This window comes from Melanostigma gelatinosum (genome assembly GCF_949748355.1).
Source record: "Melanostigma gelatinosum genome assembly, chromosome: 19".
NCBI classification, from domain to species: Eukaryota; Metazoa; Chordata; class Actinopteri; order Perciformes; family Zoarcidae; genus Melanostigma; species Melanostigma gelatinosum.
In genome coordinates, this window is record NC_136652.1 from 3,379,352 (window position 1) to 3,451,440 (window position 72,089).

The 72,089-nt window shown below is 43.8% G+C and overlaps 1 protein-coding gene across 1 annotated transcript; it reads left to right on the forward strand.

Moving 5' to 3' along the window:
* Positions 1-43,928: 43,928 nt before the first annotated feature.
* Positions 43,929-50,756, forward strand: LOC306793465 (uncharacterized protein; the record flags this gene model as incomplete). The annotated part of the gene is made up of 2 exons (XM_079291111.1): positions 43,929-50,221; positions 50,662-50,756. The coding sequence occupies one exon, from the start codon at positions 43,929-43,931 to the stop codon at positions 49,956-49,958; it is 6,030 nt and encodes a 2,009-aa protein (XP_079147237.1). The 3' UTR covers positions 49,959-50,221; positions 50,662-50,756.
* Positions 50,757-72,089: the final 21,333 nt, after the last annotated feature.

Consider the following 72,089-nt stretch of genomic DNA (forward strand, 5'->3'; position numbering starts at 1 on the left):
GTGTTTCTGTAGTCTTTCTTCTTCCAGAGGAGTGAACTATGAAGGGAGATTGACGTCGTAGTGAGCTATGTTGAGCCTAAAGCTGGAGTTTTTGATGTCACGATGGTGACTTTATTTTAACCACTAGATCACCATGGTAACTTACGACTAATCTGCTCCGGTGTAAAAATGTTCAGTGTATCAGTTATACTTACTTATTCAGCATTTCTTTCCTCTGTGTCTCTGATCAAATGTTTCTGGGGTTTACTGTTTGTTGTTGGATGTCGTACATGCACATGTCTCTGGTCTCCTAGTTTGTCCTCTCTTGTCACTCAGGCCTAATTGTGCTGACATATATTCAAGCCTTGTGTTTGGCAGGAGTTTGAGGAAGAAGGAAGGATGAAGGGGAGAACCCAACTATAACAAACACGCCTACAAATGGTCCCTTTTAGTGTTGTTCAGTTCTGTGTAAGGTTAGTTATTGTGAACGTACTGAAACCCTGGACCATTTATCACAGAATTCCACTTTTCTTCCTGTACTGGCTTCAAAACTGAAAACACAAGAAATAAACTTTTGGTTTGTTGTATAGAAACAAAGCATTAGCTTTAATATTGTGTTCTCGACCACGTCGGGTAGACACAAGACATCCGTTTTAAATTATCTTAAGTTTCAAGATGTTATGTTCCACTATAAATAACACCATTGATTACATGTCACTTGTTTGTATGGAATTAAAGACCATCTGGTGTGCACACAGAGGATTACTCAAATAGTCCCTTACATGTGGATAGTTAGAAATGTTTAGTTTTCTATATGTTTTTGGGTTAAATGCAACATGATTGTAAGTAATAGGAAAGTGAATTAGTAAAGTAATTTAACAACATTGTTGGACTGTGCCTTTTCATATCTGTCTGATATCAGTTGCTTACTCTTTGATTTAATCAGCAAGTTTAACATTAAAACCCATAAACCATTGTCACTTTGTGATATTGTTGAGGGACTGTAGTATAATCAATCATCATTTTAATATAATGAATATAATCATTTTTACATTGCCATTGTTATGCCGATGACACCCAGCTGGTCTTGTCATAGCACCCCGGTTGTCACGCCCGAGGGGCAGATCGGAGACTCAAGTGCAGACACAGACACTGGAGACGAGGTGGAGTTTAAAGTGAAAGTTCTTTACTTAAAAAGTCAAACACAAACTCAAAGTTACTCTAAAAGGGAGCAGGCAAAAATAGAAAAAGAATATAAAAAATTGGCTGATTCCAACCCGCCACAGGGCTCTGGGGGACAGGCAGGAGGGCGGTCGGACGGGAAGGAGGAATCCGGACACAGGATCTCGGGTGGGCGACCTGACTGCCAGAGTTGCTCTGGACCCAGGTGCTCAGGCGGATTTTTTATCTGTGAGGAGTCATATTCTAAAGTATATAATATCTTATCAAACTATTGATATCTTGATTACCTTTCAGTAAATATCATCAAACTCAACCTCTGAATTCTTTCCAAAACAATCACCAGAGCTACCTTGTTCCAATGCTCATGTGTTTATTGTGTGTTTATTGATATGTGTTCATATGAACCAGTCCAACCTTCCATGCACAATGGGACACATGGGTGACCCCGTGTCTGTTGGACACGTCCTCTGCGGGGCTGCTGGTAAACAAACAGTGAGTTATTTGAAGACGTCTGAAGACAAAAGTGTTTATTTATTCACCAACGCTCTCTTCTGACGTCATGTTTCAAACTTCTTATCTGTGACCTCGGCTGTGTAAAGCTCTCTACAGTGTTGGGCCCTCTCTGTGCTGCTGTTACCCTTCTGACGGGTCAGTCTCAATGAATCGAATGAGTCTGGCTCTTAAAGTCAATGTCTGTCATGCTGATGAGATCATAGGTTCTCCTTCTTGTCCTGTGCTGGTCCATCAGCACGCTTTGGGTTCTTCTCATGTGTTTGGTCCAGTTCTGTGTAAGTCACACCTGCTTTGAATAAGTTAACAACTGTTTCCTTGTTGGGCCAGAATCAGCTTTATTCTTGTTGTTTGCATTCAGCTAACGTGTTAATCATCATGACTAATGATAGTTTGTTCAAACATGCAGCTTGAAAGAAGTCTGAGCTCTCTTAAAAAGCATTTTTACATCATGAGGAACTTCTTAATTTAAAAGACTGGGTAAAGGATTTTCACTTGTATTTGTTACACTTTTTACAAAGTTGTCTTCATTGAAATGTGCAGAATAAAGTGATACAGAGACGTAACATTCAATCATTCATAAACATTTTCCGATCACATCCCCTTCCTCAGGAATGACCATTCTGCTCACATCAAACAGTTGAGGCCTTTAAATCCTGAATTAAAACTCATCTTTTGGTCTTAACCTTCAGTTATTTGCTTTTTCTTTGATGACTTCAGGCCTCTTATCTGTTGCCAGTAATGCAATTGTTCCCTGTCTGAGGATTCCAAAGAATATTTCATTGTACCTGTTGCCATTAACCTTCCAGCAGATCAGTCATTGTGCAATCATTACCTGTAGGAGTCATGTTCCAAAGAATTGTTATTTTCTAAAGACTGTGTCACAACAGATAAAACACACCTTAGTTACCTTTAATTCCATTCTCACACTCAGCCTGTGACTTCCTGCCATAAGTCCTGAAGCTATCTTGGTCCACGGCCAGTGATGTTTGGATCTCACTGCTTGTTTGTTTCCTTTCTCCTCTGAGTGAATGGTGGGCTTGAGTTTTGCCTCTTGTGTGTTTCTGTAGTCTTTCTTCTTCCAGAGGAGTGAACTATGAAGGGAGATTGACGTCGTAGTGAGCTATGTTGAGCCTAAAGCTGGAGTTTTTGATGTCACGATGGTGAGTTTATTTTAACCACTAGATCACCATGGTAACTTACGACTAATCTGCTCCGGTGTAAAAATGTTCAGTGTATCAGTTATACTTACTTCTTCAGCATTTCTTTCCTCTGTGTCTCTGATCAAATGTTTCTGGGGTTTACTGTTTGTTGTTGGATGTCGTACATGCACATGTCTCTGGTCTCCTAGTTTGTCCTCTCTTGTCACTCAGGCCTAATTGTGCTGACATATATTCAAGCCTTGTGTTTGGCAGGAGTTTGAGGAAGAAGGAAGGATGAAGGGGAGAACCCAACTATAACAAACACGCCTACAAATGGTCCCTTTTAGTGTTGTTCAGTTCTGTGTAAGGTTAGTTATTGTGAACGTACTGAAACCCTGGACCATTTATCACAGAATTCCACTTTTCTTCCTGTACTGGCTTCAAAACTGAAAACACAAGAAATAAACTTTTGGTTTGTTGTATAGAAACAAAGCATGAGCTTTAATATTGTGTTCTCGACCGCGTCGGGTAGACACAAGACATCCGTTTTAAATTATCTTAAGTTTCAAGATGTTATGTTCCACTATAAATAACACCATTGATTACATGTCACTTGTTTGTATGGAATTAAAGACCATCTGGTGTGCACACAGAGGATTACTCAAATAGTCCCTTACATGTGGATAGTTAGAAATGTTTAGTTTTCTATATGTTTTTGGGTTAAATGCAACATGATTGTAAGTAATAGGAAAGTGAATTAGTAAAGTAATTTAACAACATTGTTGGACTGTGCCTTTTCATATCTGTCTGATATCAGTTGCTTACTCTTTGATTTAATCAGCAAGTTTAACATTAAAACCCATAAACCATTGTCACTTTGTGATATTGTTGAGGGACTGTAGTATAATCAATCATCATTTTAATATAATGAATATAATCATTTTTACATTGCCATTGTTATGCCGATGACACCCAGCTGGTCTTGTCATAGCACCCCGGTTGTCACGCCCGAGGGGCAGATCGGAGACTCAAGTGCAGACACAGACACTGGAGACGAGGTGGAGTTTAAAGTGAAAGTTCTTTACTTAAAAAGTCAAACACAAACTCAAAGTTACTCTAAAAGGGAGCAGGCAAAAATAGAAAAAGAATATAAAAAATTGGCTGATTCCAACCCGCCACAGGGCTCTGGGGGACAGGCAGGAGGGCGGTCGGACGGGAAGGAGGAATCCGGACACAGGGTCTCGGGTGGGCGACCTGACTGCCAGAGTTGCTCTGGACCCAGGTGCTCAGGCGGATTTTTTATCTGTGAGGAGTCATATTCTAAAGTATATAATATCTTATCAAACTATTGATATCTTGATTACCTTTCAGTAAATATCATCAAACTCAACCTCTGAATTCTTTCCAAAACAATCACCAGAGCTACCTTGTTCCAATGCTCATGTGTTTATTGTGTGTTTATTGATATGTGTTCATATGAACCAGTCCAACCTTCCATGCACAATGGGACACATGGGTGACCCCGTGTCTGTTGGACACGTCCTCAGCGGGGCTGCTGGTAAACAAACAGTGAGTTATTTGAAGACGTCTGAAGACAAAAGTGTTTATTTATTCACCAACGCTCTCTTCTGACGTCATGTTTCAAACTTCTTATCTGTGACCTCGGCTGTGTAAAGCTCTCTACAGTGTTGGGCCCTCTCTGTGCTGCTGTTACCCTTCTGACGGGTCAGTCTCAATGAATCGAATGAGTCTGGCTCTTAAAGTCAATGTCTGTCATGCTGATGAGATCATAGGTTCTCCTTCTTGTCCTGTGCTGGTCCATCAGCACGCTTTGGGTTCTTCTCATGTGTTTGGTCCAGTTCTGTGTAAGTCACACCTGCTTTGAATAAGTTAACAACTGTTTCCTTGTTGGGCCAGAATCAGCTTTATTCTTGTTGTTTGCATTCAGCTAACGTGTTAATCATCATGACTAATGATAGTTTGTTCAAACATGCAGCTTGAAAGAAGTCTGAGCTCTCTTAAAAAGCATTTTTACATCATGAGGAACTTCTTAAGTTAAAAGACTGGGTAAAGGATTTTCACTTGTATTTGTTACACTTTTTACAAAGTTGTCTTCATTGAAATGTGCAGAATAAAGTGATACAGAGACGTAACATTCAATCATTCATAAACATTTTCCGATCACATCCCCTTCCTCAGGAATGACCTTTCTGCTCACATCAAACAGTTGAGGCCTTTAAATCCTGAATTAAAACTCATCTTTTGGTCTTAACCTTCAGTTATTTGCTTTTTCTTTGATGACTTCAGGCCTCTTATCTGTTGCCAGTAATGCAATTGTTCCCTGTCTGAGGATTCCAAAGAATATTTCATTGTACCTGTTGCCATTAACCTTCCAGCAGCTCAGTCATTGTGCATTCATTACCTGTAGGAGTCATGTTCCAAAGAATTGTTATTTTCTAAAGACTGTGTCACAACAGATAAAACACACCTTAGTTACCTTTAATTCCATTCTCACACTCAGCCTGTGACTTCCTGCCATAAGTCCTGAAGCTATCTTGGTCCACAGCCAGTGATGTTTGGATCTCACTGCTTGTTTGTTTCCTTTCTCCTCTGAGTGAATGGTGGGCTTGAGTTTTGCCTCTTGTGTGTTTCTGTAGTCTTTCATCTTCCAGAGGAGTGAACTATGAAGGGAGATTGACGTCGTAGTGAGCTATGTTGAGCCTAAAGCTGGAGTTTTTGATGTCACGATGGTGACTTTATTTTAACCACTAGATCACCATGGTAACTTACGACTAATCTGCTCCGGTGTAAAAATGTTCAGTGTATCAGTTATACTTACTTATTCAGCATTTCTTTCCTCTGTGTCTCTGATCAAATGTTTCTGGGGTTTACTGTTTGTTGTTGGATGTCGTACATGCACATGTCTCTGGTCTCCTAGTTTGTCCTCTCTTGTCACTCAGGCCTAATTGTGCTGACATATATTCAAGCCTTGTGTTTGGCAGGAGTTTGAGGAAGAAGGAAGGATGAAGGGGAGAACCCAACTATAACAAACACGCCTACAAATGGTCCCTTTTAGTGTTGTTCAGTTCTGTGTAAGGTTAGTTATTGTGAACGTACTGAAACCCTGGACCATTTATCACAGAATTCCACTTTTCTTCCTGTACTGGCTTCAAAACTCAAAACACAGGAAATAAACTTTTGGTTTGTTGTATAGAAACAAAGCATGAGCTTTAATATTGTGTTCTCGACTGCGTCGGGTAGACACAAGACATCTCAAGTTTAAAAATGTTGTTTTAATTCAATTTCTTTTTGTATAGCCCAAAATCACAAATTACAAATTTCCCAAATACAAATATCATAGGTTTAGATATCCTCTGTCCCAGGACCCTCACATCAGAACAGGAAGAACTCCCCCAAAAAACCCTTTAACAGGGAGAAAAGAGGGAGAGACCTTAGGGAGAGAGGAGGGAGGAGGGATCCTTCTCCCAGGATGGACTGAAGTGCAATAGAATACAGTACAATAGAGTACAATAGTGTACAGAATGAACAACATAACAGAGTTACAACACATTCGATGTATATGACAGAACCACGGCAGGAGGCACGACCAGGTCCAGGTGTAACCAGGATCCACAGAACCTGTGAGGTGAGAAAGCACAGAGACTCTGGTGAAGAATAAGCATGTTACATGTTGCTTGTTCGGATGGATTAGAACACCATCTGGTGTGCACACAGAGGATTACTCAAATAGTCCCTTACATGTGGAGATGTGGTTAGAAAGGTTTATTCTGTATGATGACTTTCAGCTGAAATGCACCTTTATTGTATTCATTTCTAATCCACAAACTCTACTCTCTAAAGTGTAATATAGCAAAGACAATGGTAAGTAACTAAGTAATGCAGTTTTTTTGTAAAAACTGCATTATTTCTCTATTTTCCTCCGTGACTTTTCTTTTTTTGGATTTATCCATTGATAGTTTACCGAGGGCGAGGGTCTGAAAATCATGATTAGCCACCTGCAGGGAAAGGCTTGACATGTCAAACATACTTTTAAGGCCACCGTCACTTCCAATCTCCAGCAGCTGATCTTCCTGTCGCCACATGCAGAGCGGGGTTGGCGCATCAGAATTACTCCTGATGTTGTCTGTTAAATGAAGATTTCTTTTTTCTTGGAAGTTGTAGCTCTTCTTCTGTCTCCTTAGTGGCCTTTCCCTCTTTGCAAAGAAGCTCTCCAAAAGTTATTTACTCATTTTCGCTAGTTTGTGGGCTTCATTTTTGAGGTTACGTATCACGTGACCGAGACAAACGTCTTGACATGTCAAGAGGCACAGGTGGATGAAATTGCGAGAGAATCCGGTCAGTTTTCAAAATAAAACTTCTTTCAGACTCTGATAATCAATAAAACGGAAATATTATAATATTTATTATTTCTGTGCGGCCCGGTACCAAATGATCCACGGCCCGGTACCGGTCCGCGGCCCGGTTGGGGACCACTGACTTAGAAAATGATGCTGAAACTTGTGGACGGAGATCGTTTAAAAAAAAACGTATTCGTGTGGATGTAGACTCAGGGAGCCGCAACAGAGGGGCTGAAGAGCCGCATGCAGCTCGCGAGCCGCAGGTTGCCGACCCCTGGACTAGGGGAAGGATTGGAAGGAGAGGGGGTGAGAGAGGGAGCCTTATTTTTTGTTGACCGCTATTTCACGCTGTTTCATGTTATTTTTACACGTTATTCACATTAATACTGACAAATTATTTGAGTTATGATTGTATGCTATCTAGAAACAACATTTATTTGTTGCCCACAAATAAACACTCGAAACTCATCCACTGGATTCCGGAAGTCATTTACGTTACAGCCACCGCGTCCGCAAGTTTAAATCTCCCCTGCTCAGCCTCTCGGTGACTAATGGAAAGTTGCCGATCGTCACCTACACAGAGTATAGTTATTGTTATTCAATGGTGTCATTATTTACCAATAACAAACCACACGGGGAGATACAGATACAGTCTTCTTATAAAAGTAAGGTGTCTCAGAAATATGCGACATTGCAAATGTTTTTTTTCTGTTTTTTTCAGAGCATCCAAAACCTGTTACAGTACACAACCAGTCCTCATCTTTCAGCATCAACATCTTCATCACTGAACTGCATAATCATTCAGAAAACAGGTCATTGTGTTTTTTGCAATACAACCCCAAGTCCTCATGGTTTTTTTCGTCTTCCTCTCACTTTTTTGATCCCTTTTTGCATTATTTTACAACGAGATGGTCACAGTCGGCAAATATATCGAGACAAAAAGAGTGGCACTATTGCAAACTTGCAGGAGTATGGAACGATCAACTGTGTCCTAATACTGAGCATGCGTTTTGTCAATCTGCTCCTGCCATGTTATCATTTTTTATATATATTTTTCAGACAGGTTTTATTTATAAGACTAAAATCTACCATTTGTCATGCAGAGAACGCACAATTCACGTCACTTGGAATGCAATGTCTAATACAGCTACAGAGAGTCTAGTTGCACATTGTCTAAACAGTAACTCAGGGTGATTGCGATGAAGGAAAATGTACCAACGACTGCCTTTTGATTGTAAGTGCTCTATGCGATCCCATTCGTCTTTACCATCGCTGAGTCAACCATTACTCCCGTTTGTCCCCTCAGTCTCAACACCAAAATAAGGAGCATGCCAGTAGCCTACATGGAATGACATAGTTCGACTAAGACGATACTGATACTGAAAAGAAAAAAAGAATCAAAACAAACAGCTTGTAAGGCAAGGCAAGTTTATTTGTATAGCACATTTCAACAACAAGGTAATTCAAAGTGCTTCACATAAAACCATTAAAAGCATCAAAACATAAGGCAAAAGAAAAGGAGATTTAAAAACAATTAAAGAAACCGTGTAAGAAATAAAATGCAGGAAATTGATGAATATATTAATTGAATGTGGTTCAATTAAAGGCAGCAGCAAACAGAAAAGTCTTCAATCTTGATTTAAATGAGCTGAGGGTCTCAGCAGACCTGCAGCTTTCTGGGACTTTGTTCCAGATATGTGGAGCAGAAAAACTGAACGCTGCTTCTCCATGTTTAGTTCTGACTCTGGGAACAGATAGTAGACCGGTCCCAGACGACCTGAGGGGTCGGGATGGTTCATAAGGTAGCAGCAGATCAGAGATGTATTTTGGCCCTAAACCATTCAGTGCTTTGTAAACCAACAGCAGGATTTTAAAGTCAATTCTTTGTTGGACAGGAAGCCAGTGCAAAGACCTCAGAACTGGAGTGATGTGATCCACCCTCCTGGTCTCAGTGAGGACTCGAGCTGCAGCGTTCTGACAGACTTTTTACAGAGACCTGTAAACACACCGTTACAGTAGTCCAGTCTGCTGAAGATAAATGCGTGGACAAGTTTTTTGTATTGCATTAAAGAAATACAAATCATGAGGAAACATGACAAGTTAGCAGCATGACTGTGCCTTTTCAGGTGTGCTGCAATATAATCACAACAAATTAAAATTCACAAATTAAAATGATGTATAAAATAAAATTATAAAAAATAAATTAATAAATAAAAACATGAAATGAAGGAGGTGCCAGCCTAAGAGCAGCATAAAAAGCAGCAGAAAAACTGAGAGTGGGGGGCCTTCTCCCCACCCCAAATAGAGAATGGGAACGTCAGAGAGCTGACAGAAGAAGACCTCATTACAAAATCAGCAAAGGCTGACAGAGATGAATGCTAGAATGAGTTCTTGTAGCCACTGATACTGTTTCATTGAATTGAAATTGTTGTTTGTGAATCTTGTGTGAAAAACCAGAAATAAAAACACAGCCTTACCATTAGTAAGTGACTGAAACCAAAACAGTGTTCTGGTCCTTTAAAACAATGTACCCCTCTTCCCCTGTCCGTTAATAGTGCGATAAGATGTGACGACTGAAACATGCAGAGGAGCTTAAGGTGAGTTCCCTGGGTGAAGACTTGGCAGTGTTAGGGGCAGGAGCCGCTCACGCTACAGAACTCACTCAAAACCAAACTAAATGAGAAATGCAAGCTGCAAGCAGCATTGATCGGGCCCTCCCAACTTCACGCACGTTGAGGGTACTGGCAGGACTCTGGTTGACGCGGCCATGCATTTCTGTGACCATCATACATTGCGTGCACGAGTTAAACGGTATTTCCTGGTACTGGCAGGACTCTGGTTGACGCGGCCATGCATTTCTGTGACCATCATACATTGCGTGCACGAGTTAAACGGTATTTCCTGGTACTGGCAGGGCTCTGGTTGACGCAGCCATGCATTTCTGTGACCATCATACATTGCGTGCACGAGTTAAACGGTATTTCCTGGTACTGGCAGGGCTCTGGTTGACGCGGCCATGCATTTCTGTGACCATCATACATTGCGTGCACGAGTTAAACGGTATTTCCTGGTACTGGCAGGGCTCTGGTTGACGCGGCCATGCATTTCTGTGACCATCATACATTGCGTGCACGAGTTAAACGGTATTTCCTGCGTAGACCAGCAGCGTAGCAAGATCTTGTTGCCAGGTCTTAAGCCTCAAATGTTTTGAGTGTACCTCCGATACAATCATAAATGTCAGCCTGTTAAGATCATTAAGAAAATGAATGAGTGTGAATGCGCTTCAGTGTTTGTAACATAACAGACTGTCAGTTTACTGGGATTGTCACGGGAGTTCACAGGTAGGACCCAAATGCAAGACCACAGGAGACAGAAGTTAAATATTAACAGGTTTTATTCAGAATGTGTGTGAAGGTGTGGAGCCCGTGGTCCGACACCAGAGAGTAGGCAGATCGACGGTGTGAGTCCCGTGGCTCGACACCGGAGGGCTGGCAGCTTGATGGCGTGTGTAGTCCGTTTAACACAAGGAGGGCAGAGCGGCGGTGTGTAGTCCGTAACCACCAAGGAGGGCAGAGGATGCCACGGGGTTGAAGCCGGTGAAATACGGTACGACCTGACAACCCCAGACTGCGGACCAGAGTTTATATAGTGACAGGGGAATCATTAGTGGGACCTGAGTCTGGTGTGTCAGGCTGCAGGAGGTGGTACGATGATAATAATAAACATCAGAATAACAATAGCTCCTACGCTCCGACTACGTCGGTGCTCGGGCCCTAATGAGAAGCTGCCAGGATACAAAGATAAACTACCAACGACACACCAGAAAAATTTGAGTTAAATATTTATCCTGAATATGAGAATGCTTGATTCACCCCACGTCAACAATCTCATTTATTTACAATAAATAATAGAGATGAAATAATAGAAAATAGTGGAGCAGGAAGGAAGTTCTGCTGCTGGTGGATGACATCAGATAAATCATACAACATTTAAATATGTAACAGACTAACACTAGCATTAGCTAACGTGTTATTCATCATGGCCAACAATAGTTTGTACAAACGTGTGTCAGAAGGTGTTGCTGCACTGCAGTCATCTGGATCTACTCTGAACCAGCATGAGAGTCCACAGTGGTGAAATGTAACTCAATACATTGAGTCAAGTACTTCTGTACAATGTTGAGGTTGCTGTACTTTATACATCCTGTACTACTCTGCTACATTTCAGAGGATAATCTTCATGTATTTACTTCAATACACTTATTAGATACCTTTAGTTTGTTTACAGATTCAGAGTAATAACAGTAAATATAATCAAATAAATGATGTTGACTTTATTTTTGCTACCCGGTAGTATATAAAGTAAAACACTGCAACATTAAAGCAATGTACATGTTGATGCATTGATAATTATAATTCAATAATATAATTCTTATTCTGAAATGGGCCCTTCTGTATAATGTTTGCTTTTACTGTTGGTACTTAAGTATATTTTGATCTTAGTACTTTTTTACTTCAATTGAAGTAAACTTTTGAATGCAGGACGTTTACTTGTATTTCTACACTGTGGTACTGCTACTTTTACTTGAGTCAGAGATCTGAGTACTTCTTCCACCACTGTGAGTCCAAAACATCACTTCATTGATCCCTTGCTACCTGGCAGTAAATATAGTAAAAGAACTGCATTATTAAAGCAATGTACATTGTCATGCATTATTAATTATAACCAGAAAGTAATGTAGGACTTTAACGTGTATTTATATACTGTGGTACTGCACCTTTGACTTGACTGGAGTCAGAGATCTGAGTAGGTGATGAAAGGTGATGAAAACACATGAAAACACTCAAAGTGAAGTTTCTATAGAGTCTGAAGCAAACACACTTCATATGCAAAGTTGTCTTTATTGAAAAGCAGGAAATGTGCAGAATAATGTGATACAGAGACTTAATATTCAATCATTCATTAACAGTGTTAAAAACAATGTGAAATAGTTTGATTAATTTCATTGACATCAGGTTTAACAGGAGAAATCATATACTAATGATACTTTCTGATATTACCAGTAGTATTATTGCACGATAATAATCACATTGTTATATAGTGAAAAAGAGAAAAAAGTGAAAGAATCCATCACCAAAAAGATTGAACTGCATTGTTGTATTGAGCCTTTTCATATCAGTCTGATCTCCTTCACCTTCTATTCCATCCTGTCCTCGAATAAAACAGGACTCTTTGATCTAATCAGCAAGTTTAACATTAAACCCATAAACCTTTGATACTTTGTGATACTATTGAGTGACTAATATAATGAATCATCATTTTTACATTGAAAAAGAGAAAAAAAGTGAAAGAGTCCATCACCAAAAAGATTGAACTGCATTGCTGGACTTTTCTTCCCACTTCAGTGAGTGTTGGGAATTCTCAGCTCTGCTACCATGAAGATGGCTTTTTGCTTTCACTGATACACACACAGGTACTGAGCGTGGCAACAATTGCCTGCGTTGAGATCTTTCTCGATTACAGTGAGACCAGCCTTCGTGTAGTCATCAGCCAAAGCTGTGTTGAGAAGCAGGGCGATGGTCTTAATGGGATTGCTGGATTCCTCCTTCTTGTACCACAGGTACACTGGGTTAGCACCGGATCCATCGTTGAGGTTGACATTCACAATACTGTAATCTTGCTCCTGATATTCACGATACTCCTTGTCATTGATGGACACTTTCAGATCAGCGAGGGCACCGTTGGGGTCGGTGGTCTGACGGTACCAGATGAAGACCTTGGATCCTCCTGTTCCCCTGTTGGTATTTTCATCCACACGGATGTAATGGTTTCCAAACAGGTCGCCATCTGATCCGTAGGAATCAGTGGCAGTGATGTCGCAGATGTAGGTTTGTTTCTCTCTCTTCACCCAGATGTGGCTCAAGGCCCCTTCGGCATTGCGGTTCAGATCACAGGCCATTCTCTCCCAGCCGAAGCCAAACTTCGAAGCTTCATTGTTTGCATCTGTAGTGACATCAATCTCCACTATGGGAGTATCAAACTCTCCAGACCCTTGGTAGGACCAAAGGTAGATGCAATCACCTCCTGCTCCAGCATTGAGATTTTTATGGATCTTTTTGTACCCTGCACGTGACAATCCAGGAGTCATGTCATCGTTGAATGTAAGTTGAAGGCTAGTGATTGCTTTCCGCCCCTCTTTGTACCAAAGATAGATGCAATTTCCACCTGCTTCTTTGTTCAGATTACCTCGGAGCCGCTTGAAGCCCTTGCCGCTGAGATTTTGCTGCTCTACATCACTCAGGGACACATCAAGTTCTGAGATGTAGGTGGTCATGATGGGTAACTGCATTAAAGAAAGACACATCATGAGTAAACAGTTAGCAGCATGACTGTGCGTCTTCAGGTGAGCTCCAATATCATCACTACAAATTTAAATATCAGTGCTGAAATATGGATCACCATAATGACATCTAACGTAAATAGCTTTTTAAATGTGCATGCATAATGCCACCATTTACACTATTCACAGTGAATATAGTCAATTAAGATCTGAAATAGAAAACTTTATGTTCCACAACCATAAAACATGACATTCTTGAAGACTTACGTGTGTGCTGACAGTCAGTGATAGAGCGGCAGGAAGAAGTCAGCTGGTCCTCTGGATTCTGTTGTACTCACTGCAGGTCAGCTGCCTTTATATAGAGAGATGCTCTTTCCCATTGTGCAAGTCTTTCCTGTCATGAGTCATATTCCAAAGAAAGTAGTATGTTGTCAAACCAGAGTGGTACCTTGATAACCTTTAAGTAATATCAACAAACTCCACCTCTAAACTCTTGCCAAATCAAGCACAACAAATCCCTTGTTCCACGGCTCATGTGTGTTGCCTTAACCTTCCAGCAGGTCAGTCATTGTGCAATCGTTACCTGTAGGAGTCATATTCCAAAGAATTTCTTATTTTTCTAAATACCGTGTCATAACAGATACAACAGACGTTAGTTACCTTGAATTACATTCTCACGCTCAGCCTCTGACTTTCTGCCATCCACGGCCAGTGATGTTTGGATCTCACTGCTTGTGTTTGCTTGAACCTGAATCATTATCCTTCTCACGGGCCAGTCTCAGTCTCAAAGACCCAAATAAGTCCAGCACTTGAAGTCAATGTCTGTCCTGCTGACCAGAACATAGTAAACGTCCTGAAAAGCATTGCATCTCTCTGAGCCTGTGTTTGTTTGTTGTCCCACAAACACATGAGCATCCAAGCTGTGTGCCTCTCTCTCTCTCTCTCTCTCTCTCTCTCTCTCTCTCTCTCTCTCTCTCTCTCTCGCGTGTCCTGTGCTGGTCCATCAGCACGCTTTGTGTTCTTATCAAGTGTTTGGTCCAGTTCTGTGTAAGTCACACCTGCTTTGAGAAAGTAACTGTTTCCTTGTTGGGACAGAATCAGCTTTATTCTTGTTGCTTGTACTCCTGAAGAATGCCAACAATATTATAAATAATTGTGAAATATATTATCCAAAGTTCAAATCAATGAAAATAATCCAATAAAACTACCCTTTTTATGAACTCTACATATTGAATCAGCTAACTTATTATTTTTTTGTTTAAATAATTTCGACGTCATAAGGAATTCTCAAGGTAATGTTGTTTTTACAAGGAATAAAAGTAAAGTATTTTTCATTAATTTTTCACATAAGTCCAAAATGTCCCTTCATCAGTTTATTAAATGATGTCCTACCAGCACATGTCTCTGGTCTCCCTACGTCTATCATGAAAAGAAGCAGAACATGAACACACACACACACACACACACTGTGTAAAGCTCTCTCCAGTGTTGGGCCCTCTCTGTGCTGCTGTTACCCTTCTGACGGGTCAGTCTCAGTGAATCTAATAATAATAATAACAATCTAATAATACACATACATGACGTCACAGCTTCGACTCTCTATAGGATAGAGAGTCGAAGCTGTGACGTCATGTCCGGGTCAGCCTCTGTTCCACCAGCTTCTGTAGTTCAATGCTGTCTCTTATTCAGCATTTCTTTCCTCTGTGTCTCTGGTCAAATGTAGACTGTTTCTGGGGTTTAATGTTTGTTGTTGGATGTCCCACAAGCACATGTCTCTGGTCTCCGAGTTTGTCCTCCTTGTCCTCTCTCTTCACTCAGGCTTAATTGTGCTGGGCTATCTTCAAGCCTTGTGTTTGGCAGGACTTTGAGGAAGACGTAAGGATGAAGGAAAAAAAAGGCAACTATAACAAGCACGCGAGGAAGAGAGAATGAGAATGACTTTTCTTCCTGTACTTGCTTCAAAAGTGACGATAAATGAAATACAGTTTTATTTTTAAATATTAAAGTTAATGTAAAGACATCGGATTAAAATCAACTCAAGTTTAAAATGTTATGTTCTACAATGAATAACACGATGAGGTGTCTCTTGTTTGTGTGGATTAGAACACCATCTGGTGTGCACACAGGATTACTCAAATAGTCCCTTACATGTGGAGATGTGGTTAGAAAGGTTGATTCTGTGAAATGCACCTTTATTGTAGTGATTTACAATCTATGATCTCTCTGAAGCGTAATCGAAAATAGTGGAGCAGGAAGGAAGTTCTGCTGCTGGTGGATGACATCAGATAAATCATACAACATTGAAATATGTAACAGACTAACACTAGCATTAGCTAACGTGTTATTCATCATGGCCAACAATAGTTTGTACAAACGTGTGTCAGAAGGTGTTGCTGCACTGCAGTCATCTGGATCTACTCTGAACCAGCATGAGAGTCCACAGTGGTGAAATGTAACTCAATACATTGAGTCAAGTACTTCTGTACAATGTTGAGGTTGCTGTACTTTATACATCTTGTACTACTCTGCTACATTTCAGAGGCTAATATTGTAATTTGTATTTTCCTACACTTATTGGATATCTTTAGTTACTTTACAGATTCAGAGTAATACAACTACATGATCAACAGATTAATGATGATGTAGACTTTATTGATCCTTTGCTACCTGGCACTATATAAAGTAAAGTACTGCAACATTAAAGCAATGTACACATTGATGCTTTAATAATTATAATTCAATAATATAATTATTATTCTGAAATGGCCCTTCTGTATCATGTCTTCTTTTACTTTTAGTACGATATATAGTTTGATGTTGGTACTTTTACTCTTTCACACTACATGTCGTCATTCACCCATTCACTCCCATTCATACACTGATGCCCACCAGGACTAACTAACATTCACACACATTCACACACCGTAGTCAGAGCTACGAGTGTCTTGCCCAAGGACACATCGACATGCGGCAAGTGGAGCCGGAGATCGAACCGCCGATTCTCTGATTGAACGACGACCCTGCTCTCCACTGAGCCACAATCACCCTTGCCACAATCATGTTGGCGGCGCGAGCAGTCGCAGCGGCCACTCGCGGTCCCGGAAAAACAGTGTTTTCGTCTTTTTCGTCTTTTTCGTCTAGTTTGTCTAGTCTGCCGCTGTGTTCGTCATGCCCGACGGACTTATATCGCAAAACACAACAATACAGCCGTGAGTTTCTTCTTGGAAAAAGTACAACTCTCTTCAACTTGGAAGCCAAACTCTCCGTGGATCTTAGCAGCCTGGGACTTCTCTGCTCCCCCCATTGTGTCAACCCCCACCCGGTAAGGAGACCGCGCAAGCGGTGCGAAAGGAAGCAAAAGCGGGGAAAGCGTGGAGGTATCCGGGCTAGGCTAGCGGCTAGCCCACACAAGCCGTCAATTCCAACATTACTCATGGCAAATGTCCGTTCACTGGACAACAAGATGGACAATATACGGCTACTCAGAACCAAGCGTGAGGTGAGGGACTGCTGTGTTTACGTGTTCACGGAAACATGGCTCCACCACAACATCCCGGACTCCGCTATTCAACTGGACAAGCTAACATGCTACCGAGCAGACAGAGACATAGTTAGCGTGGGAAAGTCCCGCGGCGGCGGTGTGTGTGTTTACATCAGTGATGCTTGGTGTCGAGACGCTATTGTTGTTAACCAACACTGTTCCCCGCTGGTGGAGTTTATGGTTTTAAAGTGCCGCCCTTTTTACCTGCCGAGGGAGTTTTCAGCCATTCTACTGGTGGCTGTTTATATACCTCCGAGCCCCAACAACAAGGACAGAGAGGAGGCACTCAGTGAACTTTACAGAGCCATCAGTGAGCAACAGACAGCACACCCAGACGGCATTCTCATCGTTGCTGGAGACTTCAACCATGCTAACCTAAAAACTGTTCTGCCTAAAATATACCAGCATGTTGATTTTCCAACCAGGGAAAACAACAAATTAGACCTAGTCTACACATCGATCAAGGGAGCGTACAAGGCGTCCCCCCTCCCCCACATTGGCCTCTCCGACCACCTCACGGTCTTGCTGAAACCGGCCTACAGAGCAAGGGTAAAGGTTACCAAACCGGTTTCAAAACAGGTACGGGTGTGGCCAGAGGACAGTACAGCTGCACTTCAGGACTGCTTTGGTACCACAGACTGGGACATGTTCAAGCAGGCAGCCACCTACAACCATCACATTAACATTCAAGAATACACAGAGACAGTCACAGGTTACATCACCAAGTGCATTGATGATGTAACTACCACCAGAGCCATCACCATCCGAGCCAACCAGAAGCCATGGCTGACAGGGGAGGTCCGCACACTGCTCAAGGCTCGCGACACCGCCTTCAGAGCTGGAGACCCAGCTGGGCTGGGAGCAGCCAGGGCTGACCTGTGCCGTGGCATCAGGAAAGCTAAACGACTGTACACCAGGAAAATCACAGGACATTTCAAAGACAGCAGGGACTCACGGAGCCTGTGGCAGGGCATTAGGACCATAACGGACTACAAACTACCGCCACAGACCTGTGACAGTCACACCTCCCTGCTTAACAACCTCAATGGCTTCTTTGCACGCTTCGAAGCACAGAACAACACACCTGCGCAGAAAACCACCCCCCCCACCGACGACCAGGCTCTGTGCCTGTCCCCAGCCAGTGTGAGGAGCACACTGCTGAGGATTAATACCCGCAAGGCTGCGGGACCTGACAACATTCCTGGTCGTGTGCTGAGGGACTGCGCAGAGGAGCTCACGGATGTCCTCACCGACATCTTTAACACCTCCCTGAGCCAGGCTGTTGTTCCCACGTGCTTCAAGGAAACCACCATCATTCCTGTGCCGAAGAAGTCATCTCCAGCCTGCTTCAACGACTACCGCCCCGTCGCACTGACTTCTACCATCATGAAGTGCTTCGAAAGGCTGGTCATGAAGCAGATCAAATCCACCCTTCCTCCCTCCCTGGACCCGTTTCAGTTTGCTTACCGAACTAAACGGTCCACAGAGGATGCAATCTCCTCCGCTCTACACCCAGCCCTCACACACCTGGACACTAAGAACTCCTACGTCAGAATGCTGTTCATAGATTTCAGCTCAGCATTCAATACAATCATCCCCCAGCAGCTTGTGTGTAAACTTACAGACCTGGGCCTCAGCCCCTCTCTCTGCAACTGGTTGTTGGACTTCCTCACAGAGAGACCACAAGCTGTTCGGGTCAACAACAACACTTCGAACACACTAACACTGAGTACGGGGGCCCCCCAAGGTTGTGTGCTCAGCCCCCTTCTCTTCACCCTGCTGACCCATGACTGTAAACCCAACTACAGCTCCAACCACATCGTGAAGTTCGCTGACGACACTACCGTGGTAGGTCTCATCAGCCACAACGATGAGACTAACTACAGGAAGGAAGTGAACCAGCTGGTCCGTTGGTGCCAAAATAACAATCTCTTCCTCAATGTGGGGAAAACAAAGGAGATTGTTGTTGACTTCAGGAGAACCCACTCCCAACCCCCCCTCCCTCTGACCATCAATGGTGCTGCTGTGGAACAGGTGAGCAGCACCAAATTCCTGGGTGTGACAATCACAGATGACCTCACCTGGAACAGCAACACCACTGCACTGGCAAAGAAGGCCCAGCAACGCCTGTACTTCATCAGGAAGCTCAAGCGAGCAGGAGCCCCCCCCCCCCATCATGCTCTCATTCTACCGAGGCGCCACTGAGAGCATCCTCAGCAGCTGCATCACGCTGTGGTTCGGAAGCTGCACCGCCTCCAACCGCAAGAGCCTGCAGCGCATTGTGAACTCTGCCCAGAGGATCATCGGAGTCTCACTCCCTACACTACAGGACATTTACAACACCCGCCTCACCCGCAAAGCACTCGGCATTGCGGGTGACCCCACCCACCCCTCCAACAGCCTCTTCAGCCTCCTGCCTTCAGGGAGAAGGTTCCGCAGTCTCCGTTCGAGCTCTACCCGGCTGAGGAACAGCTTCTTCCACCAGGCGGTCAGGATGCTGAACTCTCTCCCTCCCTCTCTCCTCTCGCTCCCCCTCTCTCCCCCCCTGCCATCTCTCCCCTGACCTCTCTACCCTCCCCCTCACCCACCTTTCCCCACTGCCTCAAATGGAACATACCAGGACATCTACTCCCCCTCACACCCCTTCCCTCATCCAGCACCAGTCACTTTTTATCAGCACCAGTCACTTTTTATCAGCACCAGTCACTTTTTATTCTCTGCTGCTACTTGTTTAATCCTTTATCTAGGCCCTTATGTTCTTAACTTTTTTCTATTTTATTCTATTATATGTTATATGTTCATGTCTATATTACACTGTGGGACTGCGAGAAACGGCATTTCGAATTTTCTGTATGCATAACACATGTGGAAAGTTTGACAATAAAGTGAACTTTGAACTTGAACTTGTAAGTACACTTTTGAATGCAGTACTTGTACTGGTATTTCTACAACATGTAGCTGATTGTTTCATTTGTTATCTGTGAGGAGTCATATTCTAAAGTATATAATATCTTATCAAACTATTGATATCTTGATTACCTTTCAGTAAATATCATCAAACTCAACCTCTGAATTCTTTCCAAAACAATCACCAGAGCTACCTTGTTCCAATGCTCATGTGTTTATTGTGTGTTTATTGATATGTGTTCATATGAACCAGTCCAACCTTCCATGCACAATGGGACACATGGGTGACCCCGTGTCTGTTGGACACGTCCTCAGCGGGGCTGCTGGTAAACAAACAGTGAGTTATTTGAAGACGTCTGAAGACAAAAGTGTTTATTTATTCACCAACGCTCTCTTCTGACGTCATGTTTCAAACTTCTTATCTGTGACCTCGGCTGTGTAAAGCTCTCTACAGTGTTGGGCCCTCTCTGTGCTGCTGTTACCCTTCTGACGGGTCAGTCTCAATGAATCGAATGAGTCTGGCTCTTAAAGTCAATGTCTGTCATGCTGATGAGATCATAGGTTCTCCTTCTTGTCCTGTGCTGGTCCATCAGCACGCTTTGGGTTCTTCTCATGTGTTTGGTCCAGTTCTGTGTAAGTCACACCTGCTTTGAATAAGTTAACAACTGTTTCCTTGTTGGGCCAGAATCAGCTTTATTCTTGTTGTTTGCATTCAGCTAACGTGTTAATCATCATGACTAATGATAGTTTGTTCAAACATGCAGCTTGAAAGAAGTCTGAGCTCTCTTAAAAAGCATTTTTACATCATGAGGAACTTCTTAAGTTAAAAGACTGGGTAAAGGATTTTCACTTGTATTTGTTACACTTTTTACAAAGTTGTCTTCATTGAAATGTGCAGAATAAAGTGATACAGAGACGTAACATTCAATCATTCATAAACATTTTCCGATCACATCCCCTTCCTCAGGAATGACCTTTCTGCTCACATCAAACAGTGAGGCCTTTAAATCCTGAATTAAAACTCATCTTTTGGTCTTAACCTTCAGTTATTTGCTTTTTCTTTGATGACTTCAGGCCTCTTATCTGTTGCCAGTAATGCAATTGTTCCCTGTCTGAGGATTCCAAAGAATATTTCATTGTACCTGTTGCCATTAACCTTCCAGCAGCTCAGTCATTGTGCAATCATTACCTGTAGGAGTCATGTTCCAAAGAATTGTTATTTTCTAAAGACTGTGTCACAACAGATAAAACACACCTTAGTTACCTTTAATTCCATTCTCACACTCAGCCTGTGACTTCCTGCCATAAGTCCTGAAGCTATCTTGGTCCACGGCCAGTGATGTTTGGATCTCACTGCTTGTTTGTTTCCTTTCTCCTATGAGTGAATGGTGGGCTTGAGTTTTGCCTCTTGTGTGTTTCTGTAGTCTTTCATCTTCCAGAGGAGTGAACTATGAAGGGAGATTGACGTCGTAGTGAGCTATGTTGAGCCTAAAGCTGGAGTTTTTGATGTCACGATGGTGACTTTATTTTAACCACTAGATCACCATGGTAACTTACGACTAATCTGCTCCGGTGTAAAAATGTTCAGTGTATCAGTTATACTTACTTCTTCAGCATTTCTTTCCTCTGTGTCTCTGATCAAATGTTTCTGGGGTTTACTGTTTGTTGTTGGATGTCGTACATGCACATGTCTCTGGTCTCCTAGTTTGTCCTCTCTTGTCACTCAGGCCTAATTGTGCTGACATATATTCAAGCCTTGTGTTTGGCAGGAGTTTGAGGAAGAAGGAAGGATGAAGGGGAGAACCCAACTATAACAAACACGCCTACAAATGGTCCCTTTTAGTGTTGTTCAGTTCTGTGTAAGGTTAGTTATTGTGAACGTACTGAAACCCTGGACCATTTATCACAGAATTCCACTTTTCTTCCTGTACTGGCTTCAAAACTGAAAACACAAGAAATAAACTTTTGGTTTGTTGTATAGAAACAAAGCATTAGCTTTAATATTGTGTTCTCGACTGCGTCGGGTAGACACAAGACATCCGTTTTAAATTATCTTAAGTTTCAAGATGTTATGTTCCACTATAAATAACACCATTGATTACATGTCACTTGTTTGTATGGAATTAAAGACCATCTGGTGTGCACACAGAGGATTACTCAAATAGTCCCTTACATGTGGATAGTTAGAAATGTTTAGTTTTCTATATGTTTTTGGGTTAAATGCAACATGATTGTAAGTAATAGGAAAGTGAATTAGTAAAGTAATTTAACAACATTGTTGGACTGTGCCTTTTCATATCTGTCTGATATCAGTTGCTTACTCTTTGATTTAATCAGCAAGTTTAACATTAAAACCCATAAACCATTGTCACTTTGTGATATTGTTGAGGGACTGTAGTATAATCAATCATCATTTTAATATAATGAATATAATCATTTTTACATTGCCATTGTTATGCCGATGACACCCAGCTGGTCTTGTCATAGCACCCCGGTTGTCACGCCCGAGGGGCAGATCGGAGACTCAAGTGCAGACACAGACACTGGAGACGAGGTGGAGTTTAAAGTGAAAGTTCTTTACTTAAAAAGTCAAACACAAACTCAAAGTTACTCTAAAAGGGAGCAGGCAAAAATAGAAAATGAATATAAAAAATTGGCTGATTCCAACCCGCCACAGGGCTCTGGGGGACAGGCAGGAGGGCGGTCGGACGGGAAGGAGGAATCCGGACACAGGATCTCGGGTGGGCGACCTGACTGCCAGAGTTGCTCTGGACCCAGGTGCTCAGGCGGATTTTTTATCTGTGAGGAGTCATATTCTAAAGTATATAATATCTTATCAAACTATTGATATCTTGATTACCTTTCAGTAAATATCATCAAACTCAACCTCTGAATTCTTTCCAAAACAATCACCAGAGCTACCTTGTTCCAATGCTCATGTGTTTATTGTGTGTTTATTGATATGTGTTCATATGAACCAGTCCAACCTTCCATGCACAATGGGACACATGGGTGACCCCGTGTCTGTTGGACACGTCCTCAGCGGGGCTGCTGGTAAACAAACAGTGAGTTATTTGAAGACGTCTGAAGACAAAAGTGTTTATTTATTCACCAACGCTCTCTTCTGACGTCATGTTTCAAACTTCTTATCTGTGACCTCGGCTGTGTAAAGCTCTCTACAGTGTTGGGCCCTCTCTGTGCTGCTGTTACCCTTCTGACGGGTCAGTCTCAATGAATCGAATGAGTCTGGCTCTTAAAGTCAATGTCTGTCATGCTGATGAGATCATAGGTTCTCCTTCTTGTCCTGTGCTGGTCCATCAGCACGCTTTGGGTTCTTCTCATGTGTTTGGTCCAGTTCTGTGTAAGTCACACCTGCTTTGAATAAGTTAACAACTGTTTCCTTGTTGGGCCAGAATCAGCTTTATTCTTGTTGTTTGCATTCAGCTAACGTGTTAATCATCATGACTAATGATAGTTTGTTCAAACATGCAGCTTGAAAGAAGTCTGAGCTCTCTTAAAAAGCATTTTTACATCATGAGGAACTTCTTAAGTTAAAAGACTGGGTAAAGGATTTTCACTTGTATTTGTTACACTTTTTACAAAGTTGTCTTCATTGAAATGTTCAGAATAAAGTGATACAGAGACGTAACATTCAATCATTCATAAACATTTTCCGATCACATCCCCTTCCTCAGGAATGACCTTTCTGCTCACATCAAACAGTGAGGCCTTTAAATCCTGAATTAAAACTCATCTTTTGGTCTTAACCTTCAGTTATTTGCTTTTTCTTTGATGACTTCAGGCCTCTTATCTGTTGCCAGTAATGCAATTGTTCCCTGTCTGAGGATTCCAAAGAATATTTCATTGTACCTGTTGCCATTAACCTTCCAGCAGCTCAGTCATTGTGCATTCATTACCTGTAGGAGTCATGTTCCAAAGAATTGTTATTTTCTAAAGACTGTGTCACAACAGATAAAACACACCTTAGTTACCTTTAATTCCATTCTCACACTCAGCCTGTGACTTCCTGCCATAAGTCCTGAAGCTATCTTGGTCCACGGCCAGTGATGTTTGGATCTCACTGCTTGTTTGTTTCCTTTCTCCTATGAGTGAATGGTGGGCTTGAGTTTTGCCTCTTGTGTGTTTTTGTAGTCTTTCTTCTTCCAGAGGAGTGAACTATGAAGGGAGATTGACGTCGTAGTGAGCTATGTTGAGCCTAAAGCTGGAGTTTTTGATGTCACGATGGTGACTTTATTTTAACCACTAGATCACCATGGTAACTTACGACTAATCTGCTCCGGTGTAAAAATGTTCAGTGTATCAGTTATACTTACTTCTTCAGCATTTCTTTCCTCTGTGTCTCTGATCAAATGTTTCTGGGGTTTACTGTTTGTTGTTGGATGTCGTACATGCACATGTCTCTGGTCTCCTAGTTTGTCCTCTCTTGTCACTCAGGCCTAATTGTGCTGACATATATTCAAGCCTTGTGTTTGGCAGGAGTTTGAGGAAGAAGGAAGGATGAAGGGGAGAACCCAACTATAACAAACACGCCTACAAATGGTCCCTTTTAGTGTTGTTCAGTTCTGTGTAAGGTTAGTTATTGTGAACGTACTGAAACCCTGGACCATTTATCACAGAATTCCACTTTTCTTCCTGTACTGGCTTCAAAACTGAAAACACAAGAAATAAACTTTTGGTTTGTTGTATAGAAACAAAGCATTAGCTTTAATATTGTGTTCTCGACCGCGTCGGGTAGACACAAGACATCTCAAGTTAAAAAATGTTGTTTTAATTCAATTTCTTTTTGTATAGCCCAAAATCACAAATTACAAATTTCCCAAATACAAATATCATAGGTTTAGATATCCTCTGTCCCAGGACCCTCACATCAGAACAGGAAGAACTCCCCCAAAAAACCCTTTTACAGGGAGAAAAGAGGGAGAGACCTTAGGGAGAGAGGAGGGAGGAGGGATCCTTCTCCCAGGATGGACTGAAGTGCAATATAATACAGTACAATAGAGTACAATAGTGTACAGAATGAACAACATAACAGAGTTACAACACATTCGATGTATCTGACAGAACCACGGCAGGAGGCACGACCAGGTCCAGGTGTAACCAGGATCCACAGAACCTGTGAGGTGAGAAAGCACAGAGACTCTGGTGAAGAATAAGCATTTTACATGTTGCTTGTTCGGATGGATTAGAACACCATCTGGTGTGCACACAGAGGATTACTCAAATAGTCCCTTACATGTGGAGATGTGGTTAGAAAGGTTTATTCTGTATGATGACTTTCAGCTGAAATGCACCTTTATTGTATTCATTTCTAATCCACAAACTCTACTCTCTAAAGTGTAATATAGCAAAGACAATGGTAAGTAACTAAGTAATGCAGTTTTTTTGTAAAAACTGCATTATTTCTCTATTTTCCTCTGTGACTTTTCTTTTTTTGGATTCATCCATTGATAGTTTACCGAGGGCGAGGGTCTGAAAATCATGATTAGCCACCTGCAGGGAAAGGCTTGACATGTCAAACATACTTTTAAGGCCACCGTCACTTCCAATCTCCAGCAGCTGATCTTCCTGTCGCCACATGCAGAGCGGGGTTGGCGCATCAGAATTACTCCTGATGTTGTCTGTTAAATGAAGATTTCTTTTTTCTTGGAAGTTGTAGCTCTTCTTCTGTCTCCTTAGTGGCCTTTCCCTCTTTGCAAAGAAGCTCTCCAAAAGTTATTTACTCATTTTCGCTAGTTTGTGGGCTTCATTTTTGAGGTTACGTATCACGTGACCGAGACAAACGTCTTGACATGTCAAGAGGCACAGGCGGATGAAATTGCAAGAGAATCCGGTCAGTTTTCAAAATAAAACTTCTTTCAGACTCTGATAATCAATAAAACGGAAATATTATAATATTTATTATTTCTGTGCGGCCCGGTACCAAATGATCCACGGCCCGGTACCGGTCCGCGGCCCGGTTGGGGACCACTGACTTAGAAAATGATGCTGAAACTTGTGGACGGAGATCGTTTAAAAAAAAACCGTATTCGTGTGGATGTAGACTCAGGGAGCCGCAACAGAGGGGCTGAAGAGCCGCATGCAGCTCGCGAGCCGCAGGTTGCCGACCCCTGGACTAGGGGAAGGATTGGAAGGAGAGGGGGTGAGAGAGGGAGCCTTATTTTTTGTTGACCGCTATTTCACGCTGTTTCATGTTATTTTTACACGTTATTCACATTAATACTGACAAATTATTTGAGTTATGATTGTATGCTATCTAGAAACAACATTTATTTGTTGCCCACAAATAAACACTCGAAACTCATCCACTGGATTCCGGAAGTCATTTACGTTACAGCCACCGCGTCCGCAAGTTTAAATCTCCCCTGCTCAGCCTCTCGGTGACTAATGGAAAGTTGCAGATCGTCACCTACACAGAGTATAGTTATTGTTATTCAATGGTGTCATTATTTACCAATAACAAACCACACGGGGAGATACAGATACAGTCTTCTTATAAAAGTAAGGTGTCTCAGAAATATGCGACATTGCAAATGTTTTTTTTCTGTTTTTTTCAGAGCATCCAAAACCTGTTACAGTACACAACCAGTCCTCATCTTTCAGCATCAACATCTTCATCACTGAACTGCATAATCATTCAGAAAACAGGTCATTGTGTTTTTTGCAATACAACCCCAAGTCCTCATGGTTTTTTTCGTCTTCCTCTCACTTTTTTGATCCCTTTTTGCATTATTTTACAACGAGATGGTCACAGTCGGCAAATATATCGAGACAAAAAGAGTGGCACTATTGCAAACTTGCAGGAGTATGGAACGATCAACTGTGTCCTAATACTGAGCATGCGTTTTGTCAATCTGCTCCTGCCATGTTATCATTTTTTATATATATTTTTCAGACAGGTTTTATTTATAAGACTAAAATCTACCATTTGTCATGCAGAGAACGCACAATTCACATCACTTGGAATGCAATGTCTAATACAGCTACAGAGAGTCTAGTTGCACATTGTCTAAACAGTAACTCAGGGTGATTGCGATGAAGGAAAATGTACCAACGACTGCCTTTTGATTGTAAGTGCTCTATGCGATCCCATTCGTCTTTACCATCGCTGAGTCAACCATTACTCCCGTTTGTCCCCTCAGTCTTGTTGGGACGTAAAGGAGCGTGTTTGGGTTATCAGCATTTAAGAAACTGAATTCTTGACATCAATAGAATTATTGATGTATGTAACAATTATTAATGACTATTAATAACAACGGGGCACCACCCTGCGAACAGGGACCAATAACCAAACGATAAAACTAAGTCTCATAATTAGTAGTCACTCATAATGTCAATAGTCTGCGTATGACTATACATTCAGTGACAGTGAAGGTTTTAAGTTCGAGCACAGGCTACTACATACAGTCTTATCAAATACATATGCACAAGTAATCACAGACGACTGCTCCTTAAAGTATAACAGAGTTTATTAAATCAAAATAATAAATGATCAAATCAATTAATATTGCAACCAACAAACGTTATCATACAATTTTATATGCCTAAACTAAAGAATGAATAAAATGGATGAGGGTGTATGTCTGTGTGTGTGTGTGTATGTGTATGTGTGGGTCTGTGGGTGAAAAGGAAGGCGAGTCTTACAGCTACCGCTAAAGACTACAAAGATGGCGGCGTCGAGTGACGCGGGCCAAAAGGGGAGGGGCCTTAAGATACTACAGCTAAAAACTACAAAGATGGCGGAGTCGAGTGACGCGGGCCAAAATGGCAGTGAGACTGCTGTACGTAATCACGTGTGCCTGGGCACACATGTGTTGTGAGGCGATCGTTTGAACGGGGTTTCCCCAGGGGCAGAGATAGGAGCTGTGTGTGCGTGTTTCGTGAGAGGAGGAAGAAAGAAAAAAAAGGAGCGAGAACTCGACGTGCGTCACACTTCGGCGTGCGATGTTGTAGGGAGCCTGAGTTTGCTGGTTCTATCACGCATAAGTATACCGCTGTCGTCTTTGAACTGCCAGTAACATATGCCGTGATAAGCCACGCACCTCAGCTCACTCACAGAGTCGAGTTAATGAAAAGAGAACTCCCACACGGAGTGGAAGACAATGAATGAAAATAATCCCAAATAAACAGTCATAGCAGTTAATACACTAATACAGCGGAGCTTCTCTGGTCCGTAATAATTGCGCAATATCTCAATATCACGCGACAGTAACTTAAACACACAAAAACACGGGAATATCAACATATAAATGAATGGCCTGAATTAAACTTACGTTAATTTAAGCTAAGCTATGCCCAGATGCCAAGAATCTTACTTGTCGATGCGTCATTGCAACGTTGAAGTGTGTTCGTGGCAAAGCGGTCCGTTTTCCTCATCGGGAAGGGGGAGCAGGGGGAGCTTGCTTGCAACGCGGCTTTGCCGGCGCTGTGCTGTCGTGGCGTGAGCTCGCTCTGGAGCGAAACGCAGATGTGATCTATCCTCGCTGCAGGGAGGACAGTTTAACTTCGGCTGAGACGACGTGGTCCGTACGTCTCCCGGTAATCATCGGTCAGGAGAGGATTAGACGTCTTCCTGCCGGAGTGTGCACAAAAAGAAAAAGAAGCAAAAAGCGGAGAACGGCTCGCTGAAGCGGATTCGTTATCGCGGGCGGAGTGGGCCTTTACTCAGCGTGGAACACGGCTGTTTCGTCCAGCGAAATGGCTTGTGACCTGTCAGGGTTTGAGGAGGGGAGAAGGGCCGCTGCTTCCTCGTGGCCAGCGTCGCGCTGGCGGGGAAGCTGGATCGTCTGTGGCCTGGATGGGGGGTCCGGGCGAAGAGAGTGTTTGCGTGCCTCCTGTTACCCCGGAGGGATAGTTGGAAAAAGCATGGAGGTGTGATCTGCAGGCACTTTTGTTGGACAGTGGTTGAACAACAGGGGTCCTGGGGTCTCTTGGCCTTCGGCCAATGAGATTGCAGCGGTGCATTCAGGTGACCATGGTTTTTTGGGGGGGGGGGGGAATTTACACCAGAGTGTGAAATTCCTCCCGAGGAGGTTTGCTCTTATCAAACTACAAATCAGGATGAAACCTTTGCTTGACAAAGTGAAGGCCTGATTCTCTTTGTTCACAGCACATGTTTAAGCCATATGGTCAGACCCCAACAGTCTCAACACCAAAATAAGGAGCATGCCAGTAGCCTACATGGAATGACATAGTTCGACTAAGACGATACTGAGATACTGAAAAGAAAAAAAGAATCAAAACAAACAGCTTGTAAGGCAAGGCAAGTTTATTTGTATAGCACATTTCAACAACAAGGTAATTCAAAGTGCTTCACATAAAACCATTAAAAGCATCAAAACATAAGGCAAAAGAAAAGGAGATTTAAAAACAATTAAAGAAACCGTGTAAGAAATAAAATGCAGTAGTAAAATGCAGAAATGCAGGAAATTGATGAATATATTAATTGAATGTGGTTCAATTAAAGGCAGTAGCAAACAGAAAAGTCTTCAATCTTGATTTAAAGGAGCTGAGGGTCTCAGCAGACCTGCAGCTTTCTGGGACTTTGTTCCAGATATGTGGAGCAGAAAAACTGAACGCTGCTTCTCCATGTTTAGTTCTGACTCTGGGAACAGAAAGTAGACCGGTCCCAGACGACCTGAGGGGTCGGGATGGTTCATAAGGTAGCAGCAGATCAGAGATGTAGTTTGGCCCTAAACCATTCAGTGCTTTGTAAACCAACAGCAGGATTTTAAAGTCAATTCTTTGTTGGACAGGAAGCCAGTGCAAAGACATCAGAACTGGGGTGATGTGATCCACCCTCCTGGTCTTAGTGAGGACTCGAGCTGCAGAACTCATTCTAGCATTCCTCTCTGTCAGCAAAGGCTGACAGAGAGGAATGCTAGAATGAGTTCTTGTAGCCACTGATACTGTTTCATTGAATTGAAATTGTTGTTTGTGAATCTTGTGTGAAAAACCAGAAATAAAAACACAGCCTTACCATTAGTAAGTGACTGAAACCAAAACAGTGTTCTGGTCCTTTAAAACAATGTACCCCTCTTCCCCTGTCCGTTAATAGTGCGATAAGATGTGACGACTGAAACATGCAGATGAGTTTAAGGTGAGTTCCCTGGGTGAAGACTTGGCAGTGTTAGGGGCAGGAGTATGAAGGTAGATTTGTGTCTTTATTTTTCAAAAGCAAAAAAAAGTTTCAAAAGCAAAAGAAAGTTTCAAAAGCAAAAATAAAAGTTTCAAAAGCAAAAAAAAAAGTTTTAAAAGCAAATATATAAACTGAGAATAATTTATTTGTTAAAAAAATAAAAGCTTTGGTTTTGAATCCAAAAGTTTTGAAACTAAAAGTTTTGAAACTCAAAGTTTTGAAACTCAAAGTTTTGAAACTAAAAGTTGTGAAACCAAAAGTTTTGAAGCCAAAAGCTGAGTTGGGTGTAGTGGGCGGGGCATACGCTGCTGAATGTATCAGGAGTTTCTATTGGTCCGTTTGACTTGCGTCTCGTATCTGCATCATCTACACAAACGGGAGGTTACGTGACATGGAGGTAAGTTGACTGCTCTGTTTTGTCAAAATGATTGTAAATATAGCAGCACTTCACTTTCTTCTCATGTTGTTCGTGTCGTGGAGTCTCTTTTTAAGAACGACATGGAGGGCTGCTGTGTTGACATGTAGCCCCACTGTGGGCGAACGTTACATGCACCTGAGGCATCTATGTTAGCTAAGGTTAGCTACACATGTATGACACAATTTAAAACCAATCCTATGAGCTTGGTTCTCTCTGACCGAGGTAGGTACAGATGACGACACTGTATCTAAAAACGACATGCGTCTTATGACTACACTGGTCAGACACCGAAGAAAACTTTTACTACTTCTGCCACCTCTGCTTGAAACGTCCCTTATTTGTTCAAACGCACCACCTTGTGGCGGAACTGTGCAGTACACACACATACATGATAGTCGATAAATTGGCAATTATGAACGCAGGCTCTGGGAAAATACTTTAAATCAGTGTATTTTAGATCACATATATGCCTCGCATGGAAATTAACATGCATGTGCTACAACTCTATTATTTTTATTCATAGGTTCTTGTGTGCAATTGTAAATAAACCTATTAAATTAGTTGAATTGATTAACACAAACATATTAAGTTTTGGGTTCCTGCTGACAAGTACGAATCATGTAACAGTCAAAGGTACCCAAAACATTATCAGTTGACCCCATACAAAGGCTTGTATCATTTTATACTTGATAATTAACAAAATTGTACCACTTGTGCCTTTATAATAAGCTCCAGAGAGTAAAATAGTGACACAAAACGCATTAAACTTACATTTAAACGTGTCTGTGCATTATGGAGGGGTTCTGTATATTTGTTAAATCATTCCATTGTTTAGTTTGTTGGCAATGACTGGCTTTTCTTGTTATACGATATGACTATATGGTCTGTGTATTTATAATAATCCAGTGTGGTCATAATTCCCTTTTCTACAGAATGGAACCTCTTCCACAAAGAGCTTTTGTTCAGGTATGTTGACCTCTCTCCTCAAAATGTAATTCATCTGCATATACACATCTAAACATGTTTTGATACCACTGCTGGTCAGGGATCGGCTTTCTGCAGTAATCACAAGGGAGCCAATTGATGTTGATTACCTGCACATGGTTATCTCTCAGGAATTGCAGTTTCTTCGAGCAGGGGCAGTCTATATGGATATTCCTCAGTGTGTAGTAGATGGTTTACAAAATCTAAGTGAAGTGATCAAGTCTCACATTTCAAACAGCACTGTTGCTCCATTACTTGACAGTGTAGCTGTAGTTGAATGTGTCAGGATCCAGGATCCCTGTCTGACCCGGTGTGTGTTTCCCCTGATCTCCTCTCCTCATGTGTTCTGTCATTCCCCCGTTTGTTATTGTGTGCCATGTGCTCTGTGTTTGTCCTCTGCCTCCAGACACCTCCCATGGCCGCACCCTTGATTGTGCACAGCTGAGGACACTCCAGCCGATCACCTCCTGCAGCCTGACACACCAGACTCAGGGCCCACTAATGAGTCTCCTGTCACTACATAAGCTCTGGCCCTGCAGTCTGGGGTTGTCAGGTCGTACCGTCTTTCACCTGCTGAAACCCCGTGGCATCCTCTGCCCTCCTTGTGTTTGTGGATTTCACTCCGCCGCTCTGCCCTCCTTGTGGTCCACGGATTACACTCCGCCGCTCTGCCCTCCTTGTGGTCTACGGATTACACTCCGCCGCTCTACCCGCCTTGTGTTAAATGGACTACACTCGCCGTCAAGCTGCCAGCCTCCGGTGTCGAGCCACGGGACTCACACCGTCGATCTGTCTACTCTCTGGTATCGAGCCACGGGACTTCACGCCGTCAACCCACCAGCCCTCCGGTGTCGAGCCACGGGCCTCACACCGTCGATCGGTCTACTCTCTGGTATCGAGCCACGGGACTTCACGCCGTCAACCCACCAGCCCGCCGGTGTCGAGCCACCGGCCTCACACCGTCGATCTGCCACTCGGGTGTCGGACCACGGGCTCCACACCTTCACCCAGTCTAAATAAAGCCTGTTAATATTCACTTCTGTCTCCTGTGGTCTTGCGTTTGGGTCCTACCTGTGAACTCCCGTGACAGAATGGAATGGTACTGTGGGTCGAGCAAAATTTAGCATTAATACCCAAGTCCTTGAAAATCTTCTAAGCATGAACCTACCAATGACCACTCTGGCTACTGCCCATGGCATTTCAAGATCCACACTTTACAGGAGGATGAGGGAGCATAATCTCTCAGTCAGAAACACCTACTCTGATATATCAGACATTGTACTTGATCAAAAGGTGAGATCTACCTGATGCAGGATATCGGCTTGTAAAAGGGTCTCTACTGGCTATGGCAATGGCTATATTCATAATTAATGTATGTGTTTGGTCCATCTCAGATCCTGCAAGCAGAACACTTGCATGATGAGGAACCTGATCCAGAGCATGGGGTCACTGTAGCAGAGATGCCGTGCCCCTTGTCAGCTGAAGGTCTTGCTGCAGTGCAGCAAGTAAACCCCACCGTCGATTCCTCTTCTTTTGGACGGGACATCTATATGCATGTCCTTCAACTGGCCTCATTTTTTGGATGAAGTTTGATTGATATACTTGATGCACATCTCATGTGCTTATTCTAAAACCAGTATGCACTTTTAACTGATCACAAATAAAGCACAGTAAATAGATACTTATGTGTTTATTTTGCTCACTCACATTATAACAAGGTGGCATAAATGGCTGCAGTATAAAATGATTCTGGAACATTTTGTTTGTTTCACTAAAGAATAGAAAACAAAGAATAAGCACAAGTGAAACACAGAACCATGCTCTTGCCAACAACTATTTAACACATTTATCACACTCTATTAAATCCTGCACCAGACTTAATGGCAGTTTGCAGGAGTGTTTTAAAAGATTCATCATCTTGAATGTGATGGTGTCTGTGAGAGCACTGACACTTGGGTAACACACAGCGTGGTTAGGCATGGCGTTCAGACACCAATGATCAAATTTCACTGTGAGTTTGAATGTTTGCCGATCTTCCAAAAGCAGATGTCTGTGAGCTTGACCAGTCATCCACTGCATGACTGAGGATACAGTCAAAGCCTCTCCTGCAGTGTCGCCATCAGTTTGTGCATCTTGAAGAGAAATACAAAGTGTAGACCAGAATAAATCTCTCCAGTCATTTTATATGCAAACAGTTAAATATGATGCTCATTAAGACAGTGCTATGGTATAGAATTAGGGTGGAAATCTAAACTTTCAATCACAAATAATTATTTTAAATGAATGGTTGGACATACCGTCAAGTTCTAGGAGGAAATCTTGGAAGTGCTCCAAGATTTTTGATTCCTTCACTTGCTTACTTGAACCACTTACACTCAACTCCGGGGCCAGATGGGTCATGATGTAATGTGAGTCCACCTACATTTCAAACATAGTGATACACAATGAGATTCCTCAAAACGTAGCTAGTTAAGAAGCAGAAAGGAAGTTATGGAAATACTATGTAGTACAACTAGTACAACACTCAAAGCAACACTCGTGCAAACTGAGTCGTCGTCTCTGAAGATGAAGAGACTGCAACACTCTTCTGGCTTTGTCTGCATCACTTTGATGAGGTCACACACTTTCAGGACCTCACGCTTAGTCTTCACATGAAGTCGAATCGCCCTGAATACAGAAAAAATTATTTAAAGGGAAATAATCTCCAAGTCAAGCTGTCCAGGTGTAGTAGTTAAGCCTTTCGGGCAGCAGGCTGAGGAAAATGGCCTTGAACAAGGCTTTGCTACTACATGTAGACAACGATATACATTTCCTTTTAACCCGACATGGACATGTCAGTAAAATACATTTTGAGCATTGTAATTGGAGTGCCTTGGCCTCTAGCTCATTTCTCTTTACTCAAAATAAATGTTTCACATTGAAGCCAAAGAGCACCCTAGAAACAATAACCGATTATCATTATCCTTAAATTTCTCAAAGAAAAAATAAAACACACAAGGCCTATGATTATCTGAGGCCACACTTTATCTTATCTTCATCACGTTTAATACAAGACAGTAACATGGTTGTAACCTCGTCATCTGTACCTACCTCGGTCAGAGAGAACCAAGCTCATAGGATTGGTTTTAAATTGTGTCATACATGTGTAGCTAACCTTAGCTAACATAGATGCCTCAGGTGCATGTAACGTTCGCCCACAGTGGGGCTACATGTCAACACAGCAGCCCTCCATGTCGTTCTTAAAAAGAGACTCCACGACACGAACAACATGAGAAGAAAGTGAAGTGCTGCTATATTTACAATCATTTTGACAAAACAGAGCAGTCAACTTACCTCCATGTCACGTAACCTCCCGTTTGTGTAGATCAGGGATTCCCAAAGTGGGGTGCGCGAGCTGCCTCTAGGGGGTGCGCGAGAGGAAAAGTGTAATGGCGGTCTGATGGTGTAATAATATTAAATATTAAAAAAAAATGTAATTTTAATTTAAAAACTGTCAGGTGGGACATCTGAAGCTATCAGTCGTAAAAGAGGAGAGGGACAGAGAGAGAGAGAGGAATCGGAGGCGAGGGGAACGGAGAGGTGCGTTGGGGAGAGACCGGGAGAAGAAATCGAGCCAGAGTCAGAGGAAGATGAGACGGCGCAGACTGGGAAAAAAAGAGGAAATATGATGAAAAGTATGTGTGTCTGGGCTTCACTTGGATTGGCAACGCAGATTCCCCAAAGCCACAGTGCGTGGTGTGCAGTGAGGTTCTGGCTAACAGTCTGAAGCTCTTATTTACGTCGCCACCTGAACACCAAGCATGCCAGTGCAAGTCAAAAGCCCCTTACATATTTTAATATCGAAATTGGAGGAGTTACATAACAGCCAAAAACAACTGGAGTCTCATTCATGTGTTGGTCTATGAATGACGCACTACGGGCTTCATATCTGGTTACAGAATAGCGAGAAAGGGGCTACCGCACACAATCACTGAAGACGTGAGCTTGCCAGCTGCCAGAGAGATGGTGGAATGTATGATTGGGGAGAAAGAAGCAAAAAAGTTGGACATGATCCCGGTGTCCAACAACACTGTGCATCGATGCTTTGTCCGAAGACATCCTGGCTACATTAGTCGCTCATTAATTGTAAATGAAATGTGATAATCTGCCTCTGAGCCTGTGCATGTGTGCTCGCCATCCTGATTGCTCTTTAAAAGTGACGCCTTGTGTCACTGAAAGTTATTGAAACTTTGTTGCAGTGTTTCAGGGCGTTTTCACACCTTCAGTTCGTTTGCTTTGTTGCAGTTGCTCCTTTGTTCGGTTTGTGTTCACACTGCAACATTTAACAGCGGACTAAATCTTGTAAACAAATGCCACGCGCGAGCAAACTGTTCACTCATTGGTCCGATTCTTATGCGGCTATGAAGGCTTAAAAGGCTCTGTTGCTTCTTTTTTTTTTTTTTTTATTAAGGGGGGGGTGCGCGAACCCGGTCGGGATGTAGAAGGGGGTGCGCGGCCTAAAAAGTTTGGGAACTGCTGGTGTAGATGATGCAGATACGAGACGCAAGTCAAACGGACCAATAGAAACTCCTGATACATTCAGCAGCGTATGCCCCGCCCACTACACCCAACTCAGCTTTTGGCTCAAAACTTTTGGTTTCACAACTTTTGGCTTCAAAACTTTTAGTTTCAAAACTTTTGGTTTCACAACTTTTAGTTTCAAAACTTTTAGTTTCAAAACTTTTAGTTTCAAAACGTTTGGATTCAAAACCAAAGCTTTTATTTTTTTAACAAATAAATTATTCTCAGTTTATATATTTGCTTTTAAAACTTTTTTTTTGCTTTTGAAACTTTTATTTTTGCTTTTGAAACTTTTTTTTGCTTTTGAAAAATAAAGACACAAATCTACCTTCATACAGGAGCCGCTCACGCTACAGAACTCACTCAAAACCAAACTAAATGAGAAATGCAAGCTGCAAGCAGCATTGATCGGGCCCTCCCAACTTCACGCACGTTGAGGGTACTGCCAGGACTCTGGTTGACGCGGCCATGCATTTCTGTGACCATCATACATTGCGTGCACGAGTTAACTGGTTGACGCGGCCATGCATTTCTGTGACCATCATACATTGCGTGCACGAGTTAAACGGTATTTCCTGGTACTGGCAGGGCTCTGGTTGACGCGGCCATGCATTTCTGTGACCATCATACATTGCGTGCACGAGTTAAACGGTATTTCCTGGTACTGGCAGGGCTCTGGTTGACGCGGCCATGCATTTCTGTGACCATCATACATTGCGTGCACGAGTTAAACGGTATTTCCTGGTACTGGCAGGGCTCTGGTTGACGCGGCCATGCATTTCTGTGACCATCATACATTGCGTGCACGAGTTAAACGGTATTTCCTGCGTAGACCAGCAGCGTAGCAAGATCTTGTTGCCAGGTCTTAAGCCTCAAATGTTTTGAGTGTACCTCCGATACAATCATAAATGTCAGCCTGTTAAGATCATTAAGAAAATGAATGAGTGTGAATGCGCTTCAGTGTTTGTAACATAACAGACTGTCAGTTTACTGGGATTGTCACAGGAGTTCACAGGTAGGACCCAAACGCAAGACCACAGGAGACAGAAGTTAAATATTAACAGGTTTTATTCAGAATGTGTGTGAAGGTGTGGAGCCCGTGGTCCGACACCAGAGAGTAGGCAGATCGACGGTGTGAGTCCCGTGGCTCGACACCGGAGGGCTGGCAGCTTGATGGCGTGTGTAGTCCGTTTAACACAAGGAGGGCAGAGCGGCGGTGTGTAGTCCGTAACCACCAAGGAGGGCAGAGGATGCCACGGGGTTGAAGCCGGTGAAATACGGTACGACCTGACAACCCCAGACTGCGGACCAGAGTTTATATAGTGACAGGGGAATCATTAGTGGGACCTGAGTCTGGTGTGTCAGGCTGCAGGAGGTGGTACGATGATAATAATAAACATCAGAATAACAATAGCTCCTACGCTCCGACTACGTCGGTGCTCGGGCCCTAATGAGAAGCTGCCAGGATACAAAGATAAACTACCAACGACACACCAGAAAAATTTGAGTTAAATATTTATCCTGAATATGAGAATGCTTGATTCACCCCACGTCAACAATCTCATTTATTTACAATAAATAATAGAGATGAAATAATAGAAAATAGTGGAGCAGGAAGGAAGTTCTGCTGCTGGTGGATGACACAGATAAATCATACAACATTTAAATATGTAACAGACTAACACTAGCATTAGCTAACGTGTTATTCATCATGGCCAACAATAGTTTGTACAAACGTGTGTCAGAAGGTGTTGCTGCACTGCAGTCATCTGGATCTACTCTGAACCAGCATGAGTCCACAGTGGTGAAATGTAACTCAATACATTGAGTCAAGTACTTCTGTACAATGTTGAGGTTGCTGTACTTTATACATCTTGTACTACTCTGCTACATTTCAGAGGATAATCTTCATGTATTTACTTCAATACACTTATTAGATACCTTTCGTTTGTTTACAGATTCAGAGTAATAACAATAAATATAATCAAATAAATGATGTTGACTTTATTTTTGCTACCCGGTAGTATATAAAGTAAAACACTGCAACATTAAAGCAATGTACATGTTGATGTATTGACAATTATAATTCAATAATATTATTCTTATTCTGAAATGGGCCCTTCTGTATAATGTTTGCTTTTACTGTTGGTACTTAAGTATATTTTGATGTTAGTACTTTTTTACTTCAATTGAAGTAAACTTTTGAATGCAGGACGTTTACTTGTATTTCTACACTGTGGTACTGCTACTTTTACTTGAGTCAGAGATCTGAGTACTTCTTCCACCACTGTGAGTCCAAAACATCACTTCATTGATCCCTTGCTACCTGGCAGTAAATATAGTAAAAGAACTGCATTATTAAAGCAATGTACATTGTCATGCATTATTAATTATAACCAGAAAGTAATGTAGGACTTTAACGTGTATTTATATACTGTGGTACTGCACCTTTGACTTGACTGGAGTCAGAGATCTGAGTAGGTGACGAAAGGTGATGAAAACACATGAAAACACTCAAAGTGAAGTTTCTATAGAGTCTGAAGCAAACACACTTCATATGCAAAGTTGTCTTTATTGAAAAGCAGGAAATGTGCAGAATAATGTGATACAGAGACTTAATATTCAATCATTCATTAACAGTGTTAAAAAACAATGTGAAATAGTTTGATTAATTTCATTGACATCAGGTTTAACAGGAGAAATCATATACTAATGATACTTTCTGATATTACCAGTAGTATTACTGCACGATAATAATCACATTGTTATATAATGAAAAAGAGAAAAAAGTGAAAGAATCCATCACCAAAAAGATTGAACTGCATTGTTGTATTGAGCCTTTTCATATCAGTCTGATCTCCTTCACCTTCTATTCCATCCTGTCCTCGAATAAAACAGGACTCTTTGATCTAATCAGCAAGTTTAACATTAAACCCATAAACCTTTGATACTTTGTGATACTATTGAGTGACTAATATAATGAATCATCATTTTTACATTGAAAAAGAGAAAAAAAGTGAAAGAGTCCATCACCAAAAAGATTTAACTGCATTGCTGGACTTTTCTTCCCACTTCAGTGAGTGTTGGGAATTCTCAGCTCTGCTACCATGAAGATGGCTTTTTGCTTTCACTGATACACACACAGGTACTGAGCGTGGCAACAATTGCCTGCGTTGAGATCTTTCTCGATTACAGTGAGACCAGCCTTCGTGTAGTCATCAGCCAAAGCTGTGTTGAGAAGCAGGGCGATGGTCTTAATGGGATTGCTGGATTCCTCCTTCTTGTACCACAGGTACACTGGCTTACCACAGGATCCATCGTTGAGGTTGACATTCACAATACTGTAATCTTGCTGCTGATATTCACGATACTCCTTGTCATTGATGGACACTTTCAGATCAGCGAGGGCAAGCTTGGGGTCGGTGGTCTGACGGTACCAGATGAAGACCTTGGATCCTCCTGTTCCCCTGTTGGTATTTTCATCCACACGGATGTAATGGTTTCCAAACAGGTCGCCATCTGATCCGTAGGAATCAGTGGCAGTGATGTCGCAGATGTAGGTTTGTTTCTCTCTCTTCACCCAGATGTGGATCAAGGCCCCTTCGGCATTGCGGTTCAGATCACAGGCCAGTCTCTCCCAGCCGAAGCCAAACTTCGAAGCTTCATTGTTTGCATCTGTAGTGACATCAATCTCCACTATGGGAGTATCAAACTCTCCAGACCCTTGGTAGGACCAAAGGTAGATGCAATCACCTCCTGCTCCAGCATTGAGATTTTTATCGATCTTTTTGTACCCTGCACGTGACAATCCAGGAGTCATGTCATCGTTGAATGTAAGTTGAAGGCTAGTGATTGCTTTCCGCCCCTCTTTGTACCAAAGATAGATGCAATTTCCACCTGCTTCTTTGTTCAGATTACCTCGGAGCCGCTTGAAGCCCTTGCCGCTGAGATTTTGCTGCTCTACATCACTCAGGGACACATCAAGTTCTGAGATGTAGGTGGTCATGATGGGTAACTGCATTAAAGAAAGACACATCATGAGTAAACAGTTAGCAGCATGACTGTGCGTCTTCAGGTGAGCTCCAATATCATCACTACAAATTTAAATATCAGTGCTGAAATATGGATCACCATAATGACATCTAACGTAAATAGCTTTTTAAATGTGCATGCATAATGCCACCATTTACACTATTCACAGTGAATATAGTCAATTAAGATCTGAAATAGAAAACTTTATGTTCCACAACCATAAAACATGACATTCTTGAAGACTTACGTGTGTGCTGACAGTCAGTGATAGAGCGGCAGGAAGAAGTCAGCTGGTCAGCTGCCTTTATATAGAGAGATGCTCTTTCCCATTGTGCAAGTCTTTCCTGTCATGAGTCATATTCCAAAGAAAGTAGTATGTTGTCAAACCAGAGTGGTACCTTGATAACCTTTAAGTAATATCAACAAACTCCACCTCTAAACTCTTGCCAAATCAAGCACAACAAATCCCTTGTTCCACGGCTCATGTGTGTTGCCTTAACCTTCCAGCAGGTCAGTCATTGTGCAATCGTTACCTGTAGGAGTCATATTCCAAAGAATTTCTTATTTTTCTAAATACCGTGTCATAACAGATACAACACACGTTAGTTACCTTGAATTACATTCTCACGCTCAGCCTCTGACTTTCTGCCATCCACGGCCAGTGATGTTTGGATCTCACTGCTTGTGTTTGCTTGAACCTGAATCATTATCCTTCTCACGGGCCAGTCTCAGTCTCAAAGACCCAAATAAGTCCAGCACTTGAAGTCAATGTCTGTCCTGCTGACCAGAACATAGTAAACGTCCTGAAAAGCATTGCATCTCTCTGAGCCTGTGTTTGTTTGTTGTCCCACAAACACATGAGCATCCAAGCTGTGTGCCTCTCTCTCTCTCTCTCTCTCGCGTGTCCTGTGCTGGTCCATCAGCACGCTTTGTGTTCTTATCAAGTGTTTGGTCCAGTTCTGTGTAAGTCACACCTGCTTTGAGAAAGTAACTGTTTCCTTGTTGGGACAGAATCAGCTTTATTCTTGTTGCTTGCACTCCTGACGAATGCCAACAATATTATAAATAATTGTGAAATATATTATCCAAAGTTAAAATCAATGAAAATAATCCAATAAAACTACCCTTTTTATGAACTCTACATATTGAATCAGCTAACTTATTATTTTTTTGTTTAAATAATTTCGACGTCATAAGGAATTCTCAAGGTAATGTTGTTTTTACAAGGAATAAAAGTAAAGTATTTTTCATTAATTTTTCACATAAGTCCAAAATGTCCCTTCATCAGTTTATTAAATGATGTCCTACAAGCACATGTCTCTGGTCTCCCTACGTCTATCATGAAAAGAAGCAGAACATGAACACACACACACACTGTGTAAAGCTCTCTCCAGTGTTGGGCCCTCTCTGTGCTGCTGTTACCCTTCTGACGGGTCAGTCTCAGTGAATCTAATAATAATAATAACAATCTAATAATACACATACATGACGTCACAGCTTCGACTCTCTATAGGATAGAGAGTCGAAGCTGTGACGTCATGTCCGGGTCAGCCTCTGTTCCACCAGCTTCTGTAGTTCAATGCTGTCTCTTATTCAGCATTTCTTTCCTCTGTGTCTCTGGTCAAATGTAGACTGTTTCTGGGGTTTAATGTTTGTTGTTGGATGTCCCACAAGCACATGTCTCTGGTCTCCGAGTTTGTCCTCCTTGTCCTCTCTCTTCACTCAGGCTTAATTGTGCTGGGCTATCTTCAAGCCTTGTGTTTGGCAGGACTTTGAGGAAGACGTAAGGATGAAGGAAAAAAAAGGCAACTATAACAAGCACGCGAGGAAGAGAGAATGAGAATGACTTTTCTTCCTGTACTTGCTTCAAAAGTGATGATAAATTAAATAGTTTTATTTTTAAATATTAAAGTTAATGTAAAGACATCGGATTAAAATCAACTCAAGTTTAAAATGTTATGTTCTACAATGAATAACACGATGAGGTGTCTCTTGTTTGTGTGGATTAGAACACCATCTGGTGTGCACACAGGATTACTCAAATAGTCCCTTACATGTGGAGATGTGGTTTGAAAGGTTGATTCTGTGAAATGCACCTTTATTGTAGTGATTTACAATCTATGATCTCTCTGAAGCGTAATCGAAAATAGTGGAGCAGGAAGGAAGTTCTGCTGCTGGTGGATGACATCAGATAAATCATACAACATTTAAATATGTAATAGACTAACACTAGCATTAGCTAACGTGTTATTCATCATGGCCAACAATAGTTTGTACAAACGTGTGTCAGGAGGTGTTGCTGCACTGCAGTCATCTGGATCTACTCTGAACCAGCATGAGAGTCCACAGTGGTGAAATGTAACTCAATACATTGAGTCAAGTACTTCTGTACAATGTTGAGGTTGCTGTACTTTATACATCTTGTACTACTCTGCTACATTTCAGAGGCTAATATTGTAATTTGTATTTTCCTACACTTATTGGATATCTTTAGTTACTTTACAGATTCAGAGTAATACAACTACATGATCAACAGATTAATGATGATGTATACTTTATTGATCCTTTGCTACCTGGCACTATATAAAGTAAAGTACTGCAACATTAAAGCAATGTACACATTGATGCTTTAATAATTATAATTCAATAATATAATTATTGTGAAGTCAAACTAAAGAAATAATTAATGAACTCATGTTGCAAACCGGAAAGGAACCTTTCGGCAGTCCGAGTTGCCGCACGGACTATAAATGAGGTGGCACACAACATCAATAAGGAAGGAAGGAAGTGAAGCGAAGCCGCAAACTGAAGCAATGCTTAGCGCAAAAACATCCAACCCCGTGCAAACAGACCTACAAACGCCAGAGAGGCAGCCGGTAAGACACCAAGCCCATCAGGAGACCCAGCGGACAATTGAAAGTAAATGTTTGTGCAGGCGATAGCCGCTAGTGTTAGCCACGGGGCCGAACCGGCAGTGCGGTCGTTAACCCTATGAATGCCAGTGTGTGTCATGTTTGGGTCTCATTCATAATTTAATGATGTCATGATTGTTTAGTGAGCTTATATGTAGCAGAGAAATTAGTTAAAATGATTATGATATTATATTATTGTGGTGGCATTATTTAAATTAAGTAAATGTAAAATATTTAAAATCTGAAGTTAACTTAATGAAATCCCTAAATGCATTAATAATAACAGTTGGGGAATTTATGTCGCACTTTGTTTAATTTAAGAGGGAAAAGGAAATAATTGTTAAAAATGTATATTTTCCAGAACATTGTAAAAACAACCCTTTTCTTGTTTATTGGTTCAAAAGGTTTTTCACCTACCTGCTTGTTTGCAAACTACTTGCTTACTTGCAAAGTACCGACTTACCTGAAACCTTGAAATCACAAAATAAAAGAAGATAAGAGGAAAAGAAAAGTGTGGTTATTGAGTGAAGTCCAGCAACTCTGGGTAGATGTCCAACTCCTTCAAGTGGAGATTGCACAAAGAAGGGGAGAACTTGACAGTGAAAAACCGCCAGTACCATAAAGCTGGCCAGGAAAAAGTACAGGAGCTTAAAGCTGGAACAGCAGGAGCAAAAAACCTGGAATCCTGGAAAGGAAAAAGAGTGGAGGATAAAGCACCATAAGCAACAGTAGAGGCGCCATTGGAAACACCACTTGTCAAATTCACAATTAAAGGACCTTAAAAATAAAAGTAAACATGGCTAATCAAGAAGCTGGAAAATCAGTTGAACAATTGAAACTTGAAAGAACTACAGCCAAAAGAGTGTTTTCCCGTCTGGTCAACAGTATAACCCGGTCACATACGGACATGTCTGAAGAAGAGCTCAGAGACAGTTTCAACAAACTCAAGGCACTAGGAGAGAACGTCATGGAGGCAAATGATGAGCTGGAAGCTGGCTTTATTGCAGATCTCGAAGCAGAGCTGGAAACGGATGAAGTCATGTTAACGGAGCAGGCAAAAGCCGACCTGGAAAAAACTACAAATGAGTGCCAAGAGAAGCTGAAGGAGGTCAAGAGGTTGCTCCAGAAGACGCTTTGGGTCAATTTTGGAAGTAGGGAAATGTCTATAGCACTACAAGCAGCAGAGGCAGCATGCGAACGCGTCGCTGCTGTGCAACCAAACATTAACCAGGAAGCGTATCAATTCATGCTGGACCAACTGAAAGGGTTGGTAGGAACAGCAAAGGACACGCATGGCCGATGGAAGCAGTGGGCCCCACCAGAGGCTCAGGGGGAGCTTCAGAGGCATGTGAGAGAGCTCGAACTTCACGTCCCCTTGATGGTCTCCAGAAAGGCTGACTTCATACAAGCAACCATAAAGGAGGATACTGATAGACAAGCCCAGGTGAGAGCTACATCTAATTATCGGATACCAACCATCAAGCTAAAGCCAACAGCCCTCCCCAAGTTTGGTGGCATCAAACGTGATTTTCACAGGTGGAAGAAGGACTGGGAAGCGCTGCAGAGTCAGGGAGAGCCAACAGGCTCAAAAGAAGTGAAAAAGGTCCAGCTACTAGACAGCCTGGAGGATAAGATCACACGAGAACTTCGGCTCACGGCTTACAACACATCTGATGACATCTTCCGTGTGCTAGAGAACCGCTACGGCAACCAAACATCCATTGCCATAGAAATAGTGGAGGAGATACAGAAGATGCCAGCTGTCAAAAGTCACCAGCCACGGAAAATCGTCGACTTAATTAAAACTGTGGAAAAAGCACTTCAAGATTTGAGTGACCTTGGAGACACAGGTGCTATAAAAAATCCCCTTGTGACTAAGTCCATTGAAAGTAAACTCCCGGAGACACTCAAGAAGGAATGGCTTGTGTATGCAGCTGACAGGAGGAATGATGTGACTTCAAGAGGTCGGTTCGACGGTCTCTTGGCATTCCTCAAAGACCAGGAGAGCATATATGAACAGCTTGAGCAACTGATGGAGGAAGAGCCAAACAAGAGAGAAACCAAGGTGGAGCCAAGATATGCCAGAACCAAGTCAACCAAATCAAGCAACGACCAGGAAGGGTGTGTGGTCTGCAGTGATGTAAAACACAAGTGGAAGATCTATTTTTGCAGACAGTTCCGAGCGCTGAAACTAGCAGAGAAGAGAGCTGCAGTAAAAAGGTTGGGAGCATGTAAAAGATGTTTGGAGGTTCATGGCGATGGCTCACAGTGCAAACCTGGATTCCTGTGCAGAAACCAGGACTGCAAGGATGCAGATACTCCTGAGCATCACTTCTATCTGTGCCCCAACGCGGAGGCAAAGAAAAGCAGCGATGGTCAGAAGAGAAGCAGCGATGGTCAGAAGAGGAGCAGGTTCGGTCCGGAAGGGGATAAAGGCAGGAGGAAGTACACAGAGGAGCAGGAGGGCTTCTTCGGGAAACTCTCACCTGAATTGGCAAACCAATGCCGAAATGTGTTTTCCAATACTGCATCCAGGGCTTTCAATACTGTCAAAGACCAACCAAGCCTTTTAGGGGAAAGCGGACTTCAAGAGCTGCCAGTACTGATGATGCTTGTCGAGGTCACAGCAAACGCTGGGCAGAAAATTGGAACATTAATCGATTTGGCTTCTGACACCAATTACATAACCCACAAGACTGCAAGCAGGCTAAACCTCAAAAATGAAGAAGTCGCACTTGTCGTCCATGGAGTTGGGGGCATGGAGGTTCGTGTAGAGACGAAACGATACCTCCTCAAGATCAGAGTGAAGACACCAAAAGGCACTCTCAGAGCCCACCAATTGGTGTGTTATGGACTGGACAGCATTGCAGAGATACACAAACATGTGGAACCAAAGGAGCTCCAGAGATTCTTCCCAGATACACCGCTGGATGAACTCCGGAGACCTAAAGAAATAAGTCTGCTCATTAGCCACAAAGAAGGTCAACTAGCGCCACAGAGGATCAGAGCTGTTGGAGACCTTGTGCTGTGGGACGGTCCACTGGGGAAAACAGTGGGAGGAACGCATCCTGAACTCTTTGAAGAACTCACCGTGTCAGCTCACATGTCGAAGACACACTTTGCGAGGTCGATGAGAGCAGCGGCTGCAAGATATGAGGAACAACTCACCAGCATGGTCCCAGAGGGTCCGCTGGCAAATAATCAAGGCACCATCCAGCTCTGTGAATCAAGCACTTCAGCCATCAACCAGGACTTTTTAAAGTGGTGGAGATGGGACAGCATCGGCGCAGGATGTGAGCCAAAGTGTGGAGGCTGCCGCTGTGGGAACTGTCAGCCGGGTGGCAAGGAAATGACTCTTGCCGAGGAGCGAGAACTCCAAGTGGTGAAAGAGGGTCTCACCTACGTCACAGGAGACGCCCACAGCAAAGAACCACACTGGCATACCAGATATCCATGGGTAGGGAACCCAGACTCCCTGCCGAACAATAAAAGGACTGTGGAGGCCACATTCCTCAGGACGGAAAAGCAACTGGCCAAAGAACCTGAATGGAAAGTTGCCTATACTGCTCAAGTCCATGACATGATAGATCGGAAAGCTGCAACCAAGTTATCCAGAGACACAGTGATCAACTGGCATGGGCCAGTATGGTATGTGAGTCACCTCATTGCTCCAAACCCCCACTCTGTCACAACCCCTGTGAGACTTGTTTGGAACAGTAGTCAAAAGTTCAGAGGTGTGAGCCTGAACGACCTACTGATGAAAGGCCCGGATGTCCTCAACCAGATTCGTGCAGTGCTCCTGAGATTCAGGGGTGGAGTGCATGCTGCTCTGGGGGACATAAAGAAGATGTATAACTCAGTCTGGCTGGAAGAAAAGGAGATGCACCTGCATAGATTCCTTTGGCGTGATTCAGAGGACGAAGAGCTGGGGGAATATGCAATCACCAGGGTAAACATCGGTGACAAGCCAGCAGGATGCATCGCACAGCTTGCAATGCGTGAAACTGCCAACCTCCCACCTTTCACTCACCTCAAAGAGGAACGGCAGGTTATTCAAGAAGACAGCTACGTTGATGACATTCTCACGTCCCACAATGACTTAGACCAGCTGAAAACCATCACGGCGAATGTGCAACAGATTCTGAAAGCTGGCGGGTTCGAGCTCAAACCTTGGGTTTATTCTGAGCAAAGTGGGAGGAAAGAGTGCAGTGACAAGCTGGAAAAGGCTGCGGAAAAGACCATGGTCTTACCAAACCAGATGCGAGAGGAGGATAATAAAGCACTCGGCCTTGGCTACATGGTAGAAGAGGACAAACTCCATGTCATGGTGGGAATAAACTTCTCAAAGAGAAAGAAAAAGATGAGACTCAGCCAAAACCTTCTGCAGGAGCAGATAAGAGCCCAAACACCCAACCCCCTGACTCGGCGAGCACTGCTGAGCCAAGTGTCAGGGCTGTATGATCCAGTCGGCCTGGTAACTCCCATCAAGCAGAAGGGAGCTATCCTGGTACGTAGGGCATTCCAGGAAGCAAAGGGTGGAAGTGCACCTGTAAAGGACTCATGGGATACTGCGCTCTCAGATGCACTCAGGGAGGACGCAATAAAGCTCTTTGAGGAGTACGGCCAACTTGCCAAAGTCAAGTTCACCAGAGCACTGACTCCCCCAAGCTTTACTGATGGTCCCCTGGCGATCACATTCTCTGACGGTAGCGAGCATACTTATGGAGCAGTGATGTACCTCCGATGGAGTTCAGACCAGGGCCCGGTCATCCGGCTGGTGGAGTCCAAAGCAAAACTTACTCCTTTGGATCAAGGAGGGGATGCTGTCAAAGCAGAAATGTGTGGAGCAGTGGTTGCCTCACGGCTGAAAAAGTACTTTGAACTGCACAGCCGAATCCAGATTCAGAGGTGGTACCATTTTGTTGATAGCCAGACCATCCTTGGTGCAATACAACGGGAAAGCTATGGCTATCAAACATTCTTCGCAAATAGGATCGGGGAGATTCAAAGCAACACAAGGGTCCAGGATTGGTGGTGGATTCCTGGCCCACAAAACATTGCCGACATTATAACAAGAGGAGCCAGCCATCAAGATCTCGATGAGGACTCAGAGTGGCAAAAAGGTCCAAAGTTTCTAAGCTTGCCAGTGGAGGAGTGGCCAATCACATCAGCCAAAGAACTCGCAGCCACTGCCAGGGAGAACGTCACAAAACTTCAAAAAAAGGCATATGCTGCTGCACTGACCAGAGCTCAGGCTAAGAAGCAGCAAGTGGAACACAAACTGAAACAGGAGGCACAAACAGAGCAACGGAGGCTACCTGCAGGGTCTGCAATCCAAACGCTGGTGGATGTCAGGAGATACAGCACTCTGAGCCGTCTGGTAAAGACAGTTGCATGGATCTGGAGAGCAGCTAAACAGTTTGGCAAAGGAAGCCAAGCTGTGGAGAGTCCAAAGTGGGAGGCAATCTCCTCCACAGGAGTCATCTCTGTAAGGGAACGAGAGGATGCCCTGAGAGACATTTTTCTTGCAGCGCAAGAAAACACAACCTTCCCTGGCACTACGTTAGACAGGCTTGTGGTCCACAAAGACAAAGACACTGGGCTACTGGTCTGTGGAGGCCGAATACAAAGCTTCAAGGAAGCTCAAGTTAGCATCCCCCTCTTACCCTATGACGCCTGGGTGTCCAAGCTGATAGCTCGAGAGGCCCACAATGAAGGTCATGAGGGAGTAGCTGGAACCCTCCTAAAAATGAGGAGGAAGGCATGGGTCATTAAAGGGAGGAGGATCGCACAAAAAGTTGTTGATGGTTGCATGGTCTGCAGGAGAGGAAAAGCAAAGACGTGTCAACAAGTAATGGCTGACTTGCCGCCAGAAAGGACTGAACCTGCTGCGCCATTTGAGTTCACATCAGTTGACCTCTTTGGCCCTTACCAAGTTAAAGATGACGTCAAGAAAAGAGTGACACTTAAGGTCTGGGGAGTTGTCTTTTGCTGCATGGCAAGCAGAGCCATTCACACCGAGCTGGCAAACACCCTGTCAACTGAAAGCTTCCTAATGGCTTATCAAAGGTTCACGGCAATCAGAGGTCATCCAAGAAAGATGTGGTCGGACCCAGGCACCAATTTTATTGGAGCAAAACCAGTCCTGGAGGAGCTCTACAGGGGTTTGGACCTAGACAAAGCAAACCTTGAAGAGACCGCAGCAAGGAATGGAACTGAGTGGCAGTGGAAAATCCATCCAGCCGATTCTCCACACAGGAATGGTGCTGCAGAAGCTGCTGTGCGAATTGTAAAGAGGGCATTCCAGAATCTTGGGAATGAGGCTTCACTAAGCTACAGTGAGTTCCAGACAACTCTTTACATCGCAGCCAACCTAGCAAATGAGCGTCCAATTGACGCAAGAGTACAGAGCAAAGAGGACTGCATTCAGTATGTCACACCCAACACTCTCCTACTGGGCCGGGCCTCTCAAAGTGGGGACTTGAAAACCTTTGACTTTCACAACTACCCGTACAAAAGACTGAGAGCTATGCAGTCGGAGGTGACCAAGTTCTGGAGGAGCTGGAGCCAACTCGCTGGTCCAAACTTATTTGTCCGAAGCAAATGGCATACTGAACAAAGAAATGTTGCCATTGGAGATGTTGTGTGGCTGTGTGACCAGAATGCGCTACGAGGGCAGTTCAAGCTTGGCAGAGTCATCGGCACGACCCCAGATGATAAAGGCGTTGTAAGGGACGTCAATGTAAGAGTTTTCCCGAGCTACTGTGTCCCTGTCACGAGAGCTCTGAAAGGCAAGTCAATTCCCAAAATCAGGAGGGAAAAGATCCAAGCCACCGTCCTTCACAGGGACGTCAGGCGGCTCGTTGTCCTATTACCTGCAGAGGAACAGGCAGAAAGTCAAACGCAGCAGGGAAAGGAGAACCAAGTTTGCCTTTGAAGCTGTCGATCTTCACACCGTTTCCAGGCGAAGATCGAGTGGGAGGTGTGAAGTCAAACTAAAGAAATAATTAATGAACTCATGTTGCAAACCGGAAAGGAACCTTTCGGCAGTCCGAGTTGCCGCACGGACTATAAATGAGGTGGCACACAACATCAATAAGGAAGGAAGGAAGTGAAGCGAAGCCGCAAACTGAAGCAATGCTTAGCGCAAAAACATCCAACCCCGTGCAAACAGACCTACAAACGCCAGAGAGGCAGCCGGTAAGACACCAAGCCCATCAGGAGACCCAGCGGACAATTGAAAGTAAATGTTTGTGCAGGCGATAGCCGCTAGTGTTAGCCACGGGGCCGAACCGGCAGTGCGGTCGTTAACCCTATGAATGCCAGTGTGTGTCATGTTTGGGTCTCATTCATAATTTAATGATGTCATGATTGTTTAGTGAGCTTATATGTAGCAGAGAAATTAGTTAAAATGATTATGATATTATATTATTGTGGTGGCATTATTTAAATTAAGTAAATGTAAAATATTTAAAATCTGAAGTTAACTTAATGAAATCCCTAAATGCATTAATAATAACAGTTGGGGAATTTATGTCGCACTTTGTTTAATTTAAGAGGGAAAAGGAAATAATTGTTAAAAATGTATATTTTCCAGAACATTGTAAAAACAACCCTTTTCTTGTTTATTGGTTCAAAAGGTTTTTCACCTACCTGCTTGTTTGCAAACTACTTGCTTACTTGCAAAGTACCGACTTACCTGAAACCTTGAAATCACAAAATAAAAGAAGATAAGAGGAAAAGAAAAGTGTGGTTATTGAGTGAAGTCCAGCAACTCTGGGTAGATGTCCAACTCCTTCAAGTGGAGATTGCACAAAGAAGGGGAGAACTTGACAATTATTATTCTGAAATGGCCCTTCTGTATCATGTCTTCTTTTACTTTTAGTACGATATATAGTTTGATGTTGGTACTTTTACTCTTTCACACTACATGTCGTCATTCACCCATTCACTCCCATTCATACACTGATGCCCACCAGGACTAACTAACATTCACACACATTCACACACCGTAGTCAGAGCTACGAGTGTCTTGCCCAAGGACACATCGACATGCGGCAAGTGGAGCCGGAGATCGAACCGCCGATTCTCTGATTGAACGACGACCCTGCTCTCCACTGAGCCACAATCACCCTTGTAAGTACACTTTTGAATGCAGTACTTGTACTGGTATTTCTACAACATGTAGCTGATTGTTTCATTTGTTATCTGTGAGGAGTCATATTCTAAAGTATATAATATCTTATCAAACTATTGATATCTTGATTACCTTTCAGTAAATATCATCAAACTCAACCTCTGAATTCTTTCCAAAACAATCACCAGAGCTACCTTGTTCCAATGCTCATGTGTTTATTGTGTGTTTATTGATATGTGTTCATATGAACCAGTCCAACCTTCCATGCACAATGGGACACATGGGTGACCCCGTGTCTGTTGGACACGTCCTCAGCGGGGCTGCTGGTAAACAAACAGTGAGTTATTTGAAGACGTCTGAAGACAAAAGTGTTTATTTATTCACCAACGCTCTCTTCTGACGTCATGTTTCAAACTTCTTATCTGTGACCTCGGCTGTGTAAAGCTCTCTACAGTGTTGGGCCCTCTCTGTGCTGCTGTTACCCTTCTGACGGGTCAGTCTCAATGAATCGAATGAGTCTGGCTCTTAAAGTCAATGTCTGTCATGCTGATGAGATCATAGGTTCTCCTTCTTGTCCTGTGCTGGTCCATCAGCACGCTTTGGGTTCTTCTCATGTGTTTGGTCCAGTTCTGTGTAAGTCACACCTGCTTTGAATAAGTTAACAACTGTTTCCTTGTTGGGCCAGAATCAGCTTTATTCTTGTTGTTTGCATTCAGCTAACGTGTTAATCATCATGACTAATGATAGTTTGTTCAAACATGCAGCTTGAAAGAAGTCTGAGCTCTCTTAAAAAGCATTTTTACATCATGAGGAACTTCTTAAGTTAAAAGACTGGGTAAAGGATTTTCACTTGTATTTGTTACACTTTTTACAAAGTTGTCTTCATTGAAATGTGCAGAATAAAGTGATACAGAGACGTAACATTCAATCATTCATAAACATTTTCCTATCACATCCCCTTCCTCAGGAATGACCTTTCTGCTCACATCAAACAGTTGAGGCCTTTAAATCCTGAATTAAAACTCATCTTTTGGTCTTAACCTTCAGTTATTTGCTTTTTCTTTGATGACTTCAGGCCTCTTATCTGTTGCCAGTAATGCAATCGTTCCCTGTCTGAGGATTCCAAAGAATATTTCATTGTACCTGTTGCCATTAACCTTCCAGCAGATCAGTCATTGTGCAATCATTACCTGTAGGAGTCATGTTCCAAAGAATTGTTATTTTCTAAAGACTGTGTCACAACAGATAAAACACACCTTAGTTACCTTTAATTCCATTCTCACACTCAGCCTGTGACTTCCTGCCATAAGTCCTGAAGCTATCTTGGTCCACGGCCAGTGATGTTTGGATCTCACTGCTTGTTTGTTTCCTTTCTCCTCTGAGTGAATGGTGGGCTTGAGTTTTGCCTCTTGTGTGTTTCTGTAGTCTTTCTTCTTCCAGAGGAGTGAACTATGAAGGGAGATTGACGTCGTAGTGCGCTATGTTGAGCCTAAAGCTGGAGTTTTTGATGTCACGATGGTGACTTTATTTTAACCACTAGATCACCATGGTAACTTACGACTAATCTGCTCCGGTGTAAAAATGTTCAGTGTATCAGTTATACTTACTTCTTCAGCATTTCTTTCCTCTGTGTCTCTGATCAAATGTTTCTGGGGTTTACTGTTTGTTGTTGGATGTCGTACATGCACATGTCTCTGGTCTCCTAGTTTGTCCTCTCTTGTCACTCAGGCCTAATTGTGCTGACATATATTCAAGCCTTGTGTTTGGCAGGAGTTTGAGGAAGAAGGAAGGATGAAGGGGAGAACCCAACTATAACAAACACGCCTACAAATGGTCCCTTTTAGTGTTGTTCAGTTCTGTGTAAGGTTAGTTATTGTGAACGTACTGAAACCCTGGACCATTTATCACAGAATTCCACTTTTCTTCCTGTACTGGCTTCAAAACTGAAAACACAAGAAATAAACTTTTGGTTTGTTGTATAGAAACAAAGCATGAGCTTTAATATTGTGTTCTCGACTGCGTCGGGTAGACACAAGACATCTCAAGTTTAAAAATGTTGTTTTAATTCAATTTATTTTTGTATAGCCCAAAATCACAAATTACAAATTTCCCAAATACAAATATCATAGGTTTAGATATCCTCTGTCCCAGGACCCTCACATCAGAACAGGAAGAACTCCCCCAAAAAACCCTTTAACAGGGAGAAAAGAGGGAGAGACCTTAGGGAGAGAGGAGGGAGGAGGGATCCTTCTCCCAGGATGGACTGAAGTGCAATAGAATACAGTACAATAGAGTACAATAGTGTACAGAATGAACAACATAACAGAGTTACAACACATTCGATGTATCTGACAGAACCACGGCAGGAGGCACGACCAGGTCCAGGTGTAACCAGGATCCACAGAACCTGTGAGTGTCATGGGAGTTCACAGATAGGACCCAAAAGCAAGACCACAGGAGACAGAAGTGAATGTTAAACAGGTTTTATTCATAGACAGGTGGGTGCAGGTGTGGAGCCCGTGGTCCGACACCCGCGTGGCAGATCGACGGTGTGAGTCCCGTGGCTCGACACCGGAGGCCTGGCAGCTTGACGGCGATTGTAGTCCGTTTAACCCCAGGCGGGTAGAGCGACAGAGTGTAATCCGTAGACCACAAGGAGAGCAGAGCGGCGGAGCGCAATCCACAGACACAAGGAGGGCAGAGCGGTGGAGTGTAATCCACAGGGTTTCAGCGGGTTGAAGACGGTACGACCTGACACTCCCAGACTGCAGGGCCAGAGCTTATATAGTGGCAGGATACTCATTAAGGGGCCCTGAGTCTGGTGTGTCAGGCTGCAGGAGGTGATCAGCTTGAGTGTCCTCAGCCGTGCACGATTAAGGGTGCGGCCCTGGGAGGTGTCTGAAGGCAGAGGACAAACAGAGCACATGGCACACCACAACAGACAGGGGAATCCTGGATCCTGACAGTACCCCCCCCTTAAGGCACGGATTCCAGACGTAACACAAGACCCAACACAGGGCGGGTGGAGGGGGTCCGGAGGAGGGATGTCCCCACAGCTATAAGGCCGACTAGGGTGGGCGGCGGGGGTCCGGAGGAGGGATGACAGGATCTAACCGGCCACGGGACCGCCGAAGAGCGTCGGCCACCGGTGCTCCGGCGGACGGCCGGGAGGGCAGAAGGGCTCCGGACACGGGTGCTCCGGCGGACGGCCGGGCGGGCGAAAGGGCTCCGGACACGGGTGCTCCGGCGGACGGCCGGGCGGGCGGAAGGGCTCCGGACACGGGTGCTCCGGCGGACGGCCGGGCGGGCGGAAGGGCTCCGGACACGGGTGCTCCGGCGGACGGCCGGGCGGGCGGAAGGGTTCTGGAGAATAGGATGCTGGTGCAGCAGTGGCAGGTACTGGAGGTCTCTGCTGCTCCGCGACGGCAGCGGGCACTGGAGGTCGCTGCTGCTCCGAGACGGCAGCGGGCACTGGAGGTCGCTGCTGCTCAGAGACGGCAGCGGGCACTGGAGGTTGCTGCCGCTCAGGGACGGCAACTGGAGGTCGTTGCGCCTCTGGGACGGCGGCCGGGTGTGGGAGAGGCTGCGGCACGGAGGCGGCGACAGGAACTGGAGCGGACTGCTGCGCTGAGGCAGCAGGAACTGGAGCGGGCTGCGGCGCTGAGGCGGCAGGAACTGAAGCGGGCTGCGGCGTAGAGGCGGCAGCGGCAGGAACTGGCGTAGAGGTGGCAGCGGCAGGAACTGGAGCTGGCGCTGCGGCGGCAGGAACTGGAGCGGGCTGCGGCGTAGAGGCGGCAGCAACTGGAGCTGGCGCTGCGGCGGCAGGAACTGGCGTAGAGGCGGCCGCGGCCGCGGCAGGAACTGGAGCTGGCGCTGCGGCGGGAACTGGGACTGCGGCGGCAGGAACGGGAGCTGCGGCGGCAGGAACTGGAGCTGCGGCGGTAGGAACTGGCGCTGCGGCGGCAGGAACTGGAGCTGGCCCTGCGGCGGCAGGAACTGGAGCTGCGGCGGCAGGAACTGGAGCTGCGGCGGCAGGAACTGGAGCTGGCCCTGCGGCGGCAGGAACTGGAGCTGCGGCGGCAGGAACTGGAGCTGCGGCGGCAGGAACTGGCGCTGGCCCTGCGGCGGCAGGAACTGGAGCTGCGGCGGCAGGAACTGGAGCTGGCCCTGCGGCGGCAGGAACTGGAGCTGCGGCGGCAGGAACTGGAGCTGCGGCGGCAGGAACTGGAGCTGGCCCTGCGGCGGCAGGAACTGGAGCTGGCCCTGCGGCGGCAGGACCAGAGAGCGGCTCTGGCTCCGCGGCCGCGAGGTCCGGGGATAGCTGCGGCTCCGAGACCACAGCTGGGACTGGAGGTCGCTGCTGCTCCGGGACGGCAGCGGCAGGACCTGGAGGTCGCTGCTGCTCCGGGACGGCAGCGGCGGGACCTGGAGGTCGCTGCTGCTCCGGGACGACAGCGGCGGGAACTGGAGGTTGCTGCTGCTCCGGGATGACCGCGGCGGGAACTGGAGGTCGCTGCTGCTCCGGGATGACAGCGGCGGGAACTGGAGGTCGCTGCTGCTCCGGGACGGCAGCGGCGGGAACTGGCGGTCGCTGCTCTGGGACGGCAGCGGCGGGAGCTGGAGGTCGCTGCTGATCTGGGACGGCAGCGGCGGGAACTGGAGGTCGCTGCTGCTCCGGGATGACAGCGGCGGGAACTGGAGGTCGCTGCTGCACTGCGACGGCAGCGGCGGGACCTAGAGGTTGCTGCTGCTCCGGGACGGCAGCGGCGGGAACTGGAGGTCGCTGCTGCACTGCGACGGCGGCGGCCGGGACTGGCGAAAGCTGTGCCGCAGAGGCGGTAGGAACCGGAGCTGGCTGTGGTGAAGAGGTGACAGGAACAGGAGCTGGCTGCAATGCAGTCTGACTACGGGGAGCCGGAGTCGGCCGGGCCACCGAGTGTTCCGCTACCCTTGCATGGCTCCGTCTCCGGCTGAGAAGGTGCTTGACCCTATACTCAGCGTTTCCAGAGGGTCAAAAACTCTCATCAGAGCAGTCACAAAGTCCACATACCCCACAGTATTAGGCTGGTCGCTGCTCACTGTGTACATGGCCCAGTCCAAAGCCCTTCCCCGCAGTAAGCAGACCACGTAAGACACCTTGGACCTGTCTGAGGCGAACGTCAGGGGCTGTCGGTCAAACACCCGTTGGCATAGCAACAGGAAGCCTTGACACTTCCCCAGTGTTCCATCATAGGGACTCGGAGCCGGCACGGGGGATTCCCAGACCGGCGGAGCGAGGACAGGCGGGAATAGTGCGGGTGCTGGAACTGGTGGAGACTTGACTGTCCGGGCTAGTTCCTGCCCGCACCAGCCAACCCGAGAAACCTCCGCAGCGAAACGTCTCATCTTCGCCAGGGAACGTCTCGTCTCCTCCAGCAGCCTGGTAGTGCTGTACAGCGCAGCTGCTCCTGTGGTTGCTGGGTCCCCCTCAGAAACCTCAGCTTCCATGGATTGCAGGGCTTGACGCATCTCCATGAGCCTCTGCTGGTGTGCCTCCAGCTGCGTGCTATATCCGGCCAGCGTAGCTGCTCCTGTGGTTGCTGGGTCCATTATGGTCAGGTCGTTCTGTCATGGGAGTTCACAGATAGGACCCAAAAGCAAGACCACAGGAGACAGAAGTGAATGTTAAACAGGTTTTATTCATAGACAGGTGGGTGCAGGTGTGGAGCCCGTGGTCCGACACCCGCGTGGCAGATCGACGGTGTGAGTCCCGTGGCTCGACACCGGAGGCCTGGCAGCTTGACGGCGATTGTAGTCCGTTTAACCCCAGGCGGGTAGAGCGACAGAGTGTAATCCGTAGACCACAAGGAGAGCAGAGCGGCGGAGCGCAATCCACAGACACAAGGAGGGCAGAGCGGTGGAGTGTAATCCACAGGGTTTCAGCGGGTTGAAGACGGTACGACCTGACACTCCCAGACTGCAGGGCCAGAGCTTATATAGTGGCAGGATACTCATTAAGGGGCCCTGAGTCTGGTGTGTCAGGCTGCAGGAGGTGATCAGCTTGAGTGTCCTCAGCCGTGCACGATTAAGGGTGCGGCCCTGGGAGGTGTCTGAAGGCAGAGGACAAACAGAGCACATGGCACACCACAACAGACAGGGGAATCCTGGATCCTGACAGTGAGGTGAGAAAGCACAGAGACTCTGGTGAAGAATAAGCATTTTACATGTTGCTTGTTCGGATGGATTAGAACACCATCTGGTGTGCACACAGAGGATTACTCAAATAGTCCCTTACATGTGGAGATGTGGTTAGAAAGGTTTATTCTGTATGATGACTTTCAGCTGAAATGCACCTTTATTGTATTCATTTCTAATCCACAAACTCTACTCTCTAAAGTGTAATATAGCAAAGACAATGGTAAGTAACTAAGTAATGCAGTTTTTTTGTAAAAACTGCATTATTTCTCTATTTTCCTCCGTGACTTTTCTTTTTTTGGATTTATCCATTGATAGTTTACCGAGGGCGAGGGTCTGAAAATCATGATTAGCCACCTGCAGGGAAAGGCTTGACATGTCAAACATACTTTTAAGGCCACCGTCACTTCCAATCTCCAGCAGCTGATCTTCCTGTCGCCACATGCAGAGCGGGGTTGGCGCATCAGAATTACTCCTGATGTTGTCTGTTAAATGAAGATTTCTTTTTTCTTGGAAGTTGTAGCTCTTCTTCTGTCTCCTTAGTGGCCTTTCCCTCTTTGCAAAGAAGCTCTCCAAAAGTTATTTACTCATTTTCACTAGTTTGTGGGCTTCATTTTTGAGGTTACGTATCACGTGACCGAGACAAACGTCTTGACATGTCAAGAGGCACAGGCGGATGAAATTGCAAGAGAATCCGGTCAGTTTTCAAAATAAAACTTCTTTCAGACTCTGATAATCAATAAAACGGAAATATTATAATATTTATTATTTCTGTGCGGCCCGGTACCAAATGATCCACGGCCCGCTACCGGTCCGCGGCCCGGTTGGGGACCACTGACTTAGAAAATGATGCTGAAACTTGTGGACGGAGATCGTTTAAAAAAAAAACGTATTTGTGTGGATGTAGACTCAGGGAGCCGCAACAGAGGGGCTGAAGAGCCGCATGCAGCTCGCGAGCCGCAGGTTGCCGACCCCTGGACTAGGGGAAGGATTGGAAGGAGAGGGGGTGAGAGAGGGAGCCTTATTTTTTGTTGACCGCTATTTCACGCTGTTTCATGTTATTTTTACACGTTATTCACATTAATACTGACAAATTATTTGAGTTATGATTGTATGCTATCTAGAAACAACATTTATTTGTTGCCCACAAATAAACACTCAAAACTCATCCACTGGATTCCGGAAGTCATTTACGTTACAGCCACCGCGTCCGCAAGTTTAAATCTCCCCTGCTCAGCCTCTCGGTGACTAATGGAAAGTTGCCGATCGTCACCTACACAGAGTATAGTTATTGTTATTCAATGGTGTCATTATTTACCAATAACAAACCACACGGGGAGATACAGATACAGTCTTCTTATAAAAGTAAGGTGTCTCAGAAATATGCGACATTGCAAATGTTTTTTTTCTGTTTTTTTCAGAGCATCCAAAACCTGTTACAGTACACAACCAGTCCTCATCTTTCAGCATCAACATCTTCATCACTGAACTGCATAATCATTCAGAAAACAGGTCATTGTGTTTTTTGCAATACAACCCCAAGTCCTCATGGTTTTTTTCGTCTTCCTCTCACTTTTTTGATCCCTTTTTGCATTATTTTACAACGAGATGGTCACAGTCGGCAAATATATCGAGACAAAAAGAGTGGCACTATTGCAAACTTGCAGGAGTATGGAACGATCAACTGTGTCCTAATACTGAGCATGCGTTTTGTCAATCTGCTCCTGCCATGTTATCATTTTTTATATATATTTTTCAGACAGGTTTTATTTATAAGACTAAAATCTACCATTTGTCATGCAGAGAACGCACAATTCACATCACTTGGAATGCAATGTCTAATACAGCTACAGAGAGTCTAGTTGCACATTGTCTAAACAGTAACTCAGGGTGATTGCGATGAAGGAAAATGTACCAACGACTGCCTTTTGATTGTAAGTGCTCTATGCGATCCCATTCGTCTTTACCATCGCTGAGTCAACCATTACTCCCGTTTGTCCCCTCAGTCTTGTTGGGACGTAAAGGAGCGTGTTTGGGTTATCAGCATTTAAGAAACTGAATTCTTGACATCAATAGAATTATTGATGTATGTAACAATTATTAATGACTATTAATAACAACGGGGCACCACCCTGCGAACAGGGACCAATAACCAAACGATAAAACTAAGTCTCATAATTAGTAGTCACTCATAATGTCAATAGTCTGCGTATGACTATACATTCAGTGACAGTGAAGGTTTTAAGTTCGAGCACAGGCTACTACATACAGTCTTATCAAATACATATGCACAAGTAATCACAGACGACTGCTCCTTAAAGTATAACAGAGTTTATTAAATCAAAATAATAAATGATCAAATCAATTAATATTGCAACCAACAAACGTTATCATACAATTTTATATGCCTAAACTAAAGAATGAATAAAATGGATGAGGGTGTATGTCTGTGTGTGTGTGTGTATGTGTATGTGTGGGTCTGTGGGTGAAAAGGAAGGCGAGTCTTACAGCAACCGCTAAAGACTACAAAGATGGCGGCGTCGAGTGACGCGGGCCAAAAGGGGAGGGGCCTTAAGATACTACAGCTAAAAACTACAAAGATGGCGGAGTCGAGTGACGCGGGCCAAAATGGCAGTGAGACTGCTGTACGTAATCACGTGTGCCTGGGCACACATGTGTTGTGAGGCGATCGTTTGAACGGGGTTTCCCCAGGGGCAGAGATAGGAGCTGTGTGTGCGTGTTACGTGAGAGGAGGAAGAAAGAAAAAAAAGGAGCGAGAACTCGACGTGCGTCACACTTCGGCGTGCGATGTTGTAGGGAGCCTGAGTTTGCTGGTTCTATCATGCATAAGTATACCGCTGTCGTCTTTGAACTGCCAGTAACATATGCCGTGATAAGCCACGCACCTCAGCTCACTCACAGAGTCGAGTTAATGAAAAGAGAACTCCCACACGGAGTGGAAGACAATGAATGAAAATAATCCCAAATAAACAGTCATAGCAGTTAATACACTAATACAGCGGAGCTTCTCTGGTCCGTAATGATTGCGCAATATCTCAATATCACGCGACAGTAACTTAAACACACAAAAACACGGGAATATCAACATATAAATGAATGGCCTGAATTAAACTTACGTTAATTTAAGCTAAGCTATGCCCAGATGCCAAGAATCTTACTTGTCGATGCGTCGTTGCAACGTTGAAGTGTGTTCGTGGCAAAGCGGTCCGTTTTCCTCATCGGGAAGGGGGAGCAGGGGGAGCTTGCTTGCAACGCGGCTTTGCCGGCGCTGTGTTGTCGTGGCGTGAGCTCGCTCTGGAGCGAAACGCAGATGTGATCTATCCTCGCTGCAGGGAGGACAGTTTAACTTCGGCTGAGACGACGTGGTCCGTACGTCTCCCGGTAATCATCGGTCAGGAGAGGATTAGACGTCTTCCTGCCGGAGTGTGCACAAAAAGAAAAAGAAGCAAAAAGCGGAGAACGGCTCGCTGAAGCGGATTCGTTATCGCGGGCGGAGTGGGCCTTTACTCAGCGTGGAACACGGCTGTTTCGTCCAGCGAAATGACTTGTGACCTGTCAGGGTTTGAGGAGGGGAGAAGGGCCGCTGCTTCCTCGTGGCCAGCGTCGCGCTGGCGGGGAAGCTGGATCGTCTGTGGCCTGGACGGGGGGTCCGGGCGAAGAGAGTGTTTGCGTGCCTCCTGTTACCCCGGAGGGATAGTTGGAAAAAGCATGGAGGTGTGATCTGCAGGCACTTTTGTTGGACAGTGGTTGAACAACAGGGGTCCTGGGGTCTCTTGGCCTTCGGCCAATGAGATTGCAGCGGTGCATTCAGGTGACCATGGTTTTTTTGGGGGGGGGGGGGAATTTACACCAGAGTGTGAAATTCCTCCCGAGGAGGTTTGCTCTTATCAAACTACAAATCAGGATGAAACCTTTGCTTGACAAAGTGAAGGCCTGATTCTCTTTGTTCACAGCACATGTTTAAGCCATATGGTCAGACCCCAACAGTCTCAACACCAAAATAAGGAGCATGCCAGTAGCCTACATGGAATGACATAGTTCGACTAAGACGATACTGAGATACTGAAAAGAAAAAAAGAATCAAAACAAACAGCTTGTAAGGCAAGGCAAGTTTATTTGTATAGCACATTTCAACAACAAGGTAATTCAAAGTGCTTCACATAAAACCATTAAAAGCATCAAAACATAAGGCAAAAGAAAAGGAGATTTAAAAACAATTAAAGAAACCGTGTAAGAAATAAAATGCAGTAGTAAAATGCAGAAATGCAGGAAATTGATGAATATATTAATTGAATGTGGTTCAATTAAAGGCAGCAGCAAACAGAAAAGTCTTCAATCTTGATTTAAAGGAGCTGAGGGTCTCAGCAGACCTGCAGCTTTCTGGGACTTTGTTCCAGATATGTGGAGCAGAAAAACTGAACGCTGCTTCTCCATGTTTAGTTCTGACTCTGGGAACAGAAAGTAGACCGGTCCCAGACGACCTGAGGGGTCGGGATGGTTCATAAGGTAGCAGCAGATCAGAGATGTAGTTTGGCCCTAAACCATTCAGTGCTTTGTAAACCAACAGCAGGATTTTAAAGTCAATTCTTTGTTGGACAGGAAGCCAGTGCAAAGACATCAGAACTGGGGTGATGTGATCCACCCTCCTGGTCTTAGTGAGGACTCGAGCTGCAGCGTTCTGAATCAGCTGCAGCTTTCTGACAGACTTTTTACAGAGACCTGTAAACACACCGTTACAGTAGTCCAGTCTGCTGAAGATAAATGCGTGGACAAGTTTTTTGTATTGCATTAAAGAAAGACAAATCATGAGGAAACATGACAAGTTAGCAGCATGACTGTGCCTTTTCAGGTGTGCTGCAATATAATCACAACAAATTAAAATTCACAAATTAAAATGATGTATAAAATAAAATTATAAAAAATTAATAAATAAATAAAAACATGAAATGAAGGAGGTGCCAGCCTAAGAGCAGCATAAAAAGCAGCAGAAAAACTGAGAGTGGGGGGGCCTTCTCCCCACCCCAAATAGAGAATGGGAACGTCAGAGAGCTGACAGAAGAAGACCTCATTACAAAATCAGCAAAGGCTGACAGAGAGGAATGCTAGAATGAGTTCTTGTAGCCACTGATACTGTTTCATTGAATTGAAATTGTTGTTTGTGAATCTTGTGTGAAAAACCAGAAATAAAAACACAGCCTTACCATTAGTAAGTGACTGAAACCAAAACAGTGTTCTGGTCCTTTAAAACAATGTACCCCTCTTCCCCTGTCCGTTAATAGTGCGATAAGATGTGACGACTGAAACATGCAGATGAGTTTAAGGTGAGTTCCCTGGGTGAAGACTTGGCAGTGTTAGGGGCAGGAGTATGAAGGTAGATTTGTGTCTTTATTTTTCAAAAGCAAAAAAAAGTTTCAAAAGCAAAAGAAAGTTTCAAAAGCAAAAATAAAAGTTTTAAAAGCAAAAAAAAAAAGTTTCAAAAGCAAAAAAAAAGGTTTTAAAAGCAAATATATAAACTGAGAATAATTTATTTGTTCAAAAAATAAAGCTTTGGTTTTGAATCCAAAAGTTTTGAAACTAAAAGTTTTGAAACTCAAAGTTTTGAAACTCAAAGTTTTGAAACTAAAAGTTGTGAAACCAAAAGTTTTGAAGCCAAAAGCTGAGTTGGGTGTAGTGGGCGGGGCATACGCTGCTGAATGTATCAGGAGTTTCTATTGGTCCGTTTGACTTGCGTCTCGTATCTGCATCATCTACACAAACGGGAGGTTACGTGACATGGAGGTAAGTTGACTGCTCTGTTTTGTCAAAATGATTGTAAATATAGCAGCACTTCACTTTCTTCTCATGTTGTTCGTGTCGTGGAGTCTCTTTTTAAGAACGACATGGAGGGCTGCTGTGTTGACATGTAGCCCCACTGTGGGCGAACGTTACATGCACCTGAGGCATCTATGTTAGCTAAGGTTAGCTACACATGTATGACACAATTTAAAACCAATCCTATGAGCTTGGTTCTCTCTGACCGAGGTAGGTACAGATGACGACACTGTATCTAAAAACGACATGCGTCTTATGACTACACTGGTCAGACACCGAAGAAAACTTTTACTACTTCTGCCACCTCTGCTTGAAACGTCCCTTATTTGTTCAAACGCACCACCTTGTGGCGGAACTGTGCAGTACACACACATACATGATAGTCGATAAATTGGCAATTATGAACGCAGGCTCTGGGAAAATACTTTAAATCAGTGTATTTTAGATCACATATATGCCTCGCATGGAAATTAACATGCATGTGCTACAACTCTATTATTTTTATTCATAGGTTCTTGTGTGCAATTGTAAATAAACCTATTAAATTAGTTGAATTGATTAACACAAACATATTAAGTTTTGGGTTCCTGCTGACAAGTACGAATCATGTAACAGTCAAAGGTACCCAAAACATTATCAGTTGACCCCATACAAAGGCTTGTATCATTTTATACTTGATAATTAACAAAATTGTACCACTTGTGCCTTTATAATAAGCTCCAGAGAGTAAAATAGTGACACAAAACGCATTAAACTTACATTTAAACGTGTCTGTGCATTATGGAGGGGTTCTGTATATTTGTTAAATCATTCCATTGTTTAGTTTGTTGGCAATGACTGGCTTTTCTTGTTATACGATATGACTATATGGTCTGTGTATTTATAATAATCCAGTGTGGTCATAATTCCCTTTTCTACAGAATGGAACCTCTTCCACAAAGAGCTTTTGTTCAGGTATGTTGACCTCTCTCCTCAAAATGTAATTCATCTGCATATACACATCTAAACATGTTTTGATACCACTGCTGGTCAGGGATCGGCTTTCTGCAGTAATCACAAGGGAGCCAATTGATGTTGATTACCTGCACATGGTTATCTCTCAGGAATTGCAGTTTCTTCGAGCAGGGGCAGTCTATATGGATATTCCTCAGTGTGTAGTAGATGGTTTACAAAATCTAAGTGAAGTGATCAAGTCTCACATTTCAAACAGCACTGTTGCTCCATTACTTGACAGTGTAGCTGTAGTTGAATGTGTCAGGATCCAGGATCCCTGTCTGACCCGGTGTGTGTTTCCCCTGATCTCCTCTCCTCATGTGTTCTGTCATTCCCCCGTTTGTTATTGTGTGCCATGTGCTCTGTGTTTGTCCTCTGCCTCCAGACACCTCCCATGGCCGCACCCTTGATTGTGCACAGCTGAGGACACTCCGGCCGATCACCTCCTGCAGCCTGACACACCAGACTCAGGGCCCACTAATGAGTCTCCTGTCACTACATAAGCTCTGGCCCTGCAGTCTGGGGTTGTCAGGTCGTACCGTCTTTCACCTGCTGAAACCCGTGGCATCCTCTGCCCTCCTTGTGTTTGTGGATTTCACTCCGCCGCTCTGCCCTCCTTGTGGTCCACGGATTACACTCTGCCGCTCTGCCCTCCTTGTGGTCTACGGATGACACTCCGCCGCTCTGCCCTCCTTGTGGTCTACGGATTTCACTCCGCCGCTCTGCCCTCCTTGTGGTCCACGGATTACACTCCGCCGCTCTGCCCTCCTTGTGGTCTACGGATTACACTCCGCCGCTCTACCCGCCTTGTGTTAAATGGACTACACTCGCCGTCAAGCTGCCAGCCTCCGGTGTCGAGCCACGGGACTCACACCGTCGATCTGTCTACTCTCTGGTATCGAGCCACGGGACTTCACGCCGTCAACCCACCAGCCCGCCGGTGTCGAGCCACCGGCCTCACACCGTCGATCTGCCACTCGGGTGTCGGACCACGGGCTCCACACCTTCACCCAGTCTAAATAAAGCCTGTTAATATTCACTTCTGTCTCCTGTGGTCTTGCGTTTGGGTCCTACCTGTGAACTCCCGTGACAGAATGGAATGGTACTGTGGGTCGAGTAAAATTTAGCATTAATACCCAAGTCCTTGAAAATCTTCTAAGCATGAACCTACCAATGACCACTCTGGCTACTGCCCATGGCATTTCAAGATCCACACTTTACAGGAGGATGAGGGAGCATAATCTCTCAGTCAGAAACACCTACTCTGATATATCAGACATTGTACTTGATCAAAAGGTGAGATCTACCTGATGCAGGATATCGGCTTGTAAAAGGGTCTCTACTGGCTATGGCAATGGCTATATTCATAATTAATGTATGTGTTTGGTCCATCTCAGATCCTGCAAGCAGAACACTTGCACGATGAGGAACCTGATCCAGAGCATGGGGTCACTGTAGCAGAGATGCCGTGCCCCTTGTCAGCTGAAGGTCTTGCTGCAGTGCAGCAAGTAAACCCCACCGTCGATTCCTCTTCTTTTGGACGGGACATCTATATGCATGTCCTTCAACTGGCCTCATTTTTTGGATGAAGTTTGATTGATATACTTGATGCACATCTCATGTGCTTATTCTAAAACCAGTATGCACTTTTAACTGATCACAAATAAAGCACAGTAAATAGATACTTATGTGTTTATTTTGCTCACTCACATTATAACAAGGTGGCATAAATGGCTGCAGTATAAAATGATTCTGGAACATTTTGTTTGTTTCACTAAAGAATAGAAAACATAAAGAATAAGCACAAGTGAAACACAGAACCATGCTCTTGCCAACAACTATTTAACACATTTATCACACTCTATTAAATCCTGCACCAGACTTAATGGCAGTTTGCAGGAGTGTTTTAAAAGATTCATCATCTTTAATGTGGGCTACTGGGAATGTGATGGTGTCTGTGAGAGCACTGACACTTGGGTAACACACAGCGTGGTTAGGCATGGCGTTCAGACACCAATGATCAAATTTCACTGTGAGTTTGAATGTTTGCCGATCTTCCAAAAGCAGATGTCTGTGAGCTTGACCAGTCATCCACTGCATGACTGAGGATAGTCAAAGCCTCTCCTGCAGTGTCGCCATCAGTTTGTGCATCGTGAAGAGAAATACAAAGTGTAGACCAGAATAAATCTCTCCAGTCATTTTATATGCAAACAGTTAAATATGATGCTCATTAAGACAGTTCTATGGTATAGAATTAGGGTGGAAATCTAAACTTTCAATCACAAATAATTATTTTAAATGAATGGTTGGACATACCGTCAAGTTCTAGGAGGAAATCTTGGAAGTGCTCCAAGATTTTTGATTCCTTCACTTGCTTACTTGAACCACTTACACTCAACTCCGGGGCCAGATGGGTCATGATGTAATGTGAGTCCACCTACATTTCAAACATAGTGATACACAATGAGATTCCTCAAAACTTAGCTAGTTAAGAAGCAGAAAGGAAGTTATGGAAATACTATGTAGTACAACTAGTACAACACTCAAAGCAACACTCGTGCAAACTGAGTCGTCGTCTCTGAAGATGAAGAGACTGCAACACTCTTCTGGCTTTGTCTGCATCACTTTGATGAGGTCACACACTTTCAGGACCTCACGCAGTTGCTGAAGCATGGGCATGCGCTTAGTCTTCACATGAAGTCGAATCGCCCTGAATACAGAAAAAATGATTTAAAGGGAAATAATCTCCAAGTCAAGCTGTCCAGGTGTAGTAGTTAAGCCTTTCGGGCAGCAGGCTGAGGAAAATGGCCTTGAACAAGGCTTTGCTACTACATGTAGACAACGATATACATTTCCTTTTAACCCGACATGGACATGTCAGTAAAATACATTTTGAGCATTGTAATTGGAGTGCCTTGGCCTCTAGCTCATTTCTCTTTACTCAAAATAAATGTTTCACATTGAAGCCAAAGAGCACCCTAGAAACAATAACCGATTATCATTATCCTTAAATTTCTCAAAGAAAAAATAAAACACACAAGGCCTATGATTATCTGAGGCCACACTTTATCTTATCTTCATCACGTTTAATACAAGACAGTAACATGGTTGTAACCTCGTCATCTGTACCTACCTCGGTCAGAGAGAACCAAGCTCATAGGATTTGTTTTAAATTGTGTCATACATGTGTAGCTAACCTTAGCTAACATAGATGCCTCAGGTGCATGTAACGTTCGCCCACAGTGGGGCTACATGTCAACACAGCAGCCCTCCATGTCGTTCTTAAAAAGAGACTCCACGACACGAACAACATGAGAAGAAAGTGAAGTGCTGCTATATTTACAATCATTTTGACAAAACAGAGCAGTCAACTTACCTCCATGTCACGTAACCTCCCGTTTGTGTAGATCAGGGATTCCCAAAGTGGGGTGCGCGCACCCCTGGGGGTGCGCGAGCTGCCTCTAGGGGGTGCGCGAGAGGAAAAGTGTAATGGCGGTCTGATGGTGTAATAATATTAAATATTTAAAAAAAATGTAATTTTAATTTAAAAACTGTCAGGTGGGACATCTGAAGCTATCAGTCGTAAAAGAGGAGAGGGACAGAGAGAGAGAGAGGAATCGGAGGCGAGGGGAACGGAGAGGTGCGTTGGGGAGAGACCGGGAGAAGAAATCGAGCCAGAGTCAGAGGAAGATGAGACGGCGCAGACTGGGAAAAAAAGAGGAAATATGATGAAAAGTATCTGTGTCTGGGCTTCACTTGGATTGGCAATGCAGATTGCCCAAAGCCACAGTGCGTGGTGTGCAGTGAGGTTCTGGCTAACAGTCTGAAGCTCTTATTTACGTCGCCACCTGAACACCAAGCATGCCAGTGCAAGTCAAAAGCCCCTTACATATTTTAATATCGAAATTGGAGGAGTTACAAAACAGCCAAAAACAACTGGAGTCTCATTCATGTGTTGGTCTATGAATGACGCACTACGGGCTTCATATCTGGTTACAGAATAGCGAGAAAGGGGCTACCGCACACAATCGCCGAAGACGTGAGCTCGCCAGCTGCCAGAGAGATGGTGGAATGTATGATTGGGGAGAAAGAAGCAAAAAAGTTGGACATGATCCCGGTGTCCAACAACACTGTGCATCGATGCTTTGTCCGAAGACATCCTGGCTACATTAGTCGCTCATTAATTGTAAATGAAATGTGATAATCTGCCTCTGAGCCTGTGCATGTGTGCTCGCCATCCTGATTGCTCTTTAAAAGTGACGCCTTGTGTCACTGAAAGTTATTGAAACTTTGTTGCAGTGTTTCAGGGCGTTTTCACACCTTCAGTTCGTTTGCTTTGTTGCAGTTGCTCCTTTGTTCGGTTTGTGTTCACACTGCAACATTTAACAGCGGACTAAATCTTGTAAACAAATGCCACGCGCGAGCAAACTGTTCACTCATTGGTCCGATTCTTATGCGGCTATGAAGGCTTAAAAGGCTCTGTTGCTTCTTTTTTCTTTTTTTTTTATTAAGGGGGGGGGGGGGGGGGTGCGCGAACCCGGTCGGGATGTAGAAGGGGGTGCGCGGCCTAAAAAGTTTGGGAACTGCTGGTGTAGATGATGCAGATACGAGACGCAAGTCAAACGGACCAATAGAAACTCCTGATACATTCAGCAGCGTATGCCCCGCCCACTACACCCAACTCAGCTTTTGGCTCAAAAATTTTGGTTTCACAACTTTTGGCTTCAAAACTTTTAGTTTCAAAACTTTTGGTTTCACAACTTTTAGTTTCAAAACTTTTAGTTTCAAAACTTTTAGTTTCAAAACGTTTGGATTCAAAACCAAAGCTTTTATTTTTTTAACAAATAAATTATTCTCAGTTTATATATTTGCTTTTAAAACTTTTTTTTTGCTTTTGAAACTTTTATTTTTGCTTTTGAAACTTTTTTTTGCTTTTGAAAAATAAAGACACAAATCTACCTTCATACAGGAGCCGCTCACGCTACAGAACTCACTCAAAACCAAACTAAATGAGAAATGCAAGCTGCAAGCAGCATTGATCGGGCCCTCCCAACTTCACGCACGTTGAGGGTACTGCCAGGACTCTGGTTGACGCGGCCATGCATTTCTGTGACCATCATACATTGCGTGCACGAGTTAACAGGTTGACGCGGCCATGCATTTCTGTGACCATCATACATTGCGTGCACGAGTTAAACGGTATTTCCTGGTACTGGCAGGGCTCTGGTTGACGCGGCCATGCATTTCTGTGACCATCATACATTGCGTGCACGAGTTAAACGGTATTTCCTGGTACTGGCAGGGCTCTGGTTGACGCGGCCATGCATTTCTGTGACCATCATACATTGCGTGCACGAGTTAAACGGTATTTCCTGCGTAGACCAGCAGCATAGCAAGATCTTGTTGCCAGGTCTTAAGCCTCAAATGTTTTGAGTGTACCTCCGATACAATCATAAATGTCAGCCTGTTAAGATCATTAAGAAAATGAATGAGTGTGAATGCGCTTCAGTGTTTGTAACATAACAGACTGTCAGTTTACTGGGATTGTCACAGGAGTTCACAGGTAGGACCCAAACGCAAGACCACAGGAGACAGAAGTTAAATATTAACAGGTTTTATTCAGAATGTGTGTGAAGGTGTGGAGCCCGTGGTCCGACACCAGAGAGTAGGCAGATCGACGGTGTGAGTCCCGTGGCTCGACACCGGAGGGCTGGCAGCTTGATGGCGTGTGTAGTCCGTTTAACACAAGGAGGGCAGAGCGGCGGTGTGTAGTCCGTAACCACCAAGGAGGGCAGAGGATGCCACGGGGTTGAAGCCGGTGAAATACGGTACGACCTGACAACCCCAGACTGCGGACCAGAGTTTATATAGTGACAGGGGAATCATTAGTGGGACCTGAGTCTGGTGTGTCAGGCTGCAGGAGGTGGTACGATGATAATAATAAACATCAGAATAACAATAGCTCCTACGCTCCGACTACGTCGGTGCTCGGGCCCTAATGAGAAGCTGCCAGGATACAAAGATAAACTACCAACGACACACCAGAAAAATTTGAGTTAAATATTTATCCTGAATATGAGAATGCTTGATTCACCCCACGTCAACAATCTCATTTATTTACAATAAATAATAGAGATGAAATAATAGAAAATAGTGGAGCAGGAAGGAAGTTCTGCTGCTGGTGGATGACACAGATAAATCATACAACATTTAAATATGTAACAGACTAACACTAGCATTAGCTAACGTGTTATTCATCATGGCCAACAATAGTTTGTACAAACGTGTGTCAGAAGGTGTTGCTGCACTGCAGTCATCTGGATCTACTCTGAACCAGCATGAGTCCACAGTGGTGAAATGTAACTCAATACATTGAGTCAAGTACTTCTGTACAATGTTGAGGTTGCTGTACTTTATACATCTTGTACTACTCTGCTACATTTCAGAGGATAATCTTCATGTATTTACTTCAATACACTTATTAGATACCTTTAGTTTGTTTACAGATTCAGAGTAATAACAATAAATATAATCAAATAAATGATGTTGACTTTATTTTTGCTACCCGGTAGTATATAAAGTAAAACACTGCAACATTAAAGCAATGTACATGTTGATGTATTGACAATTATAATTCAATGATATAATTCTTATTCTGAAATGGGCCCTTCTGTATAATGTTTGCTTTTACTGTTGGTACTTAAGTATATTTTGATGTTAGTACTTTTTTACTTCAATTGAAGTAAACTTTTGAATGCAGGACGTTTACTTGTATTTCTACACTGTGGTACTGCTACTTTTACTTGAGTCAGAGATCTGAGTACTTCTTCCACCACTGTGAGTCCAAAACATCACTTCATTGATCCCTTGCTACCTGGCAGTAAATATAGTAAAATAACTGCATTATTAAAGCAATGTACATTGTCATGCATTATTAATTATAACCAGAAAGTAATGTAGGACTTTAACGTGTATTTATATACTGTGGTACTGTACCTTTGACTTGACTGGAGTCAGAGATCTGAGTAGGTGACGAAAGGTGATGAAAACACATGAAAACACTCAAAGTGAAGTTTCTATAGAGTCTGAAGCAAACACACTTCATATGCAAAGTTGTCTTTATTGAAAAGCAGGAAATGTGCAGAATAATGTGATACAGAGACTTAATATTCAATCATTCATTAACAGTGTTAAAAACAATGTGAAATAGTTTGACTAATTTCATTGACATCAGGTTTAACAGGAGAAATCATATACTAATGATACTTTCTGATATTACCAGTAGTATTACTGCACGATAATAATCACATTGTTATATAGTGAAAAAGAGAAAAAAGTGAAAGAATCCATCACCAAAAAGATTGAACTGCATTGTTGTATTGAGCCTTTTCATATCAGTCTGATCTCCTTCACCTTCTATTGCATCCTGTCCTCGAATAAAACAGGACTCTTTGATCTAATCAGCAAGTTTAACATTAAACCCATAAACCTTTGATACTTTGTGATACTATTGAGTGACTAATATAATGAATCATCATTTTTACATTGAAAAAGAGAAAAAAAGTGAAAGAGTCCATCACCAAAAAGATTTAACTGCATTGCTGGACTTTTCTTCCCACTTCAGTGAGTGTTGGGAATTCTCAGCTCTGCTACCATGAAGATGGCTTTTTGCTTTCACTGATACACACACAGGTACTGAGCGTGGCAACAATTGCCTGCGTTGAGATCTTTCTCGATTACAGTGAGACCACACAGGTTCTGAGCGTGGCAACAATTGCCTGCGTTGAGATCTTTCTCGATTACAGTGAGACCACACAGGTTCTGAGCGTGGCAACAATTGCCTGCGTTGAGATCTTTCTCGATTACAGTGAGACCAGCCTTCGTGTAGTCATCAGCCAAAGCTGTGTTGAGAAGCAGGGCGATGGTCTTAAT